This window comes from Triticum aestivum, chromosome 3B (genome assembly GCF_018294505.1).
Source record: "Triticum aestivum cultivar Chinese Spring chromosome 3B, IWGSC CS RefSeq v2.1, whole genome shotgun sequence".
In the NCBI taxonomy this organism is placed as follows: domain Eukaryota; kingdom Viridiplantae; phylum Streptophyta; class Magnoliopsida; order Poales; family Poaceae; genus Triticum; species Triticum aestivum.
Genome location: NC_057801.1, coordinates 158,298,468 through 158,370,556, shown reverse-complemented (window position 1 = coordinate 158,370,556; position 72,089 = coordinate 158,298,468). Strand labels below are relative to the sequence as shown.

At 47.0% G+C, this 72,089-nt stretch overlaps 1 protein-coding gene and 1 long non-coding RNA gene across 2 annotated transcripts; both read right to left on the bottom strand.

Annotated features, from left to right (window-relative positions):
* Nucleotides 1–53,679: 53,679 nt before the first annotated feature.
* On the bottom strand, nt 53,680–58,644 carry LOC123069148 (uncharacterized). The gene is made up of 2 exons (XR_006432291.1): nt 57,764–58,644; nt 53,680–54,381 (listed from the first exon to the last, which is right to left on the bottom strand). It is a non-coding gene; the product is annotated as an uncharacterized lncRNA (long non-coding RNA).
* Nucleotides 58,645–66,046: 7,402 nt separating this feature from the next.
* Nucleotides 66,047–69,774, bottom strand: LOC123069147 (trans-cinnamate 4-monooxygenase). The gene is made up of 4 exons (XM_044491930.1): nt 69,343–69,774; nt 68,776–69,215; nt 67,611–67,732; nt 66,047–66,898 (listed from the first exon to the last, which is right to left on the bottom strand). The coding sequence occupies exons 1-4, from the start codon at nt 69,685–69,687 to the stop codon at nt 66,300–66,302; spliced, it is 1,506 nt and encodes a 501-aa protein (XP_044347865.1). The 5' UTR covers nt 69,688–69,774; the 3' UTR covers nt 66,047–66,299.
* Between the last annotated feature and the right edge of the window lie 2,315 nt (nt 69,775–72,089).

Here is a 72,089-nt window from a genome sequence, read left to right as displayed (position 1 = left end):
AAAATTCCGACTAGTATATGAAAGTGATAACTCAAAAGACTCTCTATATGAAGAACATGGTGCTATTTTGAAGCACAAGTGTGGTAAAAGGATAGTAGCATTGCCCCTTCTCTCTTTTTCTCTCATTTTTCTTATTTTCTCTTATTTATTTTTTTATTAGTTTGGTGGGCTTCTTTGGCCTCTTTTTTTATTTGGGCTTCTTTGGCCTCTTTTATTTTTCATAAAGTCAGGAGACTCATCTTGACTTGTGGGGGAATCATAGTCTCCATCATCATTTACTCACTGGGCAATGCTCTAATAATTATGATTATCACACTTTTATTTACTTACAACTCAATACTACAACTAGATACTAGAAAAAAGTATGACTCTATATTAATGCCCCTGGCAATGTACCAGGATGTGCAAAGCAATATGACAATGAATGCTCAAGTCATGTATATGATGATGATGGAAGTTGCATGGCAATATATCTCGGAATGGCTATGGAAATGCCATAATAGGTAGGTATGGTGGCTGTTTTGAGGAAGATATAAGGAGGCTTATGTGTGATAGAGTGTATCGTATCACGGGGTTTGGATGCACCGGCGAAGTTAGCACCAACTCTCGAGGTGAGAAAGGGCAATGCACGGTACCGTAGAGGCTAGCAAATTGCGAAAAGGTAAAAGTGAGTATAATCCAAGGACTCACATTAGTCACAAAGAACTCATATACTTATTGCAAAAGTTTTTTAGCCCTCGAAGCAAAGTACTACTACGCATGCTCCTAGAGGGGAGGTTGGTAGGAGTTAACCATCGCGCACCCCTGACCTTCACGCAAAGATAAACAATCAAAATACAGTGCACGCCAATTTGGTTACATAGTTAGGAGACCATACGTGCATGCTTCGGGAATCACAAACCTTAACATCAATATTCTTACTAAACACAACCATTTACTAGAACCTCCCACATATTATCATCTCTATATCGCAAAACTATTGCAAGGAATCAAACATATCATATTCAGTGATCTACAAGTTTTACGTAGGATTTTATGACTAACCATGTGAATGACCAATTCCTGTCATCTCTATAAATAGATATAAGTGAAGCAAGAGAGTTTAATTATTTCTACAAAAGATATGCCCATGCTCTTACAAATATAAGTGAAGCAAAATAGCATTCTACAAATGGCGGTTTTCTATGTGAAGAGAAAGAGGCAATCCAAACTTCAAAAGATATAAGTGAATCACATGAAGCATTCTATAAAGCCATACTCAAAAGATTTAAGTAAAGTGCAATGAGCATTCTATAAATGAACCAAGGACTATCTCATACCAGCATGGTGCATCAAAGAAAAGTGAAAACTAAACGCAAAAGACGCTCCAAGATTTGCACATATCACATGAATGAAACGAATCCGAAAACATACCAATACTTGTTGAAGAAAGATGGGATGCCTTCCGGGGCATCCCCAAGCTTAGACGCTTAAATCTCCTTGAATATTCACTTGGAGTGACTTGGGCATCCCCAATCTTGAGCTCTTGCCTCTCCTCCTTTTCCTCATATCGAGATCTCCTCGATCTTCGAACACTTCATCCACACAAAACTTCAACAGAAAACTCGGTAAGATCCGTTAGTATAACAAAGCAAATCACTACTCTAAGTACTGTTGCAAACCAATTCATATTTTGTTTTTGCATTGTAGCTACTGTAATATAACCTTTCCGTGGCTTAATCCACTGGTAGAAATTGATAGTTTCATCAAAACAAGCAAACTATGCATCAAAAATAGAATCTGTCATAAACAGGGCAGTCTGTAGTAATCTAAACATTCACCATACTTCTGGTACCCCAAAAATTCTGGATTTTTTAGGAATAATAAATAATTTGTATAGAAATACAGTGCAAAACGTTTCAGAACCGTTTGACGTTTCAGTAAAAAATGTAAAAGCGTGCACTACAGCCAAAGTTTCTGTCTTGCACCGCACAAACCAACAAGCAATCTAAACATCCTAAAGGCAAACCTTGGCACATTATTTTTATAATACAATGGAATTGTACAAGGGGATAATTATTTTTGTTGAAAAGTTTCTGTAATTAAGCTTCACATAGTTTCCGTGAGCATGAACAAAGTTCAAGGAGCTCCCCCACTTCAACAATGCTTGTCTCTCTCACTTTCACTTTCCTTTTTGAAAAGTTTTGGGTTCCCCTCTTTAGTTTTTGTTTTTAAACTTTATAAAAGCACTCAACAGAAATAAATGACTCTCTAAAACTTCTAGGTTGTCTCTCTGGCAGCACTTTCTTTAAAGCCATTAAGCTAGGCATATAGTGCTCAAGTAATGAATCCACCCGGATCCCAAGGTATATCAAAGACAATTTTAATTAACAATGATTTGTAATTTAGTAGTGAGCACAAAGTAACATATATCAAGCAATGACGAAATCTAACTCTCTTCCTACGCATCAGCATGTCATAAAAGAACAGTTCATGCACACCAAGTAAAGGCCAATGCATAGTATAAGCAGTTTCTTGCAATTTTATCATATTGGAAACATAGAGAGGTGGATATATAGTTCACATCTCATAATAATGGCAAGTAGGAGCAGCAAGCACATGCATATTATATCTATCAAAATCATCATGTGTAGTAGTAAAATGCAACCCATCAATATAGTCCTAAATAAGCACAAACTTCTCTGATATAGTGTAGTTTGGAGAATTCAAAAAGATAATAGGACTATCATGCATGGGTGCAATACCAACAATTTCATGTTTAACATAAGGAACTATAGCAAGTTCATCTCCATAAGCATCATTCATATTGGCATCATGGCCACAAGCATAGCAAGCATCATCAAAAAGTGGTATTTCAAGAGAATCAACGGGATCATAACAATCATCCTTCGATAAGCACGAAGGAAAATTAAAAAATGTATGAGTTGAAGAGTTACTCTCATTAGAAGGTGGGCACGGGTAGCTATTCCGCTCTTCCTCCTTTTGTTCTTCACTCTCCTCATCATATTTTTCATCCAATGAGCTCACAGTTTCATCAATTCTCCTTCTATAGACTCCTGCAAAATATTATTTTCTTCTTGGACAGCGGAGGAGTCCTCAATATATGGTTTAACATAGGCATTAGAAGCATAGTTATCATAACAATATTTAAGTATGGCAAAATTTTCAGATTTCTAAAGAGTAGCATCATACGTTTCAATCAAAGAAGCAATTTCATAAGCACCCTTAAAAGCAACAAATTCTTCAATTTGTTGAACATCATAGTAATTATAAACACCCTTAGCATATGAAGATACGATTCCATTATCACTAAACTCGCATTGGTAGGGAAGGTGTTTCTTAGGGTTTTCGGAACAACAAGTAACGTCATATATTTCACATAAATTCCAAGCATAGCATTGCAAATGATGAATTTGATCCAGTAAAAGTTTCCCTTTTTCAGATATGCGATGTCGCACATAACAAGCATGCTCATCTAAAGATTTGCCCTCAACTAAGCTAGTTGGGATTTTAGCACGAGCACATAGGGATCAAAGATGATCCAAGTAAAAAGCTTCTGGAGTGTGATAGATTTTGAGTGGTTCTTCAACCATTGGTGTAGTAGGTACAACTAATTTTTTTGGTATTTTGCGTTTCCTACGCAAAACTAAAGATAGAAAACAACTAAGAATAGCAAATAAAAATTACTTAGTGATAAATTAAACAAGCACACACGAGAATATTCACCCCACGCTATGACTCCCCGGCAACGGCGCCAGACAAAGGTCTTGATAACCCACAAGTATAGGGGATCAATTGTAGCCCCTTTATATAAGTAAGAGTGTCGAACCCAACGAGGAGCTAAAGGTAGAACAAATATTCCCTCAAGTTCTATCGACCACCGATACAACTCTACGCACGCTTGGCGTTCGCTTTACCTAGAACAAGTATGAAACTAGAAGTACTTTGTAGGTGTTGTTGGATAGGTTTGCAAGAATATAAAGAGCACGTACATATAAACTAGGGGTTGTTTAGATAAAGAAGTAATAAAGTTAGTATAGCGAGTGTGGAAAAGTGGTGGTAGGAGTTGCAGAATTGTACCTAAGACATTGACTACTTTACTAGACCAATAGCAAGTTTTATGTGGGAGAGGCCACTGCTAGCATGTCATCCCTGACTTGGAATTCTATGCAGTTATGATTGGAACTATTAGCAAGCATCCGCAACTACTAATGTTCATTAAGGTAAAACCCAACCATAGCATTAAGATATATTGGTCCCCCTTCAATCCCGTATGCATCAATTTGTATGCTAGGTTGGAGCTTCTGTCACTCTTGCCCTCCAATACATAGTCCTATCAACATACAACTAACACTATGGTGTTATCCACATGCACGCTCATATGATGGGCACTAAAGGACAGCAACATAACCAAAAGCAAATTAAAAAAATTATAGAAATTCACCAATTACCGATAGGACAACGAAAATCTACTCAGACATCATAGGATGGCAACACATCATTGGATAATAATATGAAGCATAAAGCACCATGTTCAAGTAGAGGGTACAGCAGGTTTCGGGAGAGTGGACCACTGTAGATTGATGGGGGAAGGTGATGGAGATGTTAGTGAAGATGACGGAGGTGTTGGTGTAGATCGCGGTGATGATGATGGCCTCGGTGGCGTTCCGGCGCCACCGGGAGAGAGGGGGAGAGAGCCCCCCCTTCTTCTTCTTCTTCCTTGACCTTCTCCCTAGAGGGGAGAAGGGTTTCCCCTCTGGTTCATGGTCTCCATGGCGTGGGAGGGGCGAGAGCCCCTCCGAGATTGGATCTGTCTCGCCTCGGCGGCGTTCCGGCGCCACCGGGAGAGAGGGGGAGAGAGCCCCCCTTCTTCTTCTTCTTCTTCTTCCTTGACCTTCTCCCTAGATGGGAGGAGGGTTTGCCCTCTAGTCCATGGTCTCGATGGCGTAGGAGGGGCGAGAGCCCCTCCGAGATTGGATCTGTCTCTCTGTCTCTCTCTGTTTCTGCATCCTGATTCTGCCCTTTCACCATTTCTTATATTCCCGGAGATCCGTAACTCCGATTAGATTGAAACCTTCAACACGATTTGTTTCCGGATATTAGCTTTCTTGCGGCGAAAGATAGGCAACAACCGCCTTACGGGGTGTCCACGAGGGTCAGGGGCGCGCCCATCCCCCTGGGGGCGCCCCCTGCCTCGTGGGCCCCTCGAGCATCGTCTCGCGTTGATTCCATTTCCCAAAATTCATAAATATTCCAAAAATAATCTCCATCCGTTTTTATCCCGTTTGGACTCTGTTTGATATGGATTTTCTGAGAAACAAAAAACATGCAACAAAGAGGAACTGGCACTGGGCACTGGATCAATATGTTAGTCCCAAAATAGTATAAAAAGTTGACAAAAGTATATGAAAGTTGTAGAATATTAACATGGAACAATCAAAAATTATAGATACGACGGAGACGTATCATACGTCTCCAACGTATCTATAATTTTTTATTGTTCCATGTTGTTATATTATCATTCTTGGATGTTTTACAATCATTTTATAGTTATTTTATATCATTTTTGGTACTAACCTATTGACATAGTGCCCAGTGCCAGTTGTTGTTTTCTCCATATTTTTACATCACAGGAAATCAATATCAAATGGATTCCAAACGAAACACAACTCACTAGGGCGCGCCAGGAGTCCCAGTACAAATGGATTTTTTTTTGGGCCGGAAGAATGCCAATGGGCCAAGGAAGCACCTGAGGGGCTGCTCGAGGTGAGCAGCACCCACCAGGGCGCGCTAGTAGGCCCAGGCGCGCCCTGGGGGGTTGTGCCCACCTCGGGTGCCCCCCGAACCGCCTCTTCGCTATATAAATACCCAAATATTCCAGAAACCCTAGGGGAGTCGATGAAATATTGATCCAGCCACCACAGAGTCCAAAACCACCAAGATCCAATCTAGACACCGTCATGGAGGGGTTCACCACTTCCATTGGTGCCTCTCCTATGATGTGTGAGTAGTTCTTTGTAGACCTATGGGTCCGTAGTTAGTAGCTAGATGGCTTCCTCTCTCTCTTGTTTATCAATACAATGGTCTCTTGGAGATCCATATGATGTAAGTCTTTTGGCAGTGTGTTTGTTGGGATCCGATAAACTTTGAGTTTACGATCAGATCTTTGTTTTTATCCATGAAAGTTATTTGAGTCTTATTTGATCTCTTATATGCATGATTTCTTATAGCCTCGTATTTCGTCTCTGATATTTGGGTTTTGTTTAGCCAACTTGATCTATTTATCTTGCAATGGAAAGAAGTGCTTTGTAGTGGGTTCGATCTTACGATGCTTGATCCCAGTGACAGAAAGGGAACCAACACATATGTATCATTGCTACTAAGGCTAACAAGATGAGATCTATATCAACCGCAATAGATAAACGGATCTCGTCTACATCATGTCATTGTTCTTATTACATTACTCCTTTTTCTCATGAACTTAATACACTAGATGCATGCTGGATAGCAGTCGATGTGTGGGGTAATAGTAGTAGATGCAGGCAGGAGTCGGTCTACTAATATTGGACGTGATGCCTATATAATGATCATTGCCTGGATATCATCATGATTATTTGAAGTTCTATCAATTGCCCAACAGTAATTGTTTTCCACCGTTTGCTATTTTTCTCGAGAGAAGCCACTAGTGAAACCTGCGGCCCCCGGGTCTCTTTTCATCATATTTGCCTTTGCGATCTATTTTCTCTTGCATTTATTTTCAGATCTATTAAATGAAAAATACAAAAATAGCTTGCTGCAATTTATTTGTTCCGTGATCTATTTATCCTATCTACCACTTTTACCTCATGTTTTTGCCTATCTTGAGGCGCCGTACCCAAAAGGAGTTGACAACCCCTTTAACATGTCGGGTTGCGAGTATTTGTTATTTGTGTGCAGGTGTTGTTTACGTGGTGCGAGGAGGTTCTCCTACTGGTTCGATAACCTTGGTCGCATCACTGAGGGAAATACCTACCGTCGCTATACTGCATCATCACTTCCTCTTTGGGGAAATATCGATGTAGTTCTAGCAGACATCACGTACTTGATTGGGAAGTGACTAATCTGGATCTTTGAGTTTTCATAATGACGGTTCCAGGTCTCTTTTAGGTTGTTGATAAATAGTTCAGCATGAGTAGTAAGGTCTTCATCATCTCCTGAACGGATTGAATCAAGCACCTCAAAATGTTGGTTCTTCAGGTCAAGCAAATGGCATAGTGGTGACCACACTTCTCATTTGGGTCATCCGGTGCAAGCAGCTGGAACATGGGGAACATGACCTGCAAGTAAAAAGAGGCAAGAAAAAACAGAGTTCACATCTAAAACAGAATGATGTAGTTGGAAGAATGATAGGTAAAAATATTACTAGATGCAGTAAGAGATACATGAAAAGGCAACCATCAAGTGGCCAAGTGCACACATGGAAAAGGTTCATTTGCCATGTGTAATTATAAGAAGTTGCCATCCATGGATAAACAAAGTTGCCCAATATTTTAAGTGAAGTCGCCACATAAGTTGCATTAAAAGTTCACACTTGTTTTACATGGCAACTATTGCCACATGAAACGTCTGTCACGAACAGTATGTAACCCACTTATGAAGTATAACTGCTGACAAAACATACCTTGCAAAAAATGTACAACGAGAAGAAACACTCACATATTTCTTCGGTGTGAGCTTAAATTCACCATGCGCGGCAAAATGCTTCCTCAAGATTTTATGGTGGAAGTCACCATCCCACATTTTGCAGGTCACGATGTACTGCATGATCATCTTGTCGGGACAAATGTCCACATGCTTGTTGATGAAGTCCATCCCACACGCAACTACATTCTTCGACATTTTACCAGTAGGCCTGACAGACTCGGCAAGATCGCCCAGGTCGATGTATGTCGCTTTGCATTGCATGATTTTGGTTCTGTCCAAACATGAGATGTATGAAAATGATATAACATGAAAGAATCATGTCTACTAAGAAAAAATTAAAAATAAATAATGCATGGCCAAAAGGACAAAAAAGCAAGTAAGGGGTTATGTGGTGTTGACATTACGCTTTCAGCTCCTTCATGTGCTTGCTGTTCGACCTCACATTTCCGAAATGCTTGACAATATCGTATAGTTGGGTCTGCTCCTTTGTAGCCTTAACATCGGGCTCAAAGTCATCTACTGGTGGTGCATGAACTACCCTCGTCTGCTTCGCAGATCCAGGGGTTGCACTTCTGACGGTATCCTCAGATACTGCCTCAGCAGGCACGTCATAACTTGTTTTGCCCTGATTCTGTGAGGACCTACTTTTTAATGCTTCCTGCTCAACCCTACGGTAAGCTTCTTTGAGGGACGACAAAATCTCCTTAGGGGAGGCTGGTAGAATAAAGCAGTGGGATAAGAGACTTGGCCACAACAAGTTATTGTGCAGAAAGTTCAAACTGTGAAGTGTAAGTGCTGGTAAGAAAGTATCAATGTCAACTTTTAATTCGTAAACAAAGTTTGCCATGTGGAAAGTACAATGCAGTTGCCATGTGCAGTGCACTTCATCTGCCATATGGAAACAATTGCAGTTGCCATGTGCAATGCACTGCACTTGCCACATGGAAACAACTATGGTTGCCATTTGCAGTGCACTTCATCCGCCATATGGCAACAATTGCAGTTGCCATCCGCAATGAACTTCAGTTGCCATGTGTCAGCAACTATAGTAGCCATGTTCAAATGCACTTAAATTGCCATGTACAATCAACTTAATTTGGCATGTGGCAACAACTACAGTTGCCATGTGCAACTAATTACAGTCGCCATGCGTCAACCTCTACATAAACCAACGGTTGTCATCTAGTAAAAATAAAAAAATCAGTTGCCATGTTTATATGAACAACAACTGCCAAATTACGTAACCTGAAAATGACAACTACATGTGCATCCCATAAGATTTGCCATCACAGTTCAGAAACCAAAAAGCTTGCGACAAATGTCAAAAAAATGTAGACACGAAAAAGATAAACACAAAAAAGTTTACTTGCACTATGGGATCTGCAAACTTGACAGCCTTCCTGCCATCAGCCATTGGCTGGGCCATCATTGGGACCGTGCCTGCCGGGAAAGTAAAGGCAACAGGCATAGGATCGTGCACTGGTTCATCCTGAGTGTGATCGATGCCAAGACTAAAGCTCGATGGGGTGAAATCCATGAGGTGCCTCTCCTGCCTACCAGCCGGATTGCGAACAAATTGTTTGGTAGAATCTAGAGGTGATAGATCAACAAACATGTCTTCCTTGTCTGCTGCAGGATCATCGGGCTTGTTAGTAGGTCGGGGCGTGCTGTCAACGATCTCAATCACAACTTTCTTGCCTATCTTTCTGTTTGGGCTGTAGGGGGCACCAATGTTGATAGGGAGCCTGGAAATGTGCAGATTTAAGCTGGTGTTCTCCACAGCGGTAAAAGACACAGTCTGCTCTAAACATCCACCTCCTTCAGTGGTGCACGTCTTACCAGCTGCATCTGTTGTACTGCGGACTTCCGTCTTCTTGACTACATTGCTTTTGGCAGAAGGTGGGAATAGTGTGGAAGTAGGCATGTAACCAGAGTCACCTCTACTGCTCTTAACTACCTCCGGTGCATTGGATAACTGTGCAGGATTCTTATGGGGGCTACGCCACCTAGGTGGCAGGCCAGCTCGCACAACGGCTGTAGTAGCAGACTCTGGGCCACTAGCCACTGGAGCCGTTGTGAGCTGAGAGTCATCTGTGGATGGCAGTTCATTTTGAAATGTGGCCACAACCCCTTCTTTTATGGACACAGAAGTGCCACCAGCCACACGCTTGGAATCTGTATCAGATGAGCGGGAATCTTCCTTGTTTAGGTTGAGCTTGGGAGCGTCCACTTAAACACTTGTTGATCGGGTGTCATGAGTCACAACAACATCTCTCATTGCCACCAGGGTAGGCAATATCTCAGCAGTCCTGGCAGATACTGACTCATCACTCCCAGATGTACGGATGCCTGTCATTGTAGTATGCACATCTGCAACTAGCGGAGATGCGCGGCCCCTTGCATCAGAGCTAGCAGAAATAGTGGACGATGCAGCAGCAGATTTGTCGACTGGCGGCTCATGAATATCTGCATTATCAGATGTTGACAACTTGGAGTGAATGCATTCAAGTGGGTCTTTGGTAGTACGATTGGTCAAGCGTGCAGTAGTCTTCACCCTACAAACAGAAATGTCTCTAATGACAAGCGGCCATTCAAGAAAACGCATGAAGAGAACAAAAAGGTGAGCGCTAGGAACAAAATAATTGCCATGGTAGTCATCATAAAAATGAAAATGTGTGATATGCCAGAGCTGCCATTTGAAAACAAGGTATGGATGAACACACGTGAAGTGCAAGTGGTTGAAGTAAGTGGAAGCTACCAGTTGCCATATGAATGGACAAGATTTGCCATGTGGTCTAGTAAGCAGTTGCAATGCAGAAGAAGCAAGAGTTGCCATAAAACAAATTTAGATCATAAAACAACAGTTGCCATGTGGGACAGACAGGAGTAGCCATGTGTCAAGTTAGACAGTTGCCATGAGAGGCAGACAGTAGTTGCCACAAAAAAAGGGTCAAGTAAAAAGTTGTATATGATTTAGAAGGCATCAAACAAAATTAGCATTAGGACAATAAATGACTTAGCAAGCTCATCACGTGCAATTGCCATGAAAAGAGTTCAAAGAGAATGCATTTCCATATCCTGACGTAATGAAGATAGCTCAATCACAAAAAAAGAGTAGATAACAAACAGGGAGAACCCACCTCTTGGTTGTCTTCCTCAAGTCTTCCAGCACGACAGGATCCCCGGTGTTGGACGTCGATGTGCGAGGAGACTACCTAGTGGAAGTGGTGGCACCAGCAGTGGGAGCCCCTTGCTCAACTGGGCAGAAACACGGGTTGGCGTAGGTGCTTGTTTCTGCTTAACTGATCGTCCACCAGTTGTCGTCTCACTACATGTACAAAAATGGAAAAAGAGAGCAAAAATGCAAAATATAAAAAAGTGAGAGACACAAAAATCATGGCACACATAGGAACGAAAAAATTCGGGCTGTTAAAAAGGAAGAACAAATAAAACGCTAAATAAACATCAAACCTCCTCCTAGTAGCTACGGGATCGGTCCTACACCTCTTGCCAACAGAGCCTTGGCCAGCATCCTCTGGAGCCCTGCCCCTCTTTGAGAGCAAAACCCCGTGCCTCTCGCAACAGTTGGATCAATGCCTCCCTCCGGTAGAGGAACTTTCGATGCAGCCTTATCATTCTTACCCCCTACATGAACTTCATGATGTTCATCATGGTTAGTGTCACGTGGCACATTCTCCATGTCATCGTCCCCATCCTTGTCGAGACCAGCATCCACGCCCCAAAACCATCCCCGTCTAGCTCATCTTGCGTGTCAGGGAGCTCCTAAGATCTGTTGTAGTCATACCGGCCATGGCAACCAGTTGGTCGATGTGTCCGTTCTCCAACAAATGATGTGAACTTCCTCGCAACCGCGTCGCTATCAGAAACATTAAGTGTTGTCCAACCCTCGACCAACTTCCCAAGCAAGCTAGTCATGCCAGAAGCAAACTGCCCGACTAGGTGCTCAACAGGTGGCCTTGCCTGATTAGAAAACAAAAAGTAACAAATTACCAAACATATTAGAGACACATGCATAAGAAAAATAAGGCAAAACAACCATAAAAGAGAAATCAAATGCAAGAAAATATTATTTCAAACAACAAATAAACATGCTTGATTATCTCAGCGGGACAAGATGAAGCTGAATGCACATGCCATGTGCAGTCAACCATGGTTGCCAAGTTCTTTATGACTTGTTAGCCATAATGGAAGCGGTGAGGTGGTGTAATGGAATGCACAAACAAAATTGACTACAAAAAAATGGAGTATGGATGCCAATTAAAGTGTTGTGCATTTCCCACGCAGAACCAAACATATTTGCCATGATGTATATGCTATAGATTCCCCACTTTGAAAAGAAAGAAGACAAAACTAACCTGCTGTTTCCCATATTTTGTATCAGATACCCTCCCTGCAGCAAGCACAACCTTGACAACATCATATGTTCATGCAGAGACACCAAACTTATGTGGAGGCGGCAGGCCTCCAATCTCAGTAAAGTCGACAGTGGACAAATCAAGACTATTGACGTACATGAGCTGGTTTACACAATAAAGCAAGCAAGTAAATTAGAATATGACAATGATCGGTGTTGTGCTAAAAAAGAAAACATATAAAAATGCAGGGAAAAAGAAAAGGAAAATGACCACGGTTTAAACGTCATTGGCAGTACAGTGTCCCTTGAGTCACAAGTTCAAAAAAAGGGAAGAAAGATTTGCCATCTATCTATGTTGTTAGTTGCCACCTTTCTATGTTGTTAGTTGCCATCATGCTATGTTGGCAGTTGCCATATTATTATGTTGTTAGTTGCCACCAGTTCAACATGATAGTTGCCATCCAGATCATATAAAGAGAATGAATATAGGAAGTGAACACTATGTGTATTATATCTAGAAAAATGAATTTGACTTGTATACACCAACTATAGTTGCCATGTATCAAACAAACTTCACTTTGACATGTAAAGTCACAAAAAAATATAACAAAGGGTTGCCATGCACGATTGACTATGCTTGCCATAAAAAGCAAAAATCAGTTAAAAGCTCGGTCAAAACTATGCGTTGTCAGATTATGACCAAACAGAGATACCAAAATGCAAGACAATTTGGTTGCCACTTATGAACAGCTGCAATGTTGATTTAGGAAAGAATGAACCGTGGTAAGAGCATTTGCATAAAGAGTAGGGAAAAATACCATTAGGTGCAAGCGACAACCCTTCTGGTACATCTTAGTTGAGAATGCATCATGCAGGAAGTCGGCAATGAATTTACACCAATTCATGTTTTTAACATTTTTCAGCTTCGCTTGCACAACACAATTCAGGACAAAAATATGTTGCATCGGCATTCAAGAAAAACATCAAAACTGGCAGTGACTAACTTCCGGGTGACATCAAAAACAAAAGATTGTATGGAAAAGAATAGAGAGAGAGCATTCACCAAGATAGGGAAGCACTTGTTGCTTGGGCGAACAGATGTGGTAGGTGCAAAGACAGCCGAGATCAAGTACATGAGCAGCTTCATCTTAAATACCTCGCCATGGGTTGTCATGCCCTCCAGCAAAGTTGGCAGCATAGTCGTATTACGCATGGATGCCATTCTAGGAAACAAACGGGCAAACAAAGCTTCCTCAATCTTATTGTTCACCTCATACGGGACTTTGATTTCTCCACGGGGGACACCCAAAGTGCAGAACACAGATTCCTCATCCACAGGCAGTCTTCCACGTCCCGGAATCACGAATTCCCTAGATGCCAGCTCATATATCTCATCGAGCCAGTCGCATACAGAGTTTACTAGGTTCGTGCACCGAACGTCCATTAGAGTCTGCATCCCCATCTCACCAGCAGCTCCCTTTTGCTCATCAGTAAATCTCTCGGCCAATATAGTCAGGCGTTGTTGCGAAGCCCTATTGCGCTGATGTTTCTTCTTCTGCATAACACAAAAAGGATCATTTGTTTCCATTCTCAATGTAGTAAAAATTAGTTCTAACAGAAGAATGAAAACTCAGCATCAAATTAAAACATAGGGGGAGAGTGACCTCATCGCCATCTTTTGTATGACCGGTCGCATGATTCCGTGGCGGTGGCTCCATGAAGTCGTCATCATCATCTTGATGGTCACCACGAGCCATTGTGCTATGGTAAGAACAAAAACACGTTAGTGTAAAATGAAAGCACACCCGACAGATGCGGAAAAGAGATGCACGAAGCAACGATTCACTGGATATCATCAATAACAAAAATGAAAACTGCCATGTTTACCCCAAAGTTTAATCATGTGAAAGGATGTAATTGCCATGTGCTGAACATGCACAAATAGACAAAAAATAACCAATGAAAAAACAGGTGCAAAACATGGCAACTGGATATGTGTTTGCTTCTTAAGAATGCAGTTGCCATGTAGCAGATTCAAGTTGCCATGTTGGCAATAAACAATGTGGCAACTGAGGCAGTACAGTGGAACACCCAACTACCATTGTCCAACATGTAGTGTGGCAACTAACACATTGGCTTAATAAAAGCACATGTCACATCTACTAGGTTCAAGTTTCCATGTTAACAAACAAAAAGATGTGGCAACTAAGGCAGTTCAAAATAGAACAAACAACTGCCAGTCTACAACGTATCATGTGGCAACTCACACCTTGGCCTCGTAAAAAAATGAGTTGCCATGTAATGCAATCAAATATGTTGTGCTATCACAAAACAGCATGGCAACGAAGTGAGTACATGGTACATACAAATTTGCCATTACTCTACGTATGACATGGCAACTGTCATAGTTGATTCACAAAATTTGTTGCCACTTAGAAGGATACTTGTAGGTAAACAAAATGCAATTAAACTGCCGTGACTGCCATTATCACACACTTAAATATGCATCTACCTAGATATAGGGATCATACACAACTATCACTCCCTGAGTTTGGATCTCATAAACTGACATTATCCTACATATGACATGATAACTGACATAGTTGATTCAAAAAATTAGTTGCCATCAATCAGGATAGTTGTGGATAAAATGAGTGTGTTAAAATTTCCATGACTGCCATTATCCTACACATTGAAATGCACCTAACTAGATCTAAGGTTCATATACAACTATCATACCCTCAATTCAACAGCTACATCATCCTAAAACAGTGATGATCATAGCCTTCGAGACAATCAGAACTAACAATTAGAAATCGCTCACGCATGGAATTGCAGGCATCTAATCTCTCGTACATACAGAGGTGGTTGCCGACCGGGCGAGCCTCACCGGCTTGACTATCACCGCGACGGCGACGGAACTGCGTAATGCCGCCCTAAAATGGCACACACGTGAATCCCCCACCGACGGGGACACCAAAGCGCCGCGAATCCGCTTGAATCTCGAGAGGGCTCGAGAGGAATGTGACCAGGGAGGAAGGGGGCAGATTGCACCAGTACAGAAGTTTCGATAGCCTTACCTTCTCACTGCGGCTGCTCCGGCGACGACGCTCCGGTCCGGTGACCACCAACAACGGCCGCGAATGTCGTTGACTCTTCCGCCACCGCCGCCGCCGCCGCCTCCTCCTCCTCTCGTCTTCTCCTCCAATCGAATGGAACTACTGTGGATGGTGGGTTGGGGAGTAATGAAACCCCAACACCACTGAGGGGGGAAATGGCCAGTCGCGGGAGACGCGAACAGAAGTCGTGCGAGTGCGGGCGCGACGGCAGTTCCATCGCATGCCCCGACTCGCAACCGGTGTCGTCCGAGGGAGAACGGCATGCGTGCGAATTGAGAACACACCACACACCGGCCTTGTTCTACGTGGCACACAAAAACTGCCTCGCCGTGTCAAGATTCGTGCAAATTTGAATCGACGGCGATCCAGACGTGTGGGCGAGTTGCAATAGTGCCACACGTGTGGGCGTTAGTGTTTCCGTAACTTTTTTTTAAAGAACCGGCAGGAGCACTCCCTTTTCTTTGTAGAAGAAAAACGAGAAACGTGATGTACATAGGGGCACACATTTTTAGGGAACACGGCATAAAAACCACCGGAACACAGTACTAACCCAAAACTAAATTAGCCAATCCCCTCAGTTCAAATCATGGCTCCGCATCCGACGTGGACACGGAACGCCAGCCCTACATGGCCGGCGATGACTGGAATAGTCAAATTTTACTAGACTCGGATAAGGTTATTTTCAATTGAAGTTTCCACTTTTGGGGGGATTCAAGAGAAATTTCCGACAAATACCATTGTTCCACCTCTCGTTGCCCTACCATGACCGTGGACGAGAGAAACCACGGACCTGACCAACACATGGTACGGCGCGGGCGACCAGACCACACTATTATCCTTGAAAAGCCAGACCAGACCGACAACTGTTCGTAGGAATCACCGGGGTATGTATGCCGTACGCACGGCGGTCCTGCCGTGTGCAAGTGGCAACCAGATCGAGCCGTGTACAGCACGAGTGATGTTTTCATCGTTCTGCGACCCCATCCTAGCAGTATCGCGCCCCGTTAACACTAGTCGTGTGGAACTGAGCATCTTTAGGCGGGCGTTTCAAACCCATCTTATATGTTTGGGCGAGCCGTTCGGTCACTGATCGGTTACGTTTTTCGATCCAAACAAACGCCACAAATGGGTCTCAAACTCCCGGACTGACGGACACCTCTCATATCCAGCCCAAATATGAGACGGATATGGGGCGTCCGGGCACGCCCGCTATGTCGGACCTAACTCATGCTGATCCGTCTGACCCTACATATATTCGTCCCCATCTGCTCGTCGGAGCAAACCCTACCCACTTCACCCCACTCCCCTCCGTCACTCGAGTACACCTCCAGCGGTTTTCGGTCATCTCCGCCATGGCAGGCAGCGGATCGAACTCTGACCAGTCTGGATCCGTCGACTGGGATGTCATCCCGTGTGGGTTGGAGGCAATGGCAGTCCGCATTGCACTTCGCCGCTCCGGGAGGACAATGCCCGGCCGACAGACGGATCCATTCGCCTCGACGCCATAGTGTCAACTCACTTGGCGCTCGGGTCCTCTAGTACTTGATCCTCGCGGTCTCGACAGCCGGAACACCTCTCCTTCCCCTTCACCGGTCGGGCAGACTATGAGTTCCACCAGAAACAGGCGGCCCACTGTGGGAAGGAGAGGATAAGGGCCGCTGAGGCCCGTATCGCGGCAGTAATGGCGGAAGGCGGCTGATGCGGCGGCGCGGGCGGCCACACAGGAGGAAGCCATCCGTGTTCGCATTGTGAAAAAACAGCGGCAGAGGAACACGCGTGCCCTCTCCCGAAAGCATAATAGGGCAGTCTGTGCCATGGTGGACTGCCACCGAAGGAGGAGAAAGAGGACAACGACAGCGAGGACAGCTCCTGTGACAAGCAGATCTGGCTTGATCCGTACTGCGTTTTCGACCGGTATTTCCGCGTGAAGGACGGCAAGGGCGCCGGGAAGGGCAAGGGCAGCCATGAATAAACTCCACCATAGCCAAACATGTCAAATTTTGATAGTCCGATGACATGTTTAGTTTGATGGAGTAGCCAGACGATATGTGTGCATCGACGTAGTTGCATGAGTTTGTATGAATTTAAGAAATGGTAAAAAAAATTTAGAACGAAGGCTCTAGAGGAGCCCGACTTTGAATTAACAAAGCCATCAACCGGCCAGGAATAGTAATACAAGCGCGAAACCAACACAAGAAAACAGAAAAACAACAAGGTACAAAGACGCTGGACAGCAGCTCACAAGCCTCACACACACCAAGCTAAATAAGATCGAACATGGAGACATGCAGCTCGGAGATGTGTAGGTCCTCAATCGCGTACGGGTCACCAAGGAAGCAGGAGAATGTCAGCACAGGAGTAGCACTTCCGACAGCGAGGAGGGGCACGTCGTCGCCAAATCGCCAGCGGCCCCGACATGCCATGACCTCCCAGCTCCACTGTCAAAGAAAGCCCCTGCCTCCTCGCCTGGATCGAAGGCGCCGAACCGTTGACAGTGTCGCGGTTCACCCTAGAACCTGGGAGGAAGGACACCGGCAGACTGCATCTGGAGAAGGAACCGAGCGCACCCGACAAGCCACGGAGTGCTCACCTGGAGCAGAGCACCACCAAATCCACAGACTGGACATGAATGAGAAAGAGATGCCGGAATGGGTGGAGAAGAGCAGTAGCGGCCAGCTACCTTCGCCGCTGCACACCCACCACATCGCCGAGCAAGCCCAATGCCCACCTAGTTCCCAAAGACGGCGCCTTCAGGAAGGAACGCGATGCCAAGGGCGCCGCCGCCGCCCAACAGAGTTGTGGTTTTCACCCGGGAGACTAGAGGGGAAGGGGGCGGCGGATCTGACCTGAACGGCGCCTCCAAGAAGGGGAGCGGCGCCCTCGAGCGTCGCCGCCGCCAAGACCGGCGAGGCCGGCCTGGGATTTCTCCCGGTCTTCGAATCCCCGCCACCCTTACCCCAACGGCGCGAGACCTGGTGGCCCGCAAAGGAGCAGGCCGGATCTGGCCGGGGAGGAGCTCGCCAAACAGGGAAGGCAGGGGCGGCCAGATCTGGCGCTGCCGACCTGCCGCTGCACCACGCCACCCGTCCTCCGGTTCACCCGCCGTCCACACGGCCAGGTTCGCTGGCCCACGCCCCAGCCACCGCCTGTCGCAGGGCCGGTGACGTCTCTCCGACAGGGCCGCCGCCTCGGGGACCTCGGCCCCCCGCAGAAGAGGCAGGCAGCCAGGGCCCCGCCGCCACCTTCCTCGGCGGCGCCCCGGGCTTGCCCGGCGGCGGCCCCAGGCAGCGGCGAGGGGGAAGGGAGGGGAAAAGGAGGCGGCAGCGCTAGGGTTTGGACCCCCGAGTCGCCCGAGCAGGGGCGACGCGAGGGGGCGTTTTTTTGGTCTCACCAAGAAATGGTAATTAAGGTGTTCGAATGTGGATTACAATATTTGAGAGGTGTCCGATCAGTGCCATGGGCGTTTGAGGGACGGACTTGCTAAGTCCGGCTGCAGATGCTCTAACAGCCGTGTTTTGATCGTGTGGAACTAGGCGCGCAATGCATCTCTGAGATAAAAGGGGCAGCTTTGCATTTGGCCGCCACGACATGCTGCCTGACAGTGACAGGCAGAGTGAACCGACACAGTTCATAATAAGCACGTGTAATGATCCGTTGACGACGGATGGACGCAAGAGATAAACATAAGAAGACACAGCAAAGCAATAAAACTGAGCGATCGGCGCGTAGTTTTTACGGCTCCTGCCAATGACACAATCTCCAAGCGCTCACAACATCTTCTTTTTTTGAGGGGAGCGCTCACAACATCTGGCACTTGCGTACATACCATAAAATAAAGTGGAGAAACAACGGCTCCAAAACTAGATCAGTTTCTTACTCACCGAAGATTTCACGAGCGTCATAGGAGATCATTATCACCGTAATCATTATCACCGTCAAGAGGACCGCTTTCGAGCTCGGCGACCTTCTCTTCGGGGGCCGACACCTCACTGGTGAGTAGAGAGATCATCACGTAAAGCAGACACAGTGGATACCCCAGCATGCGTATCATTGTCCACACGTTCTGATTCATTGTCCGCTCATACTCTGCCAAGCCTCCCGCTCCGTGCGGTCCACACAGTTGAGCTGCTGCAGACATAATACAACGTGTGTTGGGCATGGTTTAGTTACAATGTGTGTTATGCAATGGCTTGATGAAACTACAGGTTCCAGATGTGCGCTGTAGACTTATTCGACAGTGCTTATGGAATCTCCAACGCGCAAATTTCCATCCACATCAGGACCAGTCGCGGATACAGATGCGGAATTCGGCCATCCAACGTTCCCGTATATATTTCAACCAATTTTTAAATTAACACGACAAAATCGTTCAAACACGGCGGATTTTATTAAAATTCGAACATAATTTACATAAAAAAGATCGATATTTCAACTGTTTTACTAAAAACTTTTAAAAAAAATCCTATACTATATACCAGACGACAACCTCATATGTGTGGCCACCATGTCCTGCCGCACCGCCACCGTCGCCATCGCCATCGTCCCTCCAGCGGCGCAAGACCATCGGAGGGCCGCGACAGCCTTATCCGGCGGCTGGTTGCCGCTCGCTGCGTAGGAGCTCTGCCTCCTGCTGCGCGGTGCGAACTGCCGCCGCGGCAATGCCAATGGCACTGGCGGAGACCTGGCGACCGCCTTGCCCTTGCCGGCGTCGGAGGTCTCACTAAGAGACCACTCCTCTTCGTATTTAGCGATCTCGCTGTAGACGCGGCAGCGGCGGCTGACGTCCGTCTCACTGGAGGTGGCGGAGCGGTCGAGGGCCCACGCGGCGGCAAGGTCTGGGTCGGTGCGGACCCATTTCGGCGCATCGTCGGACTTGGTGAATGGGGAGTGGGGGGCGCGTTGCACCGGTTGTAGCACGCCCGTTGACGCGCCGCCCGTTCCTCCTCGGAGACTACGGCCCTCGACCCCGAGGGGCCGCCGACACCGGTACCTACGTGGTAATGGAAGTTGCGGCCGCGCGCCGTCCTTATGGCCGGCGACAGCTCCTCGACGGCGGATCCAGCTGGGCGCCAAGTCGGGCCCGCTACGGCTGTGCGCCAGTGGTGATGCAGGCTCGTCCTTGACCCACCGGGTGGGGACATCGTTGTCGCGGCTGCGTGTGAGAGGCAGGCTCCTCCTTGACCCACCGAGGTGGGGACATCGGTTCTGGCTTGACGCGGTAGCGCGGGGACAGTGGCTCCGCCTTGACATGCGCCGATGACGGTGGTGCCGGGCCTATCTGACAGACAAATTATTCGTCCTTCAAAGTCGCATCCGCGAGAAGGCGCAGCCGCTACTCCGGCTGCTGGTCCTCTTCATTGCCAGAGAAGAGGACGATCTCTTCCTTGCTAGAGGAGTCGGCTGCCGTGGATGCCAAGGGGCTCAGAGAGCATTATCGTCGGCGCCAAGATCCACGCGAGGATGAACTCCCACTGCCACCGCCTGTCGGCACGAACCACCACGACTTCGGCATCACATGTGTAGGAGGAGAGCTCAGAGAGGTAGCAAACAAGCTAGGAGAGGAGGAGGGAATCAACGAGAAGGAGATATGGATGTGCATCGCTGGAGCACGGGCACAGCTTATATAGCCGCGGCCAGCCAGTCGAACGAGCGGTCAACCCACTTTAATGCGTCGTAGCGGCCGGAGTTAGTTTCTCGGGATGCGGCGCTGGAGATGACATTGGTTACAAAGCATGCATGCATACATGAACTTTCTGCTACAGGTAGAGAATGGGCTGAGGGATTCAAGCGGTTGTTACTTTGTGTGTTTGTTGACATTTAGAGACATTAAACTGAGCACCCTCCTAGCCCTCTCAGGCTATTAGCATTGGGAGACGTCCGTTTTCATGATCTAGCCAATCCTGGCCGTTTGATCTCTGTTGCCACATGTCTCCGGCTATGTGGGATGAATGTCGTCGAGGACGCTATTCTGGTGGACAAATCTGAGCGCGCTGGTTGATTGGGCTTTGTGCATGACGGTCCAACTAGCTAATTCCTTTTTGTCAAGCACACAGCTGATCCGATGCCTTCTCTTCTCTGGCACACCCTGCTCATCGCCGCCTCCCTTCCCTGCCTCGCTCCAGGCCCCCACAACCCTGCTGATCTTGAACTAGGGGCTAAACCTAGCTGGATTGCCGGTGAGGTCGCCGCCGAGAGAGAAGATGGAAAATGACAACCATGGGTTGGAGTGAATCTCCAAGAAACTCCGTCAAAGTCGAGCCGCCCGGATCGCTACATCTCCTATTTTTCACGCGGATCGCTCGGATCAGAGGAAGGCGATGGCAGCATCAGAGGCCACTTCCTCAGTTCCTTTGGTCCTGCATGTCCCTCTGATGAAGGCACAAAATCTCACCAGAATCGTTAGGTCCATGATGGTGGAAGAGGAGATGAGAGGATGAGGTGCAGGTATGTGTCCCTCCCCCTTCTGCGCCTCCCCTATTTTTGATTGATCCACTTACTCGATCTGATGTCCATGTTGGTGGAAGAGGAGATGAGAGGATGCGGAGCAGAGGATCGGATTTTGGAAATTGGGAAAAGGCGGAGGCTAGCCAGTTGCAATCTATTGTCCTTATCGTTAGGTCTCCCCCAGTCTTGATCCTTAAGAACAGGGACCTTGCACGATCTTACCTCGGGCGACGTCGCTCAGGGCAGCTCGTCAGCTTGCTTGCCGGCTGCGGGCCGATTAAATCTGTGTCTCAGGCACGCTGTTGTCCAAGACAACATACGCGCTTCGGCCCTGCATCATTCATATCTTCCCCTAGGTATGTGAGGAGGAGAAATCAGGAGGATGAGTAGGAGAACGGCAATAATGTACATGTATGTATGTATTTTTTGCTTTATGTTATCAAAAACAAATTACGCACTATGCAAGGTCAATACTATAGATTGGTTCTCAAAGCCTATAGACATTAAAATTGATCATCCTCCAAGCCCTCTCAGGCTATTAGCATCGGGAGACGTCCGTTTTCATGATCTAGCCAATCCTGGCCGTTTGATCTCTTTTGCCACATGTCTCCGGCTATGTGGGCTGAATGTCGTCAAGGGATGCTATTCTGGTGGACAAATCTGAGTGCGCTGGTTGATTGGGCTTTGTGCACGACGACCCAACTAGCTGATTCCTTTCTGTCAAGCACACAGCTGATCCGATGCCTTCTCTTCTCTGGCACAACATCCTCGTCGCCGCCTCCCCTTCCAGCCTCGCTCCATGGCCCCACAACCTTGCCGATCTCGAACTAGGCTAAACCTAGTTGGATTGCCGGTGAGGTCGCCGCCGAGAGAGAAGATGGAAAATGACAACCATGGGTTGGAGCGAGTCTCCAAGAAACTCTGTCGAAGTCGAGCCGCCCGTATCGTTACATCTCCTATTTTTTCATGCGGATCGCCCGGATCAGAGGAAGGCGATGACAGCATTAGAGGCCACTTCCTCGGTTCCTCGGGTCCTGCATGTGCCTCTGATGAAGGCACTAAATCTCACCAGAATTGTTAGGTCCATGATGGTGGAAGAGGAGATGAGATGATGAGGTGCAGGTATGATAGAGGTAAAGGTGTCCCGTCTTTCGATGAGATGGTGATTGTCATTTCGGAGGAGTAGACTTTGATGATCCGACTACGTACGTGCGAGGACGTCGCGCCTTAGCAATCACTAAACCAACTCCGAGAGGTTATTGACCACGCTGGAGCACGATCAACCTGACCACGAGGGTTTATTTCCTGCGAGCAAACGAAGAACAAGCAAGAAACTGAGATTGCAATTTAGATATTACGAATATAAGATGAAAGCTTTATTGATCAAGATAGGGTTCTGTGACGCCTTGGTCTGGTCGTTGAACACAAATGAAGTACGCGAAGTTGCAGCTATGGCGAACTTTTAATCTAAACAAAACCCAAAGTCTAAATGACGCCCTAAGGGTTGTATATATGGAGGAAGAGGGGGGAATTTCGTGGCCCTTGAGGGAGGGGTCCGAAACCAACCCTAACTCTTGCTTCCCCACACATACGAACTCTAAAAACAGCCTATAATCAAGTATTTTGAAAATACATGGGCCTGGCCCAATAATAAGGTGACGCATCACCTAGAATAGCCTCTGGACAAAAATTATGAAGTAGCATCTTGTATATTTCATCCAAGGCTTCATGCACTCATTATGGTGGCCTCAACGTCCTGAAATCATCACTTGTAATTCCGTTCTTGTTCCGCTTTCGCATGCCATCATCTCCATGCTTGTTCTTGTTCCAATGTTCATCCAAGCTAGGCCGTTCATTTGTGAGCAAAACAAATGTATACAATTTAGGCAGCATCATATTCTCATGAACATTAGAATCATTACCAAGAAACGAAAGTACCTGGTAATTTAATTGGCGTGCGCGAGCTCTAGTAATTGGTCCAATATGTATAGCAGCAGGGGTTGTGGGTGTAACAATGGTATTGATGTCCTCATCATCCTCCCCTTCTTGAAATGAAGTCGTCCTCGACGGAAGCTCATCTTCCCCTCCCAAATAAGGCTTCAAATCTGCAATGCTAAAAGTGGGACTAACCCCAAAATCTGTAGGCAGCTCAAGTTTATATGCATTATTATTTATTTTCTCTAACACCTTAAAAGGACCATTAGCACGTGGCATTACCTTTGATTTGTGCAAATCAGGAAATCTATCCTTATGCAAATGTAACCAAACAAGATCTCTAGGTGCAAACACAACATGTTTTCTACCCTTATCTCAACAAGTTTATATTTAGCATTCATACGCTCAATATTTTCCTTAGTTAACACATGCATTTTTAAAATCAATTCAGCATGTTGTTTAGCATCAACATTAACCTTCTCCGAAGATGGAAGAGGCAACAAATCAATAGGTGCACGAGGTAGGAAACCATACACAATTTCAAAAGGGCACATCTTAGTAGTAGAATGCAATGAACGATTATAAGCAAATTCGATATGAGGCAAGCATTCCTCCCAAATTTTTCTTATTATTCTTCAAAACAACTCTAAGCATAGTAGACAATGTTCTATTGACTACTTCAGTTTGTCCATCAGTTTGGGGGTGACAAGTAGTACTAAAAAGTAGTTTAGTCCCCAACTTAGCCCATAAACATCTCTAAAAGTGGCTAAGAAATTTAGTATCACGATCTGAAACAATAGTATTTGGCACACCATGTGTAAGTGCATCTAGTGCCACCCTAGTTGGTTTTGGAGTATTGACGACAAACCTGGTTGAGGGACTAATGTGTTTGTGAGAATTGCAGGAAACACAGGTAGTAGTCCCTCATTGATTCGGTTTACCTATCGGACATGACCCCTAAAAATGTGCGAAGACATTGAAGACAATGGTGGTCTGTGAAGCTATTCACGTTGAAGACTATGACATGATAAGACATCGCGTGAAGACTCTGGAGCGCAAAGACTTAGTTCTTTCGTTGTTTCCTTTTCTTCTTTGTTGAGTCATAGGAACCACCGCATTGTTAAGTGGGGTCCAAGTGAACAAAGTCAGAGTGACTGAAGTGATGCTCAACCAAATCCTATATCTTCGAGCGAAGACAATGAGAGCAAATCTTATCTAGAGTCGGATGAGTCAGCTTTACTTGTAGCCCAAGTCAAGCTGTCGCGTGTGTTTGAAATCTGACCGTTGGGACACGTGTCAGTTCCTTAGTGACCCAGGGTCATTTCAGACAAATCAGGTCGGGTTGCCCAGTGGCTATAAATAGCCCACCCCCTACACCATAAATTGGTGGCTACTCCGAGTTAGTGCACGACTTTTGTCGTTTGAGAGCAACCCACCTCCGAAGTATTTGAGAGAGAATCCTTGCAAGGACAAAGCCCAAACCAACCAGAGCCCAAAGAGTGTTTGGCATCACTGAAGTCTTTCTGTCCGCGTGATCTGAAGACTTGTTACACTTGAGGATTGTGAATCCTCCAGCTGGTTAGGCGTCGCGTTCTGAGCATCCAAGAGTCATTGTGGATTGCCGGTGAACGAAGTCTGTGAAGGTTTGGAAGTCTACCTTGAAGACTTACCAGAGTAATTGGGCGGGGACTAAGTGTCCTTAGCTCAAGGGGAATAAAGTGAAGACACGGTCTTCTGAGTTGAATCTCAGCCTCCCTAACCAGACGTACAGTTGTCACAACAACTGGAACTGGTCGAACAAATCCCTGTCCTCTCCAAGCTACTGGTTCTATCTATCACTTCTCTTTACTTACAGTTTGTCTTCGTGAATTCATTGTCTGCTTGCATTATCTGTTTGACTTCACTGTGTGACTACTGGTTCTGATTGGCTTCATACTATCTTCCATCCTGATCCTTACTACCTAGATGCTAATAGTCTTCGTGCTTTCACTTCATTGAATACTTGACTATGGCTTGCCTAGTGTAGTCTACCTTCCGCTGCATTCGAATAGTGTCATTTCTATTGTTTGTCTTTGAAACTCCCATGTTTTGAAGACTTCCATAAAAATCGCCTATTCACCCTCCTCTAGTCGATAACTAGCTCTTTCAATTGGTATCAGAGCAATGTACTCCCTTGTTCTGTGTGATTCGGTTTAACCACCTGGAGTTTTAGCTATGTCGACTGCAGGGATAATCAAAGTCTCCGCTGCGTGCCCCATCTTTGATGGCACTGAGTATCCCTACTGGAAGAATAAGATGCGCATGCACTTGAAGCCATTGATGTCGATCTTTGGTATGTTATCAAGAACGGCGTTCCCAAGACCGGTGAAGGTGTCACCCTGCTGATGTCAAGAAGTTCATTCAACTGGACTCTACTGCCGAGAACATCATCTGTGGTCATCTGACCAAAGGATGGTATGGCCGTGTGAGTGCTCTGGAAACATCGAAGCTAGTCTGGGACTGGCTCTCCAAGGTCAATGAAGGCGTCTCAACTCAGCGAGATTAAAGGATCAGTGTTCTCCGCAACCTCTTCAACCGCTTCAAGAGACACGACAATGAGAACGTCCAGCTCACATTTGATCGCCTCACTGATATCACAAATGAGCTCTAAGCACTCGGCGCCACTGAGATCACGAAGCATGAAATAGTCAAGACACTACTGAGATCACTTGACAGCTCATTTGACACCTTAGCCCTGATGATTTAGGAACGCCCTGACTTCAAGACTCTCGATCCGTTTGACGTACTTGAGAGGCTCAACACACATGAGTTTCAGCTATCTGAGAAACGAGATATCTATGGCCCCAACTATGGCCGAACTCGCGCTTTGAAGGCAAAGGTTGTTTCCTCATCTGAAGAAGAATCTGACGCTGTTCTAGTGATCCTGAAGACATTGGAAAGGAGCTTGCTATGCTTGTGAAGAAGTTCCAGAAATTCGCCAAGAAGAAAGGCTTCAGAAAGTCTTCACGATCCAGCTCAAGGAATGATGAAGCTTCCACCCATGACCACAAGAAGAGAACCTGCCATAAGTGCAAGAAACCTGGTCACTACATCTCTGAGTGTCCACAGTGGTACAATGAGAAGAAGAAGAAGAAGAAGAAGAAGAAGAGCAAAGAATATGATTCTGATGACAAGAAGAATAAGAAATCCTCCAAGTCTTCTTCCAAGTCTTCATCACATAAGAAGAGCTCATCTGGCAAGGAGATGGATTCAGAGGAGGAGTCTGCTTCTGAGGAGGCGGAGGTGGAGTCTGAGGAGGAGTCTGACTCTGGTGTTGCGAGTCTGGCTCTAGCTACAGCCTACGTTGCCAAGTCCATCTTCAACACTGAAGACAATGGCTCCGTCACCAACGCTGATGATAATGACAAGGACGACTCGGCTCCCACCTACTGCTTCATGGCACTTGGTGCCAAGGTAAAATCACGCGATGCCTACTTTCAAACATCAAGTGAAGATGACTCTGATGGTGAATCTAAACCTAGTTACAAAACACTTGCTAAAATTGCAACTGAACAACAGAAAGCTATGGAACATATTCAAAAACTGTTAGACAAAAGCGATGACCTGTTGGACGCGGAAATGACCCGATCTCAGTCCTTAATTGAAGACATAAAAAATCTTCATGTTAAGTACGAAGAACTTGAAAGTCGTCATGAAACGCTCTCAACAACTCATGAAAAGCTTTCCTACGATTATCTTCAAAGGAAGCAAGATCTTGAGAAATATTGAGCAATTCATGAAGATCTTCAAAAAGAGAACGAGTCACTTCACGCTCAATAGATCAGTCCCGCTTAGGAAGGATTTGAACCACCATGTCTAAAATGCATTGAGCGTGATAACGCTGCCTCTGTTGTTGAATGTTCTACTGCTGCTACTACTGCAATATCTTCAACTGCTGACGTGGTAACTAACCCCTCTGCTGAGGATACCACTACTATTCCTGATGAGAATGCTAGGTTGAAGACACTACTTGAGAAGGGTGTACAAAAGTCTCAAAGGGCATCAGACATTATGTGATGTCCTCAAAAAGCAGATTCTGAACTGAAACCCTAGGAAAGAGGGTGTTGGGTTCGAGAGGAAAATGAATGTTGTTGGGTCGTACTGGAAGCCTGACCAGTACCCCAAAACCACATGGGTTGCTGCAAAGGAACCTTCAGTAGATCCATCCACCTTATCTGGTTTCACTTGTGCTAACCCTATTATCATTGACGAATCCTTTGATGCAAACTATAAACTGTTTAAGAATCAGAATGGCGAAGTGTTTGCGAGGTATATTGGTACTAACTGTAGGAATGGGCCACCTATGAAGAAGATATGGGTACCCAAAAGTTGTCTTGATAATCTTCCAGTGAATGTCATCATGACACCACCTGGGAAGAAGACAAACCCCATACCAAAGGCTTCATATGGTCCAAAAGCTTCATACAGACAGAGGACTCATATGTGTCACCCTAACGTCAATGTTTTGCAGGGAAATCATACTCAGACCCATGAATATGAGCGTGTTTCCTCAAACCGCTATGTTCATAGAACTAAGTACTTTTCTGCTTATTCCTATGAGTATTATTCACCTTCCGCAAGGCTATTTACTAGGGCTCCAAAGCCGGAGTTCTCAGATGCTACACTTAGACTCATTGCTTCTAAGCCACCCCTGAAAATGTGGGTGGTTAAGAAAACTTAACTCTCTTTTGCAGGGAAAGGTCTCCAATCGGAAATCGAAGGCGTCCAATGCTAATGCTAGGGACCTTAAACATCTTGTGGGGCGCAAGATAAAATGCACAAATGGTCTTACTATGTATTTCGTCCTGGGATTCCTTGACACTCATCCTATCTATCCTAACCAAGATCTGAATTTACATGTTCCACTTGTTCGTCAAATGTTTATGCTTCACAACTCACTTGGTGAAGCCTATCCCCCAAACTGCACTGTAGGCTATGCCACCTCGTACTTCAGAATGGATTATGGACAGTGGATGCACTAACCACATGACTGGCGATCGAAGTCTTCTGATGGATTCAACGCTACGTCCATCAGACAAGAGTCACATCACATTTGCTGACACTGGTAAAAGCAAGGTATTGGGTCTAGGTAGAGTTGCAATATCAAGGGATCAGCACATGGATAAGGTGATGCTTGTTGAATCCCTTGGTTTCAACTTAATGTCTGTCTCAATGCTTTGTGACTTAAACATGATTGTGCTATTTGGAAAATATCGTTGCCTTGTACTAATGGAATATGACAAGTCTCTAGTCTTTGAAGGGTATCGGAAAGATGATCTGTATCTGGTAGATTTCTCAGCAGGATCACAGATGGCCGTATGTATTCTAGCAAAAGCTTCAGAGTGTTGGCTTTGGCATCAAAGGCTAGGGCATGTTGGCATGAGGAACTTGCACACTCGCGAAGAAGAAGCATGTCGTGGGCATCGAAGGCGTCAAGTTCAAGAAGGATCATCTATGTGGTGCCTGCGAAGCTGGAAAGATGACTAGGGCCAAGCATCCCTCGAAGACAATCATGACTACATCTCAACCCTTCGAGCTGCTACACATGGACTTATTTGGCCCTACTCACTACTCTACCCTTACTACCACTGCTTGCCTCTATGGATTTTTCATTGTTGATGATTACTCTAGATATACTTGGGTGCATATAATCCTCTACAAGAATGAAGTGCAGGATGTCTTTAGACGCTTTGCCAATCGTGCCATGACGAACTATGGCGTCAAGATGAAGCATATCAGAAGTGACAATGGCACTGAGTTCAAGAACACCGGCATCGACCTTTATCTGGTTACTATGGGTATCACTCATGAGTTCTCTGCTCCGTACACACCTCAGCAGAATGGCATCATGGAGCGCAAGAACAGAACCCTTATTGAGATGGCCCGAACGATGCTCGATGAGTACAAGACTCCACGGAAGTTCTGGCCTAAAGCCATTGATACTGCATGCCACGTCATCAACCGTGATTATCTTCACAAGCTTCTGAAGAAAACATCCTATGAACTCCTAACTAGTAAGAAGCCAAATGTAAGCTACTTTAGAGTATTTGGTGCTAAGTGCTAGATCAAGGATCCACATCACACTTCAAAATTTGCACCGAAAGCACATGAAGGTTTTATTCTTGGTTACGAAAAGGATTCGCACTCCTACAGAGTCTTCAACCTCTTTCACTATAAAGTGGTTGAAACTGTGGATGTGCGGTTCAATGAGACTAACGGCTTGCAAAGAGAGCACCTGCCAAATGTGCTAGATGAAGTACCTCCTAGTGAATCAAGCAAGCAAATGGGAATTGGAGAGATCATACCTTCTGAGGCTCAGACTGAAGAGGAACTTATCATTTCTGCTCCTAATCAACCTGAAGATAATGCTCGGCCTAAAGACAATCCCCCAAATGATGACATTGATCGGCAAGAGCTCGTCTTGTTCATCCTCGTGTTGCAAATGAAGTACAGATTGAGAAGATAATCGACAGCATCAATGCACCTGGTCCACTCACTCGTTCAAGAGCTACTCAAAGAGCAACACAGCTAACAAATTGTTGTGGGCATTTTGCATTCGTCTCAATCTCTGAACCTAAGAAAGTTGTTGAAGCCTTCATGGAACCTGAATGGATTCAAGCCATGCAAGAAGAGCTTCATCAGTTCGAGCTGAACAATGTGTGGGAATTGGTCAAGCGTCCTGATCCTCGTAAGCACAATATCATTGGCACCAAATGGATATATCGCAACAAGCAAGATGAGCATGGTCAAGTTGTCAGAAACAAGGCTCGTCTAGTTGCTCAAGGATACACTCAAGTGGAAGGGATTGACTTTGATGAAACATTTGCTCTGGTGGCTAGGCTTGAAGCCATTCGCATACTGCTAGCCTATGCAAATCATCACAACATCCTTCTGTATCAAATGGATGTGAAGAGTGCCTTTCTCAATGGAAATATTGAAGAAGAAGTATATGTTGCACAACCTCCTGGCTTTGAAGATCCAAAACATCCTGATATGGTATACAAGATCAACAAGGCATTGTATGGCCTCAAACAAGCCACTCGTGCTTGGTATGACACATCAAAGACTTCCTGAAGAGCAAAGGCTTAAAACCTGGTTCACTAGATCCTACACTCTTCACGAAGACATATGATGGTAAACTATTTGTGTGCCAAATCTATGTGGATGACATTATCTTCGGTTGCACCAACAAGAAATACAGTGATGAGTTTGGTCACATGATGCAAGAGCAATATCAGATGTCCATGATGGGCGAGCTGAAATTCTTCCTGGGTCTCCAAATCTGTCAGTAACGCAACGACATCTTCATATCTCAAGAAAAATATCTCAAAGATTGCCTGAAGAAGTTTGGAATGCAAGACTGCAAAGGGTACACGACGCCAATGCCAACCAAAAGTCATCTGGGTCCCGACGCCAATGGTAAAGAGTTTGATCAAAAGGTATACCGCTCTATGATTGGTTCTTTACTTTATTTATGTGCATCTAGGCCAGATATAATGCTTAGTGTTTGCATGTGTGCCCGATTCCAAGCGGCACCAAAGGAATCGCATCACTTAGCTGAGAAGCGAATTCTTCGATATTTGGCTTACACCCCAACACTAGGATTATGGTATCCAAAGAGCTCAGAGTTTGATCTAGTTGGATTCTCAGATACTGATTATGCTGGTGACAAGGTTGATCGCAAGTCCACATAAGGCACATGTCACTTTCTGGGACGATCTCTTGTTGTTGGTCTTCAAAGAAGCAGAACTGTGTATCTCTCTCCACTGTTGAATCCAAATACATTGCTGCTGGATCTTGTTGTGCTCGGCTTCTCTGGATGAAGCAAACTTTCAAGGACTATGGCATCCACCTGAAGAATGTGCCACTCTACTGCGATAATGAAAGCGCCATCAAGATTGCCAACAACCCAGTTCAGCACTTGAAGACAAAGCACATTGAAATTCGTCATCACTTTCTCAGAGATCATGTCATGAAGGAAGATATTGATATCATTCACGTCAACATAGAAGAGCAATTGGCTGATATCTTCACAAAGCCCTTGGATGAGAAAAGGTTTTGCAAGTTGAGGTGTGAGCTAAATATCTTGGAATCCTCAAATGTCCTGTGATTGGACACACATCCTAACACTTATGCATTTTGATGACTTAGATGTGCAACACATGAAGTAATGTATATCTTCAATCAATGAAGACATACACTCTAAGTGTGAATACATTAATGCGGAATTTGACTTCAGAGCGCCACGATAATTGTGCGCCGTGTCTGGGTCTAATACTTCCTATATGGTGGGTAACGCCACCACCAAACTTTTGTTTGAAGTGTTTCCCTTAGCATTATGATTGCAAAGTTTTCGTATTTGATTTTCCTTCATACTTGACTTATGTTCATATTTATCTTCATCCTGTTGATTTGGTCTCATACTGGTTATATACATATTTGTGTTCTGTCCTCTACAGCATTCACTTATAGCTATGATTTCTTGTTGAATCTTTTGATCTAAGTGAATGTGATCGGACCCAAACCTATCTATGCTTCTACCTCAACTCTATCCGTCCAAATCATATGCATTCTATTGAAAACTGTCGATTGTCTTCATTGAAACCTTGTCAATCTAACGAACATTTATATCTGTTTTTAATGCTATATCCTTATTGCCTGAAAGCCGGAGAATTCGGAACGACCGCCCCGACAATCCAGGCGTGCGTGGGAACATGGAACAACTTCCAAGGTGTTGCATGCTTGCCACGTGCCCTTCAGATGTGAACTGCCAGGGGCACCTGCGTAATTGCACTGTGCCGTCCCTTTCCTTATAAATACCCATCACATCACGATCAAAATCCTTCTTCCACCTCACCACCTCCCGCAAACCCTAGCGCCACCGCTAGCTCTCGACGACGCCGACGACGAAGCACTTAGCTGCCGCGACCTCACCGACGCCATCCTCACGCCGGCCGCGGACCTCGTCTTCTCCGCCGCCGCCGCAGGTGTCTTCCATCGCCAAGTTAGGGAATGGGAGATCGAACTGCTCGGCCTCCAATTTCGCTCTGTCTAGCAGTTCTTCGTGTGGTAATTAAAACCTACTTTTTACCGTCTTTTTGATCTGATAGATTCATCCTTCTTTACCAAAAGTGGTTTCTATACTTCCAAAGTTGAATCTATCCCGTTCTGCATCTCATATTATGCCTAGTCTGTTCACTAATGCTTCTCTACAAGTTAGATTCCTCACTTGTACTTATTCTTGGATTCGTACAAATCTGGAACCAACTCACAACAAATAAGTGAATGTCTTTGCGTTATGAGGTCAATGTCTTCAAACTGATTTATCTTTAAAATCTTCTGAGAATGCATATGACCTCTTCCCCTTCCCTCGCACCTCTAATGTTGTCACAGGTACATGTCCGTGGGAGAATCCCTTGGTTCTCATAGTCTGCATTCATTTGCAGAATTCTTACAGAGTCACATAAATTCTCCTGAAGCCAGTTCTTGTCTGACCAGCCGTCGGAAGCCTTTGCTAGTTCTGAAGCCTTTCAGGTTAAGCTTCATGGCTACTGAGAAGTCAGCAAGAAAGGGTGGTAGACAACACCGAGGAAATACATCCAAAGATTTGCCACCAGATCTGCACAAACTGTACAAGACAGACCCCGAAGAAACCTATGGTGAACGTAAGAATCGAATCCAAAGGATTCAAAGATATTGGGCAGAGGAATGGTTCAAATATAGATTTTTCACTTCTGAGTATGCCGAGAAGAATGCCATCAAGCGACCCTGGGGAGATATACTATACAAAAATCTTCCTCCCAGGTCCAAAATGGCAGCCGGTGACGATGCTCTTGAGCAGCTAATTAAGAGCAAGCAAGAGGTGAAGATCTTCAATGATTTGCCCCTCTTCGATGTGAACATTCTGGATAACTTCATTGATGAGTGGTTTGACAACCCAAATCTCAACTTTGATGATCTTCATCTCCCAATTGGCATCAGCGTCGCCTTCCAGCGCGCCATTGCTCCTGAGCTGGCGCTGGCTCAGAGAATTGTTGAACTGAAGAACAAAATGACTATGAGAAAGACCAGTTCAAGAAGCACGTGGCCAAGCTCAGTGTGGCTGATGTTCAAAACTTCAAGCTGATGCTGCATGACCTCAAGGAGGCATTTCGCAAGAAGCACGAATAAGCCAAAGGTTCACACGAGCGAATGAAGAATCTAGCAGCCATGTGTGTTCAAGCTTACAATGAAGCTGAGAAGCTCAAGGCACTTGGGCGTACTGGCATAGACCCCAAGCTGGCTGCCAAGAAGAAGAAGCCTGCTGTGGCCCAAGCTGAAGCACCAAGGCGGGAAGAGCCTCACATTCTCTTCCCTGCCAGTATGACAGGCTCAAAGCCTAAGGTCCCCACAGTGGCTTCAGAATAGAAGAAAACCAGGGTAGCTGAAGCCGAAGCCAAAAAGCACAAACTCAAGAACACCACTATCGATGCCCCACCCACCAAGAAAAGAAAGACCAAGAAGAAAAATCGGGCTGCTCCCACAGAGCCCCTCATTGTCGAGCCCCTCTCTTTCGCTCGTCATGCATCCGAACACCAAGAGCGTCAGTTGATAGTTCATGAGCCTGCTTCCACAGAGGCTCCTGAAGCTGAAGAAGTTCCAGTTGTTGACCCCATCATGGCTGAAGACATTGGTCCCCAAGACAATGTAGTTGATGATGAAGTCCTTCCTCAAATCGAGCACCAAACGGTATCATCGCCTGTTCTCACGAACAGCGAACTCATCAGTATTGGTCATCCTTTAACGCCAATCTCTTAGGATGCCTCATGGGCTGATCGCCCCCAACCAGCTACACCAAGTCAAGACTCACCGCAAACTCCCCCTCCTCAAGTCACCTATTCGGTGCTTGATGATGATGATGACTATGTAGTCCATCCCACTCCTACTCCAAAGGCGTCGCCCGCATTTCGCAGGCTTCGCAAAGGACCAAGGCCACAAGTCGCTCCATCGAGCGTTCCAGAAGGACAAGTGCAACCCAACGTGGCAGCACAGCTAGTGTTTCTTGAAGCCAGTCCTACTGCGAATGTCTCTGCGTTTAAAGCCAATGCTGCTAAAGACATACCAGCTGCATCAACCGATGAAAATCAAGAACCCCATCAAGAATAAGAACGTGTTGCCACACCCCCAACCAACCAAGAAGATGTTCTCGAGGAGAACATGTCTGTGCCCGACCCTCCAGCTACTCAAGTGGAGGTTGAAAATCCTGAGGCGGCCACCAATAACCCTACTAACGCCAATGACGTTGTCATGGCTGAAGATAACTTGGTGCCTGCCATGAACACCGTGCATGAAGCCAATGATGCACCTGCACCAAATGTGCAGCCTGACGCCCTTGCTAATGCCACTGCTCCTGTACCGCCACCAAGGCCACACACTATTGAGCAAGCATTTTTTCAAGGCAAGCTTGTCACTGTCAGATGGCCAATTCTGATTCCTCCGCCTGCTCCCGGACCTTAGTTTGATTACCATGTGGAGCACAGGCCACAGGTTCAGAAGCCAAAACCACGGCTGCCAAGGTTTCCAGGTACTGCATCTGCACCATCATTCAATGTCAATGGCTTCATTGCACACAATACTTTCTTTGATAGCGCCAAGAACCCATATTCCAAGCCAAGGATATCATTTGATCGGTTCTGGAGTTATCAGCAGCGCAGCTATTACTCCTGTGTCCTATACAATCAAGGGCGCATATTTCCCCATATGCGTCTGGACTGCGAACCCATTGCTGGCCTGCCTTGCTTACAAGAAGCCCTCGACTGTTTCAGAGATGCAGGCCTTCTCCAGTTTGTGACAAATAAAGAGCATTGGAATGAAGATCTTCTACTGCAATTCTATGCAACTCTCCACATTCGCGGCTACAACAGGGATCTGAAGACATGGGTCCTTGAGTGGATGACAGGCAATGTACACCATGAAACCAAAGCTCTTGATCTCATTGAGCTTACGGGCATGTCCACTCCAGGTGAACTATATGAACCTGGTTGTCAGCATCACCACAATGCATTGGAAAGCATCTTCCATAAGCCTGAGCCCAATATAAGCCAAATGCTGAGTATAATGAAGCCACTACCGGAGGATGCTGAATATCCCAAGGAATTCTTTGTTGAAGACCTAGAGTATCTGCCCCGCACCATCTATCACATTATCAGGCGAACTCTATGGCCCATCAAAGGACATTCTTCCTCAGCAAATCTTGAAGGCGCAATGAAGACATTGGTCTTCTATAATCTCAATGGCATCAGCTTCAATGCTCAGGATTTCTTCATTCGCCAATTTGCTGCATCTGGCTTCGACATATTTGGTCTGAAATTCTATGCTCCATGGGTTATGCGTCTGATCAAGCTTCATTCTTCTGTTGACAATCAGCCCTCTGCTCACAACCATCTCATATTCTTGCCAGAGGTTGATATGTCCGTCGAAGCCATATACCTAGAGCCTACCAAGGAGGCAATTTATCTTCACAATGTCGATCATCAGAGTTTCTCTCAGCATGTTGAAGGAGTTCATGCTGCTACTCGTGTTTATCTGCTGGCTGGCAATACTCGTCGTGCCCATACTGAAGCCACTGAAAGCACTATTGCTCCAAGGCCTTGGAAGAGATCTCATGTGCTCAATGACCGAGAGCTTCTCGTGGCCTTGCATCAAAAACATGATAAGCATCATTACTGGCTAGCGTCAGATGCAAAGCCTCTTCGTGGATATTAATCACATTCGCAACCTTGCCACCAAGAATGCCTTTGTCACTCATGAAACCTGTCGGCGGTCTTTGAAGAGTTTGACATTGCTCAGTGCTGAAGTTGATCTTCAAGACGATGGCTTCAAAGAGAGATTCAAGTTCGACACCACTCCTCCCAAGAATGTTGTCTTGCACCAGACTCCATCACTCGAAGATTATGAGTACTCCTCCTCTGCGGCAACTGTTAATGCCAGAGTTCTTGATGATGCTGATGATGATACTTCACCACCTCCAACTTCGGCGCGTATCAACACTGCACCAAGTTTGTCTACACCACCAAACCTCAACGACAACCCTGCTGCCTCACCTACTCCTTATGGGAACGAGTAGAGACTATGTCTTCAAACCTTTTTGGTCCTTACTGACAAAAGGGGGGAGAAGCACATGTTGATAGTCTTCAAGCGGGTCCATATGGGTGGTTTCTATACTTTTGCCTAGTGTTTACAACTCTCGCTTTTGATACATTTGGTTCCTTGAGTTGTAACACTTAAACTTGATGGTTGTCTGCTACTTTTTTCTGTTATTCTGTGATGCGACGATAAATTCCGCATGTGCGATGATAAATCCCGCATGAAGTCATTTTGCAGACGTCCATTTTTCATTATGCATGTCATTATTCTTGTTATATCTGTTCATGCATGATGTATTGTCTTCATAAGGTGAAGAGGATCTCCACAAGTACAACCTGCCATGTGCATTTGCATTCCAACGCAAAACAATTATATGCACATCTTTAGGGGGAGCCTTTTTGCCACCTATGAAGACAATGTCTTAATCCTTTACAATTTCACATACTTTTATCCCCGTTGAAAACTTCAACCAGTTTGTCGTCAATCACCAAAAAGGGGGAGATTGTAAGTGCATCTAGTGCCACCCCTAGTTGGTTTTGGAGTATTGATGACAAACCTGGTTGAGGGACTAATGTGTTTGTGAGAATTGGAGGATAACACAAGTAGTAGTCCCTCATTGATTCGGTTTACCTACCAGACATGACCCCTAAAAATGTGTGAAGACATTGAAGATAATGGTGGTCTGTGAAGCTATTCACGTTGAAGACTATGACATGAGAAGACATCGCGTGAAGACTATGGAGTGCGAAGACTTAGTTGTTTCATTGTTTCCTTTTCTTCTTTGTTGAGTCATAGGAACCACCGCACTGTTAAGTGGGGTCCAAGTGAACAAAGTCAGAGTGACTGAAGTGATGCTCAACCAAATCCTATTTCTTCGAGTAAAGACAATGAGAGAAAATCTTATCCAGAGTCGGATGAGTCAGCTTTACTTGTAGCCTAAGTCAAGCTACCGCGTGTGTTTGAAATCTGACCGTTGGGACACGTGTCAGTTCCTTAGTGACCCAGGGTCATTTCGGACAAATCAGGTCAGGTTGCCCAGTGGCTATAAATAGCCCACCCCTACACCATAAATTGGTGGCTCCTCTGAGTTAGTGCACGGCTTTTGTCGTTTGAGAGCAACCCACCTCTGAAGCATTTGAGAGAGAATCCTTGCGAGGACAAAGCCCAAACCACCCAGAGCCCAAAGAGTGTTTGGCATCACTGAAGTCTTTCTGTCCGCGTGATCTGAAGACTTGTTACACTTGAGGACTGTGAATCCTCCAGCCGGTTAGGCGTCTTGTTCTGAGCATCCAAGAGTCATTGTGGATTGTCGGTGAACGAAGTCTGTGAAGGTTTGGAAGTCTACCTTGAAGACTTACCAGAGTAATTGGGCGGGGACTAAGTGTCCTTAGCTCAAGGGGAATAAGGTGAAGACACGGTCTTCTGAGTTGAATCTCAGCCTCTCTAACCAGACGTACAGTTGTCACAGCAACTGGAACTGGTCGAACAAATCCCTATCCTCTCCAAGCTACTGGTTCTATCTCTCACTTCTCTTTACTTACTATTTGTCTTCGTGAAGTCATTGCCTGCTTGCATTATCTATTTGACTTCACTGTGTGCCTACTTGTTCTGATTAGCTTCATACTATCTTCCATCCTAATCCTTACTACCTAGATGCTAATAGTCTTCATGCTTTCACTTCATTGAATACTTGATTATGGCTTGCCTAGTGTAGTCTACCTTCCGCTGCATTCAAATAGTGTCATTTCTATTGTTTGTCTTTGAAACTCCCATGTTTTGAAGACTTACATAAAATCGCCCATTCACCCCCCTCTAGTCGATAACTAACTCTTTCACCATGCAAGCGAATAATTTCACGAAAGAACAAATCAACAACATTAACAGAATCATCGCTTTTATGACATGATATAAAGTGTGCCAATTTTGAGAATCTATCCACGACAACAAATATGCTACCCCTCCCCTTCTTTGTTCGAGGTAAACCTCAAACAAAGTCCATCGATATATAATCCCAAGGAACACTAGGTACAGGCAAAGGCATATATAAACCATGAGGATTGAGTCGTGACTTAGCTTTTTGACATTAGTGCACCGAGCAACAAAATGCTCAACATCTCGTCTCATCTTTGGCCAAAAGAAATGTGTAGCAAGTATATCCTCTGTCTTCTTCATGCCAAAGTGTCCCATTAATCCTCCTCCATGCGCCTCCTGCAACAACAAAAGACGAATAGAGCTACCTGGAATGCATAGCTTGTTAGCACGAAACACAAATCCATCATTAACGATGAACTTGTTCCATGTTCTTCCTTCTTTACAATTCTGCAATACATCTTTAAAATTAGCATCATGCACATATTGATCTTTGATGGTCTCCAAACCAAATATTTTGAAGTCAAGTTGTGAAATCATAGTATAGCGATGAGACAATGCATCAGCAATAACATTTTCTTTACCCTTCTTGTGTTTAATGACATAAGGGAAAGTCTCAATGAATTAAACCCATTTAGCATGTCTACAATTCAGTTTGGCTTGACTTTTAATATGTTTCAAAGATTGATGATCAAAATGTATAACAAACTCTTTGGGCCATAAATAATGCTGCCATGTTTCTAAAGTACGAACAAGAGCATATAATTCTTTATCATAAGTAGAATAATTCAGACTAGGCCCACTCAATTTTTCAGAAAAGTATGCAACAGGTTTGCCATCTTGTAATAACACACCTCCTAATCCAATTCCACTAGCATCACATTCAAGCTCAAAAGTCATATTAAAATCAGGAAGTTAGAGTAAAGGAGCATGTGTCAACTTATCTTTCAATACCATGAAGGCTTCTTCATGTGCGGTACCCCAAACAAAAGGCACATCTTTCTTTGTAAGCTCATTGAGAGGTGCAGAAATGGTGCTGAAATCTCTCACAAAACGCCCATCAAGGCCAGGAAAACTCCTCACTTGTGTGACCGTTTTGGGCTGCGGCCAACTCTCAATAGCTTCAATCTTGGCTTTATCAACTTCAATTCCCTGTGGAGTAACAACATAGCCAAGAAAAGATACTCAGTCGGTGCAAAAGGTGCACTTCCCAAGGTTACCAAACAAACGTGCATCACGTAGAGCAATAAAAATAGCATGTAAATGTTCCAAATGTTCCTCCAAAGATCTACTATAAATCAGTATATCATCAAAATAGACTACCACAAATCGTCCAATGAAAGCACGTAAAACTTTGTTCATTAATCTCATGAAAGTACTAGGTGCATTAGTTAACCCAAAAGGCATGACTAACCACTCATATAATCCAAACTTAGTTTTAAATGTTGTTTTCCATTCATCCCCCAATTTCATATGAATTTGATGGTATCAACTATGCAAATCAACTTTGGAGAATATTGTAGAGCCACTCAATTCATCAAGCATATCATCTAGCCTAGGAATAGGATGACGATAACGAATAGTAATATTATTAATGCCTCTACAATCAACACACATACGTGATATACCATCCTTTTTTGGTACTAGAATAATAGGAACAACACATGGACTAAGGGATTCGCGTATATAACCTTTGTCGAGAAGCTCCTGTACTTGACGCATAATCTCCTTCGTCTCCTCTGGATTGCTACAGTATGGCGCACGGTTTGGCAGTGAAGCACCGGGAATTAAGTCAATCTGATGCTCAATCCCTTGAATAGGCAGTAATCCCAGTGGCACATCTTGTGGAAAGACGTCAGCGAACTCCTGCAAAATGTTAGTAACAGTAGGAGGACAAGAGTAAGGCACGTCCTCGAATGAAAATAATGCCTCTTTGCACACAAAAGCATAGCAAACAGATTTGCTGAAATCTAGCTCATCAATATCAGATTTGGTGGCAAATAAACATGCACTTTTCAATTTAATTTCAGAAGCAACACTAGATGGTTTATTATTAGGATGCATTTGTTTCTCAAAATCTTTTGCCAGAATCTGATTTTCACTCTTATTTTTGTCATGTTTTGCTTTATTAGCTCTGTTAATATCATCTTTAAAAACAGGAGTCATAGGAAGCAAAGTAATATTTTTATCCTTATGAACAAGAGTATACTGATTGTTTCTACCATGGTGTACAATTTTTTTATCAAATTGCCATGGTCAACCAAGTAATAAGGAACATGCTTGCATGGGTACCACATCACAATCAACATAATCAGCATATGTAGAGATACTAAAATGCACACGAACAGCACGCGTTACCTTAACCTTGCCGCTGTTATTGAACCATTGGATATAGTAAGGATGTGGATGTGGTCTTGTGGTGAGAGATAACTTCTCCACCATCTCCATGCTAGCCAAGTTGTTGCAGCTCCCTCCATCAATGATGATGCGAACAGAACGTTCCTTCACAACTCCCTTTGTATGGAACAAATTATGCCTCTGATTTTGCTCAGCTTGTGTGACCTGCACACTCAAAACATGCTGAGCAACTAAACATTCATACATGTCAGCATCTTCAGGAGCCATATATTGCGTCTCATGTTCAGAATCATCTCCACCATGTTCTTCACTTGTAATAAGAGCCAAAGTCTCCTCATCATAGTCACTAGAGGATTCATACCCACCATCCTCGGTAGCAATCATCACATGCTGAGATTTGTATTCTCACGCATAATGTCCTCTTCCCTTACAATGACGACAAATAATATCACTTGTGTGCCCTGTTGATGCCATGGAAGAAGAAGAGATCTGTGCAGGTCCGGCAGGTGTGCTCTTGGCAGATAGTGGTGGTTGTGCCTGCTTTTTTGTATCACGGCTGTAGGTGGCACCTGATGGAGGTGCTGGTGCAGTGGAAGTAGAAGATGCACGCGGTGTCCATGATGAAGGTCGACCTGCAGAAAAGGTAGTTCGTGCCAATGCATATTGATCCTGCACTTCATGTTCAGCTTTACAAGCAAGGTGGAATAAACGAGCGATATTAGTATACTCCTTATACTCTAGAATGGTTTGAATCTCTCTATTTAATCCACCCATAAAATGTGCAAGCATAGCTTCATTCTCCTCAACAATACCACATCTAATCATGCCAATTTGTAATTCCTGATAGTATTCTTCTATAGAATTTTTCCCTTGTCTTAAACGCTACAGTTTTTGAAGTAATTCACGTTGATAATATGGTGGAACCCAACGAGTACGCATAGCAGTTTTCAAAGCAACCCAAGTAGCTGGAACAGGATATAATCTACAATGTTCAGACCACCATACACATGCAAAACTAGTGAAAGCACAAACAGCAGCAGCAACCCGTCTCTCCTCGGGATATTGTAAACATGTAAAACGTTGTTCAGTTTCTACTCCCAAGTAAGATATACATCAGGAATGTATCTACCCTCAAACGGTGGAATATTCAATTTCAGTTTAGGAATATGGTCATAATCTTGTACCTGAGGTGGTGGTGCAGGCCTACCGTTACGAATATATACCTAAGGTCGACCTGCTGGTGGTGGTGCTGGTGGCTGCACATAGTTCTGATTTTGATCAACCTCATCCTCGTAAGAGTCCTCCACCTCTGCAGGAGCAGCAGGAGCTACAGAAGCATCAACAGCAGTAGCAGCGGCACCAGAATTTTGTCCTAGCTCAATAGGAATACGATGTGCTCGCCCTACTATATCACGGCATGAAATTGGTGGTGGGAGACATTTGAGTAATTCATCGAACTTGGCGTCAAACTTGGTGTCAATTGTCTTCTCATGTCATCCATCTTCTCCATTGCCTTTCCAAAGCTGGCCATCACGTCTTCCACCTGTTGACCCAACATTTGATGAAACTTATCATGAAGCTCCTTGTTCGTCATGTTCTGCCAGTCAATCTCGTCGGCTTGTGGTCCTGCCATAGTTAGCAACAATAGAAAGAGACAAGAATATGATCCTACATACTACTGGAAAATGGTGGTGGTGGGGTGTCACAAATCCGTCAAGCGAATCTCAAATTCTTACCAGTTCTTACCCAGTAGCAGGTGGTGATCGGCAACCGTTCTAGTCAAAACTCTTAAAGCTTGGATAGAGAGATTACCAGGGAGAGTCGAATGTACGACGTAGATGTATGTGGAGCTGGGAAGACTTATAATATGATAGCAAAAAGGGTCAGCAATAATCAATTAAGAGATGCAAAGTTCAATAAACGCTCAACGGCGGTACTGTGCTGGTCCTAGGCTAGACCGTGCTAGAGACGCGAGCCTAGAACACTAACAAAATTACGACGCAGCACGTAATCAAGGGAGGAGCATACTCTGAAAAAAAGTTCTCTTTTTTTCACTTTTTTTTGCACTTTTTCCCCTCTTTTTTTTTGCTCCGCAACAATTTCTTTTCGAAAAAGTCTACAAATGGCCTAAAAACTGCCTAGCCAGAATTTTTCAAACTTGAACTATTTTCTCTTTTTTTTGAAACTGGAACTATTTTTCTTGTATGGGTAGCACGGAAGTTGGGGAATCCGACTTGTTCATGACTTGTAGTATCGCGTGCTCTGGAACTCGAAGATAAAGAAACAAATACTGGACTCAGAATAGGACTGGTGGCAGAGATGAATCTGGTGGAGCTCGCACTGGTGATGGTATATGACGGTGGTATATGTGGACTCGGATTGGTGGTGGTATTTGGACTTGGATCAGTGGTGGTATATGGACTCGGATTGGTGGTGGTATATGGACTCTGATCGGTGGTAGTATATGGACTCAGAGAAGTGGCAGCTAAGCGGTGGTGGTATATGGACTCTGATCGGTGGTGGTATATGGACTCAGAGAAGTAGCGGATAAGCGGTGGTGGTATATGGCAGGGCGATGATGATGGTGCAGCGGCGGCGTGATGACTTGTGAACAGAACTCGAAACTCTAAAGAACTAGACGCTAAGACCGGCAACTTGACACGATGAAGCAACCGCAAATTCAGAAAAGATTATGCAATGGTTCAGATTGGTTTGGATATGATGAACTAATCCTAATTTTTTTTGGCTTTTTCGTGGACTGTAGGTATGAAGAACAGACTCGATCTAAACTACGAAAAACTATAAAATCTCACCAACCTAAAAATCTGATACCACTTGATAGAGGTAAAGGTGTCCCGTCTTTTGATGAGATGGTGATTGTCGTTTCGGAGGAGTAGACTTTAACAATCCGACTACGTACGTGCGAGGACGTCGCGCCTTAGGAATCGCTAAACCAACTCCGAGAGGTTATTGACCACGCCGGAGCACGATCAACCTGACCACGAGGGTCTATTTCCTGCGAGCAAACGAAGAACAAGCAAGAAACTGAGATTGCAATTTGGATATTGCGAATATAAGATGAAAGCTTTATTGATCAAGATGGGGTTCTGTGATGTCTTGGTCTGGTCGTTGAACACAAACAAAGTACACGAAGTTGTAGCTATGGCGAACTTTTAATCTAAACAAAACCCAAAGTCTAAACGACGCCCTAAGGGTTGTATATATGGAGGAAGAGGGGTGAATTTTGTGGCCCTTGAGGGAGGGGTCCGAAACTAACCCTAACTCTTGCTTCCCCACACATACGGACTCTACAAACAGCCTATAATCAAGTATTTCGAAAATACATGGGCCTGGCCCAATAATAAGGTGACACAGCACCTAGAATAGCCTCTGGACGAAAATTATGAAGTAGCATCTTGTATATTTCGTCCAAGGCTTCATGCACTCATTATGGTGGTCTCAACGTCCTGAAATCATGAGTTGTAACTCCGTTCTTGTTCCCCTTGCGCATGCCATCATCTCCATGCTTGTTCTTGCTCCAATGTTCATCAAGCCAGGCCCGTCATTTGTGAGCAAAACAAATGTATCCAATTTAGGCAGCATCATATTCTCATGAATATTAGAATCGTTACCAAGAAACGGAAGTACCTGGTAATTTAATTGGAATGCGCGAACTCTAGTAATTGGTCCAGTATATATAGCAGCAGGGGCTGTGGGTGTAATAGTGGTATTGATGTCATCATCAAGGTATGTGTCCCTCCCCCTTCCACGCCTCCCCTATTTTTGATTGATCCACTTACTCGATCTGATGTCCATGTTGGTGGAATAGGAGATGAGAGGATGCGGAGCATAGGATCGGATATCGGAAATTGGGAAAAGGTGGAGGCTAGCCAGTTGCAATCTATTGTCCTTATCGTTAGGTCTCCCCCAGTCTTGATCCTCAAGAACAGGGACCTTGCACGATCTTACCTCGGGCGACGCCGCTCAGGGCAGCTTGTCAGCATGCTTGCCGCATGCAGGCCGACTAAATCTGTGTCTCAGGCACGCTGTTGTCCAAGACAGCATACTCGCTTCGACTCAGCATCATTCAGGTATGTGAGGAGAAGAAATCAGGAGGACGAGTAGGAGAACGGCGATAATGTACATGTATGTATGTATTTTTTGCTTTATGATATCAAAAACAAATTACATACTATGCAAGGTCAATACTATAGATTGGTTCTCAAAGCCTTTTTTAGCTTGATCTGTTGCATCAGGCATCTATCGACTCCATGTTCATGTCAAGCTGACACTCTTCCCCCTAATTCTTCATGTTTTTTCACGATTACAAATTCAGTTACAACTTGGTTTGATCTGTTTTATCAGGCAAAACGTGTTGTCCTCATTTGTGTGTAAAAACAATCAGTTTAAAGCTATACAGAATATGGACAATATGGGGACAGAAAGCTCGAAGATGGCAAAAAGGGACCTTCAGGAGTTGTTTCAGTTGATGACAGTACTATCAACGAGCATTTATTTCATCCACAATAAAATTAGAGGATTAGTCCTGCCCTGTTTGTAAGTAGTTGTTTTATCAACTTGATGTTCTTGACTAAGATCATGGTAAGCTTTAGTTTAAAACCAAATTATTATTTAGGTTTTAATTATTTTTCTATTCAGAAACTGACTTACCTTGGTTTCATGACATTGTATTGGGTGTCTTGTTTTCCTTTGAAGTGTTGAGATGTCAAGTTTGTGGAGATCTTCATTGTTCCTTCTTTTCGGAAGCTCACACCGATGTAACATGATAGTTCTCTACCCTAACAATGTAATATTGCGCATCAAGATTATGCATTATGAAATTTGTATTTCTTACCTGTTTAGCTAGACGCGCCATTTTAAATTGAATTGTTTGTCCTGAGTTATCCATATCGATGGTTTGGTCAGATATTATTTTTGGTTTGTTAGCTACTTGTACATTTCTTACAGTGCCTTATTGGACTTGGAAGTAAGCACCAATAAGACAAAAATAATACACTGGTCTATATTCTTATCCTCTTCCAAGTCAGAAGTAATCAGTTTTAATAGACAATACCGTTCACTACCTATTTCATAGTATGATATATATTATATGGATACATCTGCAAACCCAAATCAGGGTGGCTTTGGGATCTTGTCATCTCGTCGCATGAACATTCTCTCCTGACCCGATGGCTTTGGCGCATCGCCAATGGGGAGGGAGGTCTCTGGCTTACCATCATCCGCAATAAGTACCTTAGGGGCCAACCTCTTGCCTTCTACCAGCGTTCGGGTGGCTCCTAGTTCTGGCAGTCGGTGATCCAGCTTATGCCCGTGCTCCGCATTGGCACGTCCATATCGGTTGGATCCGGGTCCTCGACCCTGTTCTGGTTCAACTATTGGTTAGGGGACTCCCCCCTGGCCGCGCGATTCCCAAAACTATTCGCCATCATGGTTGACCCTCGGGTCTCGGTCGAGACGGCCCTTATTGACTTAGGGCATCTTGCTTTCCGGCGCCCCTTCGGCCCCCTCGAGGTGGCTGCTTGGGATTCCCTCCTCCAAGACATCGCCCTTACGCCGATGGACGTCGAGGAGACCACGTACTCCCTCTCCTGGCGCCTTGAGCCGTCTGGCCGCTTCTCCACGAAGTCCTTGTATGCCGCCATCGCCCCCTCGGTGGCACCGGAGCCCTTTACCTGCTCTGGGACATTCGCCTCCCTCTGAAGATCAGGATTTTCTTATGGCAATGGATCCGCGGACGACTCCCCTCTGGGGTGGAAGTCCTCAAGCGTAATGGTCCGGGCGATGAGATTTGCCCCATCTGTGGCACGATCGAGGATGCTAACCACATCTTCTTCTCATGCTACTCTGCCCAGTTCCTGTGGGCTTGCTTTCGCGAGACGGTCGATGGACAGTGGTGCAACACCAACTTCCCCGACCTACTTGCGGAGCTTAACGCTTCCCCTCCTCGCTTCCGCCATATTAGATGGCTGTGCGTTGGGGTCCTCGCCAGGACGCTTTGGACCATCTGCAATAAGCTTGTTATTCAGAAGTCCCTCTCCGACGCTCGACTGACGCGATCTTTAAAATGTGTGGCTACTTGCAGCTCTGGCGGCCGCTTAGCCGCCCCCCAGGACCGGGACGTCATCACCAACCTCCTCGCCGACCTTCGCTCGATGGCTCTCCGCGTGGCGCGACTGCTGCCACCTCCTCCCCCAGAACCTGACTAGATGCTATGCGGGTGATGTGTGGAGTGTGCGTTTTGTGTTTAGGGTTTGTTGGTTGTGCCCTCAGCATTAACCCTTGTGTGATCTGTCTGATCCTGTGGACCTTCATGTGCGTGTGTGTGTCGTGTTGAACCGTGTTTGGATTTGGATGCTTGGCTTGGGCGATTTGCTTTATAATATAAAGCGGGGCGAAAGCCTTTTTCGGTAAATAGCTTGTCACATGAAAGGATAGACAATGCTATAACAATATCATGTACTTTTCATACTGTATTATATGTGAATAATATAGACAAATGGACACTGGATTTTATGTGAATAATATAGATGGTTTCCCATCAATTGAATGTTGTGTTGACATGTTTAGAATTAGAACTATAGGCACAATTATCATTTTCTAAGCTCCATGCTTGATGATTCTGTGAAAAGGAGGGGTGGGATTTGATTCAGTTTACTTGTCATACAAAATGTTCACCTTTGAGTTAAGGCACAATTTCCTACTGCTAGCCAATTTTAACTCAGAGCATGTCGTTCCGTAAATTACGCATTGTGAATTTGATCACCAAATATTGTTTTTCTGGCTGCCAGCAAAAACATTTGTTCATCATTATTCAAGCATACTAATTTAAAAATATTTCAGACAAATCTTTGGCTGGATGGATATCCGGCTGCAAAGCAGTGAAATTTCTTACGTTACCAAGCAAGAAATTGCTTAGTAGTTCCCTGTAGTTTATAAGATACACTATATGTTTATATGAAAAATTAGTCAAACTTAACCTCCTATGTTGCTAACCAATATATGCTAGTTTACAAAAATTTAACTTTCAATGTTGCTTGTTTGTATATAATACTACATAAACACCTATCATTTATTGCCAAAATAGATGGGTGCGGCAACGCATGCCACCGATGATCTAGTGTGAGAAATAGAGTGATTCATCGAGTAACTTGCTCGGCTCAGCTTAACTCAATTACAGACATATAATTCGAGTCAGAAAATGGACAGAGAGAGATAATGTTAACAGCCTCCGACCAGTCTACACCATCCAAATCAACATGTAAAGTAGCCCAATTAGAATTTCGAGTTCTAGATCTTCACTCCAATCTAAATCTGTAAATTATGGCAGCGAAAAAAGGGACACGGGGACACAAAGTGAACACTGTTAGCTGGATGTCGGCTATGATTGCTTGGTTGATATATGTGGTTGTTGTTAAACTTCAGATAATCAAGTCTGCCGCATGTATCCAATGCACCGTACGTATCCAACGGGCTGTACTCAAGCGGACTTGTAGCGTATCTCAGGGAGTCTTCGGTTAGAGGCTAGGAGATGTTTATCTTTTGTAACCATAATTCTATCTCCTCCTAGCTTGATTCCCAAGTTGTAATCCTAACTGTATGCGTTATGAGGACTCGCACCCCTGCCTATAATACATGCAGCATCCCCTCGATACGAGGTAAGACGTTTTCCGCTTCGTACATGGTAGTCAGAGCTTTTCCTTTTCCCATCTAGAGCTTCTGTCGAACCCATCCACCCAAGCCATGTCTTCCTCCGGCTCCTTCTCGCCTAGCCTCAACAAGCAGGTCACAGAGAAGTTATCACGCACGAACTACATGTTGTGGCGCACGCAAATCACACCTCAGCTGCGCGGTGCCGGCGTCTTCGGCTACATCGACGGCACCAACCCAGAGCCGGCCAAGCTCCTCGTCACCACCAAGGATAACAAGGAGACTACATCGCCCAACCCTCTCCACCCTATATGGGTACGGGAGGATCAGCAGGTCCTTGGCTACCTGCTGAACAACCTCACAAAAGAGGTCCTGGTCACGGTGACCACGGTCACCACGGCGGGCGCGCTCTAGACGATGCTCGCGGCCATGTTCTCGTCACAGTCAGCGAGTCGCATCAACAACATCCGCACCTCCCTCATCAACGCGCAGAAGGGAAACCTCTCGGTGGCCTCCTACTTCGCTGCTATGCGTGGCTATGCCGATGAGCTGGCCGCGGCGGGCAAGCCGATCCAGGACGATGAGCTCATCTCATACATCATCCATGGGTTGGAGGCGGGCTATCAACATATGGTGTCGGCTCTCGACGCCCGAGTCACTCCTGCGACCCTTGACGAGCTCTTCACCATGTTGTCCAACTTCGACCAGCGCATGGCCCAGTTCCAAGGATCCGGTGGCTTCAAATTGTCTGGAAACATGGCGTCGCGCGGACGGGGTGGTGGATTCTACTCGCGTGGCCCTCATCGCTACAAGGGGGGGCAATCTGGCAGCGGCGGCAATGACCGCGGCCACTCTCCTCCATGCTCGGGCAGCCGAGGCCGCGGGCGCGGGCGCGGTGGTAGCAACCGGACGCGTCCAGAAACCCCAAGGTGCCAGATCTGCGGAAAGCCCGGCCACACCGCCAAAGATTGCTGGTACAGGTACGATGATGATGTTGATTCTCAAGACGATGACAAGGTAGCTGCTGCCGCTGATGGTTCCTACGATATTGACACCAATTGGTACGTCGATAGCGGAGCCACAAACCACATCACAAACGAGCTTGAGAAAGTCACCATGAAAGAAAAATACCGCGGCAAAGATCAAATTCATACTGCCAGCGGAGAAGGTATGGGTATAAGTCACATTGGTCACTCTATATTTCGTACCCCTAGTCGCAACCTACACATTAAGAAAATTTTGCATGTTCCTAGTGCCCACAAAAATCTTCTTTCTGTCCATAGAATTGCCTTCGATAATAATGTCTTTCTCGAATTTCATCACTTTTTCTTTTTGATCAAGGATCAGGCAACGAGGATAATTCTCTATCGAGGTAGATGTGTTCGAGGGCTCTACCCATTGATTCCGGAGTTTAGAAGATTCAATAAACAAGCTTGTGGTGCTATCAAGCTTTCGTCTATACGATGGCATGATCGTTTGGGACATGCCTCTTTTTCTTTAGTAGAAAAGTTGCTTAGAAAAAATAAGCTCCTGTTTGTTGGTGAGCGTCATGTTGAAACTATTTGTGATTCATGTCAACGTGCTAAAAGTCATCAATTGTCATATCCTATTTCCACTAGTGTCTCTACCAAACCATTGCAACTCATTTTTTCTGATGTTTGGGGTCCAGCCCCTACCTCTGTTGGTAGACATACTTATTACGTCAGTTTTATTGATGACTACAGTAAATTCTCTTGGATCTATCTCCTCAAACGGAGATCCGATGTGTTTCAAGTTTTCCAAAACTTTTAAGCACTTGTTGAACGAAAGTTTGATAGCAAAATCATCGATGTCCAATCGTACTGGGGAGGGGAATATGAAAAGTTAAATTCCTTCTTCCAAAATCTTGGCATTTCGCACCATGTGTCATGCCCGCATGCTCACCAACAAAACGGCTCCGCCGAACGCAAGCACATGCACATTGTCGAGGTTGGCCTTGCCCTCTTGGCAGGCGCATCCATGCCTCTCAAGTTTTGGGACGAAGCTTTTCTCACAGCTGTTCATATCATCAACATGCTACCTAGTTGTGTCATTCACAATGAAACTCCAGTAGAACGACTCCTTCACACTAAACCAGACTATAAGTCTCTCCGTGTCTTTGGGTGTGCATGTTGGCCAAACCTTCGTCCCTACAACAATCGCAAACTCATGTTTCGTTCAAAACAGTGTGTTTTCATAGGGTATAGTGCACAGCATAAAGGGGTCAAGCGTTTAGATGTCTCCACTGGCCGTGTCTACATGTCACGTGATGTAGTCTTTGATGAAACCAAATTTCCGTTCATCGATCTCCATCCCAATGCTGGTGCACTCCTACGAAAAGAAATCCTTCTTTTGCCTCCTCGTCTCACTGGTTTTGATCAAGGGGGACCTAATATAGATGATTTATTGTTGACTAACCCATCTAATGATGTGCATAAGTTTTGTGTTGATGAAACAGAAGAAATCCATGCCAAAACTGAAGAAAACGGAGCTAAAACAGTGCCATATTCCATGTGTTTCACCAGGGGAGACAACTCGCCCTCGGGATCCGCCTGGCTGCAGCGGATCGGATCCACTTCGGGATCGCCTCCTGATCCCGCGTCAGGTGCACGCGCCTCGGGACCGCCCCCTGCTACCGAGGCAGGCACAGGCGCGTGCGTCGTGCCCCCTCCAGATCCACGTGCCGGTCCCACTGGGGCCACGCCCGCTCAGGCACGCGACGCCCCACACCAATCAGGCGGTACGAGATACGCCCGCAAGCCCGTGACGTACACGCGGCGCGATGGCACGCGACGGGCCAGGGAGGGCGCGACTGGCGTGACCAACGCCCCAATCCAGGTGGATGCGCCATCATCACGCAATGATGGGCTGCATGTACATGCAGATGCCGCACCGCGATCCTCTGTGGTCATTCCAGGCGCTCCACTTCAGCAAACAGCCGCAGAAAATCCTCCAGAATCGCCCTCGGGATTAGATGCCACACAGGAGCAGTCTGGTGGATCCTTTGTGTCTGATCCGGCTGTGTCTCAATAGCGGCGTACACGTCTGCAACAAGGGGTAATTCAGCCTATTAATTACAAGCATATAACCAAGTATGGCATGGTTTGCTCCACAGGTGAACCAGGTGAGCCTAACACTCTTGAAGCGGCACTGTGTGATGAGAAGTGGAAGAAAGCTATGCATGCAGAATATATGGCATTGAAAAGGAACAAAACATGGCACTTGGTTCCCCCACAACAAGGTAAAAACTTGATTGATTGCAAGTGGGTTTTCAGGATTAAGAGGAAAGCTGATGGAACCATTGATCGATATAAGGCTAGACTAGTTGCAAAGGGTTTTAAACAGAGATATGGCATAGACTATGAGGACATCTTCAGTCCAGTGGTAAAGGCAGCCACTATTCGTCTTGTCCTGTCTATTGCAGTCTCTGGAGGATGGAGTCTCAGGCAGCTCGATGTTTAGAATGCGTTTCTCCATGGCGTTCTGGAAGAGGAAGTGTATATGAAACATCCTCCTGGGTTTGAGAGTAAGAATGCTCCTTCTCATGTGTGTAAACTCGATAAAGCACTATATGGTTTGAAGCAAGCTCCAAGGGCGTGGTATGCACGCCTCTGTCATAAAATGCAAGCACTAGGTTTTGTTCCTTCCAAGTCTGACACGTCATTGTTCATCTACAATAAGTCCAACACATGCATATTCGTTCTTATATATGTTGATGATATTATTGTGACTAGCTCGTCTGACGAAGCAATCACAGGACTTCTCAAGGACTTGAGTATAGACTTTGCTCTGAAGGATCTTGGTGACTTGCACTACTTTCTTGGGATTGAGGTGAAGAAACACAAGGATGGACTTCTCTCTCAAGAAAAATATGCAACTGACCTGGTTAGGAAGCTGGATTGCAGGGATGTAAACCCTCACTTACTCCATTATCTAGCTCAGAAAGTTATCTCTTGCAGAAGGTGATCTTTTGAGTAAAGAGGACAGCACTAAATACAGAAGTCTGGTAGGAGCCCTTCAGTATCTCACACTTACCAGGCCTGATATTTCTTTTGCTGTCAACAAGGTCTGCCAGTTTCTTCATGCACCCACCAGTGTTCATTTGACAGCTGCAAAATGTATAGTTCGATATGTTAAGCATACCTTGAGTCTGGGACTGAACTTCAGCAAATCTCCATTCACTCTTGTCAGTGCTTTTTCTGATTCTGACTGGGCGGGTTGTCTGGATGACAGACGTTCCACTAGTGGCTTTGTAGTGTTCTATGGACCAAATTTGATATCATGGTGTGCACGTAGGCAGGCTACTGTATCCAGGTCAAGCACAGAGGCTGAGTACAAAGCATTGGCAAATGCCACAGCAGAGATAATATGGGTTCAGTCCATGCTGAAGGAACTTGGCATACAAAGCAAGCAGGCTCCTTGTCTGTGGTATGACAATCTTGATGCCACGTATCTCTCTACAAATCCAGTGTTCCATGCCAGGACAAAACATATTGAGATAGATTTTCATTTTGTCAGAGAAAGGGTTGCTCATAAGCAACTTGACATTCGCTTTGTGCATTCCAGAGATCAACTTGTAGATGGATTTACAAAGCCTTTGCCTACAAGAAGTTTCGAAGACTTTAAGCATAATCGCAACTTAATTAAGTTGTGATTAAGGGAGGGTGTTAAACTTCAGATAATCAAGTCTGTCACATGTATCCAATGCACCGTACGTATCCAACGGGCTGTACTCGGGCGGACTTGTAGCGTATCTCAGCAGGAGTCTTCTGTTAGAGGCTAGGAGATGTTTATCTTCTGTAACCATAATTCTATCTCCTCCTAGCTTGATTCCCAAGTTGTAATCCTAACTGTATGTGTTATCAGGACTCGCACCCCTGCCTATAATACATGCAGCGTCACCTCGATACGAGGTAAGATGTTTTCCGCTTCGTACAGTTGTTCCCTCCAGAGATAAAGGACTCAGCAGCAAAATTTGAATCAGTACAGGCGAATGGGACTGTCTGTCTTCAGTATAAGAACACAGCATGAGACATTTCCAGAAAAGAAACAACATGATACTTTTTGTCCTTTAAACAAAAAAGAGTTACACGACGAGCGCAATCTGAGTAATACCCAGCAATGATTACATTGGCAATCCTATTCCCGATCCTAAGAGCTAATTGATAGATGGACGCTGCTACACAGCGCCCGCGCGCTACGCGGGCGTATCTCGCGGCCGGCAATTAAGGAAAGTGCCCTGTCGGTCCCCCACCCCATGTGCTAAAGAAGGCAAGTCCAGCTTCCCCATCTTGTTGCCACGTCCTGACAACCAGCCATCCTTTCACTCACGTGATCCTCCCCTCCATCCAGCACAGAAAATCCTACGCCCACCAGCCAGATCCCCCGTACAACTCCTTCCCCAGCCACCGCTGGACGCAATGGCCTAGCGTTGTGGAGCTCTCCTCCCACAGCGAAAAAACAGAGTAAAATAGAGACGAAAACAAGGCAAAAGATCATGGGGAAATTCTGAAAACGTAATTGTATCTGCAACTCTTCATGCTGATCAGGCAAAATTTCTGGTGAATATTGGGCAAAAATATTGGCAGAGCTGGGCAAGTTTCTCCCAGTGAAAAACAGCAAAGGTAAAAGTGTTGTTCCAATTATTTTGGCCATGAACTTGCATCCCCGTGCCTTGTAGAACTGGATGGTAGATAAAAGTTGCTGAATCTTGAATTCTATCTTCTCTATTGTCTTGCACCTTTGTTTCTGCTAAAAAGAAGAGAAAAGAAGCAGAGTTATTTGTGTTAGTAATCTGTGTATAGTAAAAGCTGGTCAATAATTTATTTGTAGTTGCTTACAAAAAAAGAAAAACTTGTAGTAAAGTCTAGTTGCTTAGAAAAACACAAAAGTAGCCAGGCGAAAAAAGCCTGAAAACTAGTAGTAGAAAAAATTCATGCAACCCTGTAAAAGCTGCTCACTGAGTTTGGTTTGATTTTGGTGATTTCTGAAATCCTGTAAAGCAATTACACGTCAGGTACAAGCCTTTCAGGTTCAGGATGTGCTTCCTCAAACCAATTATAGCAGCAAAAAAAGAGTAAACTATGACTCTCCTGCAATGTAGAAATCACGGTACTTGTACTGCGGAAACCTCTCCAGGCAATTCACAATGAAATTGTATGAATCATGAGGTTCTGCAGTAGGTGGACAAACAGTATAACAGAATCACAACCTCTTTAGTCTTTGCCTATATGAATACTTCACACTATCTACATACTCCTATTATTTACTAGGATGCCAATGGCAAGGTTGAAAGAGGAGGCAACATCATACCAAAGGATTTTCTTGGAAATTAAATCCACCATAGTACTGACAGCCTTCCATGCCAACGTAAAAATGAAAAGAAAAAAGCCTTCTCGGCTGAGGTTGATTTCCGATGGGGTGTGGGGGTCCCGTGTGGGCGACTAGGTCTACTGGTTAGGCGACCTAGCACGCCGGGGTTAGGCGAGTTGGTATTGCCGGCTTAGGCTATTTCCGAGAGGTGTGGGGAGTGCGTGTGGGCGACTAGGTCGACTGGTTATGCGACCTAGCACGTCGTGGGTAGGCGAGTTGGTATTGCTAGCTTAGGCGAATTTGGGGGGCTGCGTGTGGGCGACTACGTTGACTGGGTAGGCGACATAGCAGGCTGGGGGAGGCGAGTTGGTATTGCCGGCTTAGGCTATTTCCGAGAGGTGTGGGGAGTGCGTGTGGGCGACTAGGTCGACTGGTTAGGCGACCTAGCACGTCGTGGGTAGGCGAGTTGGCATTGCCGGCTTAGGCGATTTTTGGGGGGCTGCGTGTGGGCGACTAGGTCGACTGGGTAGGCGACATAGCAGGCCGAGGGAGGCGAGTTGGTATTGCCGGCTAAGGTCGATTTCCAATGGTGGTGGGGGATCCCGTGTAGGCGAGTAGGTCGACGGGTTAGGCGACCTAGCACGCGTGGGGTAGGCGAGTTGGTATTGCCGGCTTAGGCTATTTCCGAGAGGTGTGGGGGGTGCGTGTGGGCGACTAGGTCGACTAGTTAGGCGACCTAGCACGCCGGGGTTAGGCGAGTTAGTATTGCCCGCTAAGGTCGATTTATGATGGTGTGTGGGGATCCCGTGTAGGCGAGTAGGTCGACGGGTTAGGCGACCTAGCATGCGTGGGGTAGGCAAATTGGTATTGCCGGCTTAGGCTATTTCCGAGAGGTGTGGGGTGTGCGTGTGGGCGACTAGGTCGACTAGTTAGGCAACCTAGCACGCCAGGGTTAGGCGAGTTGGTATTGCCGGCTAAGGTCGATTTCTGATGGTGTGTGGGGGTCCCGTGTGGGCGAGTAGGTCGACGGGTTAGGCGACCTAGCACGCCGGGGTAGGCGAGTTGGTATTGCCGGCTTAGGCGTTTTTGGGGGGCTGCTTGTGGGCGACTAGGTCGACTGGGTAGGCGACATAGCAGGTCGGGGGAGGCGAGTTGGTATTGCCGGCTAAGGTCGATTTCCAATGGTGTGTGGGGATCCCGTGTAGGCGACTAGGTCGACGGGTTAGGCGACCTAGCACGCGTGGGGTAGGCGAGTTGGTATTGCTGGCTTAGGCGATTTCTGAGGGGTGTGGGGGTGCGTGTGGGCGATTAGGTTGACTGGTTAGGCGACCTAGCACGTCGTGGGTAGGCGAGTTGGTATTGCTGTCTTCGGCGATTTTTGGGGGGCTGCGGTTGCGCGACTAGGTCGACTGGGTAGGCGACATAGCAGGCCGGGGGAGGCGAGTTGGTATTGCCGGCTAAGGTCGATTTCCAATGGTGTGTGGGGTCCCGTGTGGCGAGTAAATTTACGGGTTAGGCGACCTAGCACGTCGGGGATATGCGAATTGGTATTGTTAGGCGATTTCCAAGGGGTGTGGGGTCTCGTGCAGGCGAGTATGTCGACGGGTTAGGTGACCTAGCACGCCGTGGGTATGCGAGTTGGTATTGCCGGCTCAGGTCGATTTCCGAGGGGTGTGGGGGTCTCGTGCCGGCGACTAGCTCGACGGGTTAAGCGGTAAGTGTTGACATTTTTAGTTACAGTGTTGTGTATCCAAAAAAATGTTTAAAGTGGACATTTAAGCTCCCTGCTGAAAACTATTCATTTTCCACTCAAATAGAAAAGCATATCCGCTGATTGCAAAAACATGATTACTAGAAATCCATGTTCGTTTCCCACTCAAACTATTCGTTTCCAGGTCTTGAACAGGACATGATTGCTAGAGAATCATCAAAAGGAAAATAGGGCATAAATTAACTGATTGTTAGAGGTTATCAGTAAACATGTTCAGAGTTCTACAGCGGGCATGCCACTCAACTACAGTGTGAACAGCATTGTAATCATCTGGAGCAAAAAGGCAAGGAAATGACAGAACATTTCATATCTACAAGCAAAATGTGTGGTTGCTGTAAACATAAAATAGGATTAGAAAATGCTGCATGATGGTTTGTTCAGAAGAGGAATAATCCCAGGATAGCATGTATCATGGGGTCAAACCTGGGACCCCTATTGTAATTTGATTTTGATTATTAATTTTTCTGTGAGCTGATGAATTACAGTGTTTGTGTTGTAATGAACACAAACTGATCACATTCCCCCATGTGGAAACACAAAAAAAGGACCAAGTAACCTGACAGAAATTGGCCTTCTACAAAAAGGATCAAGCAACAATCCAGATTACAGTACTTAAGCTTGCCTACAAACACAGAAAAATGGACAGCATATATTTGCCTACAGAATAAACATAGATGTTGCCTACGGAAACCCTTGTCCAGGTTAACTAGTGTGTGAGTTTGCCTACATATATACAGGTTGAGTACTTGAGTTGCCTACAAACACATAAAATGGACTACGTATATTTGCCTACAGGACAAATATGCAGGCAACAGAGATGAGGTTTGCTGTAGGCAACGTAATTAGGCAACCAACACACATATGCAGGCAAACAGAGATGATGGTTTGCTGTAGGCAACAGCTCTGACGCGATTTTGGTTTGAATCACCGACGAGGACTACGATTTCACCTCCCCGCTCGCGATTTTAGTCTCCAATTTGCTCCTCTACCCCTCTTCCCCTGGAGACGACGAGAAAAAAATGGAGGAATAGCCGCCGGAAAACTGACCTGCAGTTCGTAGATGTGGCAGAGACACGCTGGTTCCCGTCGGCCAGCCGCCCACGCGCGCGCCCCTTCCTCTCTTCTCCCCGCCGCGCCCGCAGCGCGGCGTCTCTCCGTCGGTCGACGTCAGCGCGGTTCCCCTCAGCCCCGATGTGGGTGGTCGTTCCAACCGGAGAGGCTCTCCCCGTCGGCTGTGGACTCTCGTGTCACACCTGCATCATCGGTGGTGGATGCGGTGGACGAGTGAGTTGGGGCACCGTGGCCAGTTGGCACGGGCCCACTTGTAAGGGTTGGCACGGGGTGCGTGTGGCGTGGGTTATAAGCCAGTGTGGGGCTTTCGGTGGAGGCATGTGAATTGAACCTGAATCTGAATCCTCACCCTCTCTGTATCTCGTCTCCCTTGGAAAGCAAGCTAGTTTCCCAAGCCTAAATCTCATCCCCTTTTCCCCTCCGATCCGATCTGAGAGAGCGAGTTCGTGACAATTTGGTACTCAGAGCCACTTTTCCCCCCGGATTTTGCTCCGCCGCGCCCCCTTTTCCCCGTTCCTTTCACCGGCCGTAACATCCACCGCGTGGGGTGTGGTCCGCTCCGGCGAGATCCACACGAAATCCCCCGTAGGGTTGGCTGGAGTTAGAGCGAGGCGACGGCTCCTTCGTCCAAGCCCTCTGCTCAGACGCGCCACGTTCTCAACGCCATGGCAGATTCATCCAACGAGCTCAAGTCCTTGATCCAGGCCCTCATGACGCGGTTCGACGACAGCACGCGTGCGGGCGAGAAGCACCTCGAGGCGCAGCTTGCGTTCAACACGCAAGTCTCGTCCGATCTGGCGCATCTTCGCAAGCAGCTGGATCTCACGCAGGCGGACGTCGACGACGTGCGGCATCTCCGCGATCCACCAGCATCTCCGACCGCGGGGACGCGTCTGCGACAGCCGGCGCCTGGCGCACAAGACGGCGAGCCGCAGGGGTCCTCGGTCACGTCGCTGGAGCAGCAACACGGGCCCCTTCCGCACGCACCTCCGCCGCGTCTCAGCAACGGGGGGCCGCCGTGTTGCCCACACGGGGCGTTCCGATGTTTCCGGGCACGAACCAGACCGCGGCGCACGGGCCAGCGCGCGGCGTCCACTACGACCAAGGGCAGGAATACGCCGTCAAGCCACCCAAGCACGACTTTCCGCGCTTCGATGGCGACGCGCCCAGCCTCTGGATCGACCGGTGCCTCGCCTACTTCGACCTGTACCGCATTCCGCCGCACACATGGGTCACCACGGCGTCGCTCTACATCGAGGGCCATGCCGCACACTGGCTGCAAGCGTTTCGCCATGGCCATCGGTCCTCTACTTGGGAGGAGTTCACAACGGCGTTGATCAGTGAATTTGGTCCAAACGAATTCGAGGTGGAAATGCATAAACTGCTGCAGCTTCGTCAGAGCGGCAGCGTGGCAGAATATCGGACAGAATTTGAAGCTCTCATGTATCATTTGCTCGCCCTCGACGCGACTCTCAACCCGAAGATCTTCGTCACGCAGTTCCTGCTCGGATTGCGTGATGATTTGCGGTCTGCAGTTCGCCTTCAGGAACCTTCGAGCATCACACGTGCGGTTGTCCTGGCCAGGATAATGGAGGAAGAAGCCGGAGTGCAACGATCGCGCCCGCGCATTGCTCCAGCGGGTCACCCGCTGCCTCCCCCGCTACCACCACAATGACTTGGGGGTGCACCACGGGCAGGCGGCGCCGGGCAACCCACCGACGAGCTGGCCCGAGAGCGCCAGTTACGCGACCACCGGCGTGCAAACGGCCTCTGCTTCAAGTGTGGCGACAGGTACTCGCGCGAGCACAAATGCAAGGCCGCAACGCAGTTGCTCACCATCCATATTGGGGATTTTGGGGAACTGCTCAGTGACGATACCGTCCACACACTGGATTTGCTGGACGCGCCCGAGCAGCCGAAACCAGGGCCGGAATGCTGCGTGCTCCCCACGCACGCTGTGGCTGGAACAGAGTCGCCACGCACCATTCGCCTCAGAGCGCTCGTCGGCAATCAAGTCATGTTGCTGCTCGTGGATTCGGGGAGCACACATAGCTTCATCTCCACCGCGTTCGTGGAGCGCGTCAAGGCTACCATAGTCGCTGTGCCGGCAGTTGATGTGCGCGTCGCAAACGGCGAGAGGATGGTTTGTAACAGGATGGTAAACGGGCTGCAATGGTGGATCCAGGGCCACACGTTTCACACTGACATGCGGCAGCTAGACCTCGGGGCGTATGATGGCGTGCTGGGCATGGACTGGCTGGAGCAGTTCAGTCCGATGAGCTGCCACTAGCTCGAGAAATCCCTGACATTCGTGCACCAGGGCGCCACGATCACCCTACAAGGTGTTCGACCAAAAGACCAGCAGGCGTTGGAGGAGATTGAGCCTGATCAGCTGCGCAAATGGCAAGCCGGCAATGACATTTGGTACATGGCTGTTTTGGACTTGCCTCGCGCCAACGAGTCACAGCCAACCAAGGTGCCACCGAGCGTGCAAGGCGTTCTGGACAGCTTCACCGACGTGTTCGCCGAGCCCAAGGGCTTGCCACCCCATCGCCGCTACGACCATGCTATCACTCTGGTGGAGAACGCGCAACCAGCAAATTCCAGGCCGTACCGTTACTCACCATTGCAGAAAGACGAGATCGAACGCCAAGTCCAAGAGATGCTCGAATCAGGCGTCATCGAGCACAGCATGAGCCCCTACGCCGCGCCGGTGCTTTTGGTCAAGAAAAAAGACGGCACCTGGCGTTTCTGCGTCGACTACAGACGGCTCAATGATGCTACGGTCAAGAACAAATTCCCGCTTCCGATCGTGGACGAGCTCCTCGACGAGCTGGCCGGAGTGGCATTCTTCTCCAAGCTGGACCTGCGCGTCGGCTATCATCAGATCCGCATGCGTGCAGGAGACGAGGAAAAGACTGCGTTCAAGACCCATCACGGTCACTTCCACTTCAAAGTGATGCCGTTCGGATTGACGAATGCCCCGGCCACCTTCCAGTGCTTGATGAACGCCATCTTCGCCAAGTATGTGCGTAAATTTGTAATCATTTTCCTTGACGATATCTTAATCTTCAGTGAGACGTTGGAGGAGCACCTGGAGCATCTTCGCATCGTCCTCGACCTGCTGCGGGCTCATCAGTTATACGCAAAGGAGTCCAAATGCTCCTTTGCACAAGACAGCATCTCCTACCTCGGCCACATCATTTCCAAGGACGGCGTGGCCACGGATCCGGAGAAGACACAGGCCATGCTGGCTTGGCCTACCCCAACCTCGGCCACCGTGCTCCGTGGCTTCCTCGGCCTCACGGGCTACTACCGCAAGTTTGTAGCGCATTATGGCATCATTGCCAAGCCGCTGACTAACCTCCTGACCAAGAAAGGTTTTGATTGGACAGAGCAGGCGCAGGTGGCTTTCGACTTGCTCAAGCGCGCCATGGTGACCGCGCCCGTGCTGACACTCCCTGATTTTGCTCGCCCGTTCGCCATCGAGACGGATGCGTGCGACACGGGCGTGGGCGCGGTGCTGGCACAGGAGGGCCACCCAGTGGCGTTTCTCAGCAAGGCGTTGGGCGTGAGAAATCCAAAGTTATCCGCCTACGAGAAGGAGTTCATAGCGGTCATGATGGCTGTGGATAAATGGCGCGCATACCTTCAGCGGGGGCCGTTCACAATCATTACCGACCATAAGAGCTTGTGCAATCTGCAGGATCAGCAACTCGCCACCGACCTTCAACGCAAAGCAATGGCCAAATTGGTCGGCCTTCAGTTCAAGTTCTGTTATCGCCGCGGCTGTGACAACGGCGCGGCCGATGCTCTGTCTCACGTGGGGGCAGCTTTGAACCTGGACGCGCTCTCCATTTGTCAGCCGGCTTGGGTTCAGGAGGTGGCCAACTCCTACGCCACAGACGCCGACGCACAAGAGCGCTTGGCGCGCCTGGCCATCCGCAGCCCGGACGACGAGGGGTTTGAGCTCTACAAGGGGCTGATACGCAAGCAGGAACGACTCTGGATCGGCAAGAACACAGCTCTCCGCACTAAAGTCATCAGCGCCTTACATGACAGTGCGGTCGGTGGGCTCTCCGGCGCGACGGCCACTTATCAGCGCGTTAAGAAACTGTTCGTCTGGGAGGGGTTGAAGTCTGATGTTGCAGACTATGTTCGTCAATGCCCGGTCTGTCAGCACGCCAAGCACGAGCAGTTCAAGCCCGCGGGCAAGCTGGCGCCTCTGCCCGTGCCCACCGTGCCATGGCGCGACCTCACAATGGACTTTGTGGAGGGTCTGCCAGCATCGGAAGGCTTTGATTCAATCATGGTGGTGGTGGACCGGCTCACCAAGTTCGCGCATTTCATCCCACTCCGGCATCCCTTCAAGGCACCACAAGTGGCTAAGGTCTTTTGGGATCACGTCGTCAAGCTTCACAGAATCCCAAACTCCATCGTCTCCGACCGCGACCGCGTCTTCACCAGTGCACTGTGGCGCGAGCTCTTCGCCAGCGCGGGCACTAAATTGCTCTATTCCACGGCATACCATCCCCAGACGGACGGGCAAAGCGAGAGGGTCAATCAGTCCATGGAGATGTACCTGCGGTGCGCGGTGCACGATGCGCCCCGCCAATGGCGCCGCTGGCTTCCAACCGCCGAATTCTGGTACAATTCTTCCTTTCATTCCTCCATCAAGTGTTCTCCCTTCAAGGCGCTTTACGGAGTGGAGCCGAACTTGGGCGCGCTGGCGCTCTGGGACGACAAGACGACGCCGATCATCGACGGCGAGCCCTGGGATGGGGGCGTGCACACGGCACGCCTGCGCGAGCACATCCTTCGGGCGCAGCACCGCTTCAAGAAGCAGGCCGACCAACACCGCACCGAGCGCTCCTTCGAAGTGGGTGACTCCGTGCTCTTGAAGCTCCAGCCCTATGCCCAGTCTTCGGTGGCCAACAGACCATGCGCCAAGTTGGCATACAAGTACTTTGGCCCGTTCACGGTGCTCGCCAAGATAGGCAACCTCGCTTACAAGTTGGAGCTTCCAATGGACAGCAAGATCCACCCAGTCTTCCATGTGTCGCAGCTCAAGCCCTTCACTCCCAAGTACACTCCAGTCTTCGCCGATCTGCCGCGGCCCCCGGACCTCGCCGGAACTGCTGATGAGCCAATGGAGATCGTCGAACGCCGCATGGTCAAGCACGGCAACAACGCTCTGGTGCAGGTCAGAATTCGTTGGAGGAACGACGCCACGGCCACGACTTGGGAAGATTACGACACTCTTCGCCATCGCTTTCCGCAAGCTTCCGTGTGGGATGCACCGGCAGCCAGCGACAGCGATCACCACCAAGCTACTGAAGACGGCGCCAGTTCTCAAGGGATGGGGAATGTCACACCTGCATCATCGGTGGTGGATGCGGTGGACGAGTGAGTTGGGGCACCGTGGCCAGTTGGCACGGGCCCACTTGTAAGGGTTGGCACGGGGTGCGTGTGGCGTGGGTTTATAAGCCAGTGTGGGGCTTTCGGTGGAGGCATGTGAATTGAACCTGAATCTGAATCCTCACCCTCTCTGTATCTCGTCTCCCTTGGAAAGCAAGCTAGTTTCCCAAGCCTAAATCTCATCCCCTTTTCCCCTCCGATCCGATCTGAGAGAGCGAGTTCGTGACATCTCGCCGGCTACGACCGTCGAATTCCGGCGGCTAGGGATTGCTAGATTTTGTCGCCCCGTGTGGAAAGCGTGAGGGAGGGGAATGGGAGATGGGGAAGAACTGGAGGGGCTCGTTTCAGCCAAAATTACGAAACGACAAAACGCACCGCACTTTGGTCGGATTCTCTCCTCCACGTGTCGTGTCCTTGGCCCTATTTGGATAAGGGGGTTAGAGTTAGTATTGGTTAGTTGAGGCAGAAATAACCCTAAAATATTCAAACGGGTGGGTTAGAGTAGAGTTATTTGCATCTAACCCAGCAAAAAAAAAACCAACCCGATGGGGAGCTGCTTATTGGGGTTAGATGCGGTGGGTCCTAGTAAAAAAATCATCACTCCCCGCATCTGGATCGCATCGCTCCCCGCATCCCTTCTTGTGGGTGGTCGTGCGGCCGCTCCCTTGTTTCTGATGGACGGTCGTCGTGCGGCCGCTCCAGCGTTCCGGATAGCGCGCGCGTCAGTCAGCGTTTAGGAAAGAAGTTTGCGAGGTCTAGCTGGGCTGCGCCATATGTCCAGTCTCTAAAATGGATGTTATGTAGCCCAGCCAGCCCAATCAATCAGGCTGGAGAGTTTGCTCTAAGGAAGAAAAAAAACTCCAGGGGCGATGAGGTGCACATTTCTTTTTTTCCACTAAAGAGTGGATTTTAATTAACTCAAAATATAACATCAATACTAAAACTTGTGGGTCGCTTTTTTTTTATGCCAAAAGAGTGCGCTTTGCTCATTTCCTTTTGTGTTTTTTAATCGTAGTTGATGTCAGGTGGCTGAGAGCTGCTTGCTTTGTAACCGAACCAGTTGGGTTCTTTAATAAAAAAAATTAAAAGAGGAAGCTTTTCATAAAAAAAATTAAAAGCTGCAAACTGAGGCCGAACATGGGTACCTAGCTCCCTAGCCTATCCGAAGTTTTTCCCTCAAGTCGCCGCATCGGTCCCCTTCCCGTTTTCTTGTCGTGCGGCCTCGTCGACGGCAAGAGGAGTGTGGGGACCCGTCTACCCTTTTTATTTTGTTTCTCGGGTTTTGTTTTCCCAACGATTCGATGAGGTGCTGGCGGTGATGACGTGTTGGAATAAGGTTTCTCTTTACCTCGACGATCTCCATTTCGACGTCGGCGAAGGGTTTGCGAGAGTTTTCTGTCCCAAAATCTGTTGACTCTTGCCAGATCTTGCCTGTAAGCATCTCCTTCAAGCAGAGCAGTTGGCTGGCCATTGGTTAGGGTTAGGGATCCAAAAACCTACCACTTTTTAAAACATGACAAATACTTATCACTCTGGTGATTTGTTGCTTGAAAAAAATCCAAATGGCTGTGTGATTAAATTTTATTCAAGCTTATGTTAATTGTGGCCCATATGTAAGCGATGAAGTGGCAAAAAAGTCAAGCCATTTGTTTGACCATTACATTGGACCCTTTTTTTTAACAGTAATCACACATTTCATTAACCTTAGAGATTACTGCACACAAAAACATGTGGAAATCACACAAGACATCTAGAAATACCGATGACAGGAAGCTTTGCACAAAGGACCCCCAAAAGGGACAAAATACAACTTGACCCCAACATCCCGTTGCGCCTCGCCATACCGTTCTCTGCCGGTCTGCTTCCGCAGTAGTACCACCAAAGATAGAGGGGATCAACCACCAGACCCTGAATGGAGGAGCATCATCGCAGACTATGCTGCTTTTCGAGACGATGAAAGAATCTGTCAGAATCGACAAGATCGAGTCTTTGTGGCGCGTCAGCCGGGGATCGTCCCCATGTCCACCAGTTCCCGGCATCGCCGTCTTCACTTGATGTGGTGGAGGAAGAACATCGTCATCGTAAGCCGTCAACCGCGATGCCCGCTTCAAGACAACAAATCCTTCTGTTGTAGCCGACCACGCTTCCAACCAGAAGAATGCCAGGAGCTAACCACCAAATACTAAGACCGTCGGATCCGAACACCGATCACACAACCAAGCCGACTGCTCCTCGGTGCCACGGATTGGAGCAATGCCAAGATGGTGGAAGAACAACAACAATTTATTCCTACGTGACGTCGTCCCCGCCAATGAAGCAACGCCTCCAAGGAAACATGTGCCTACCCTACCTACACAGGGGAGCCGAAGCATCGGGGTCCTCTCCTCCTCCTGTCGCGGGAAGGACGGATGGAGGAGGTGGGGACCTACGGTGGCGACGACGGAGGAAGGGGCAGAACTTTCGCCTCTAAGATCACCTCTCACTTGCGGTTGGGAGTGAAGCAGGTTTTTTTTCGGGGGAGGGGGAGGGGGGAGGGGAGGGAGGGGTGCGGATCCGTAGTTAATACTAGAGATGCTCTTACAAGCCGATCAGCCATCCGTCAACCCAGCTGATCCTGGCCACATAGCTGGTTGACGCCTAATAACTACTTTCTCCGTTCACAAATACTCCCTATTATACTAAGCTTGAGACACTTATTTTGGGACGGAGGAAGTATAAAACATTTTTACTCTTTTCTAAATCAGGTGTATATGGACGGGACATAGTACCAATGGTTTTATGTAATCCATATCACAATATCCAAAATATTTTATATTTGTGAACGGGACATAGTACCAATGATTTTGACCTTTTCCGGGTTTGCAAAATTTGTAATCATGTCATATTTGGAGCCAAGTTTTACATCACATTGCCAACTATATGGAAATTTACAACACGACGCCTCACATGAAGACAAATAGGCCAACACCAAAGAAAAATTAAACTTACTACTGCAAAAAACAACACCAAAAAGAAAGAAGGCAAAATACACAGTCACATGCATAGATCCATCTCCCCGCGTCAGCGGGCGCCCATGACCGAAACCTCAATTCAGTTAAGCCTCGAGTGGCTTGCAGACAATGGTGGCGTGCTTGAGGATCTGGTTGCTAAACTGCCCGGGCTTCTCGGTGGTGTCGATCTTGTCCTGCCCCGGCGGCGGCAGCAGCTGGAAGTTCTGCACCAGGCGTCCGAGCGTGATGCCGATGATGGGCAGCGCGAGGATGATCCCGGGGCAGCTCCGGCGGCCGACGCCGAAGGGCACGAACCGGAAATCGTTGCCGTGGGCCTCGACGGCCTTCTCCTCCTCGAGGAACCTCTCCGGCCTGAACTCATCGGCGCGCACCCACCGCTTGGGGTCGTTGGCGAGGAACCAGGCGTTGACGAGGATCTTGGACTCGGCGGGGATGTCGTAGCCGGCGAGCTTGGCGTCGCTGAGGTTCATGTGCGGCACCAGGAGCGGGATTGCCATGCGGAGGCGGAGCGTCTCCTTCACCACGGACTGCAGGTAGGGGAGGCGCTCCAGGTCCGGCTCCGTCACCGCCACGCCGGCGCCCAGAACGGCGACGATCTCCTCGCGCAGCTTCTGCTGGATCTCCGGGTGGTTCACCAGCTCCGCGAGGCCCCACTCGATCGACCACAGCGTCGTCTCGATGGCTGCAAAGAATCAATCCAAGCTCCTCGTGAGCAATTTGTTGCATGCATCGACAATTAATTAGGAGGGGAATGTGTTGTAAAGCTGAGCTAAAAAACGAAGTTTGGTGACAAATCACGTGGCTACCATTTGTATATGGTACGTACTTCCTCCGTCCAAAAATACTTGTCATCGAAATGAATAAAAAAAGATGTATTTAGAACTAAAATACATCTAGATACATCTTCTTTTATTTATTTTGACGACAAGTATTTTCGGACGGAGGGAGTATTACAGTATTATACAGCTCAAAGTGTACTCCTAGGCTCTCCGCACGTTCAAGGAATGACACTGGATCACGGACCTAGAAAGTGACACGCTAATGCGCCGCTTAATTAAGAATAAAAGGGTTAGGTGTACGGTGTGCGTGCTTGTGCCGGCCAAGCGCCGCCTAATTAAGAACAAAAAGTTAGGTTAGGTTACCGCCTCTTTGATTATAAAGTTCCATTCGCGCGTGCTACTTTTCATTAACAAAGAAATGGTCGTCACCGAAAACATCATGGTCACATCATACATGACTAAGACTACGTACTTTAACCACTCCACTTGTGTTCCAAAATCTTCATGACAAGGATATATACCCTGTTTCTTTATCAGGTAGAGAGACATGGTTTCGCTTCTCAAAATTAGGCTGGATGGAAAGATGAGTGCACATATTTAGTTGATGAGTTTTACCTGCGACGTTGATGTTCTCGACGATGTAGAGGACGTTGTCGTGGTTGATCTCGCCCTTCCTTTCGGCTTCCAGGATGTGGTCCATGGCGCACCTGATCTCACCCGTCTTCTCCAACGCCTCCCTACAAATGTCATGTTCAGATAAGTTAGAGACCTGTACTTGTTAATTTCCCAGTTGGACAACTGGTGACTAAAGCTTCGCAACAGTAAAATGCAGCCATGTTGCTACGCTGGTTGTTGGCATGATCGATCCGTCCAATATAGAGGATAATGAAACTAACTACTCCATTATCGTACGTGGTCCCAGATGAGGTGCAACATGCAATGGAAAATGGCAAACGAGGAGCAGTACAATTAGCCATTTTAGTCTATTTTCTAACTTGCCGATTTTTCCCCATGGCTTGCTAAGCAGATGTGGATCTGGTGAGACCCGATCCCCTTTGACGAATGATTCAAACAACTTGTGTTGGACGCTTTCCACTGTCGGTGTGATGGTGAATGAGTCGGACTTCCAACCGATTCAGAAAGCAAATTCATCGACTAAAGCCAAAGCTTCGAAAAAGCTGAACCATCACATGATGTGCGGTTGTTCATGTAATCATTAATCTTTGCATGCTACCCGAAGCAAAGAGCTCAAGCTCCTCCCGTGCATCCTGCTGTGCGATGTGGGGAGGCATCTAGCATGGGGCATCCTATGAGTCATTGCGTGTTGGTTTTGGACGAGAGTGACACGATGGATTTGTTGGCCTTGAAAAGGTCAAGCGTAGGTGCCGAGAAGTTTGACCTTGCTGCTCCGCGACGTTACCAACGTCGCTACCAGTGTGATCTGGATCACATCAGCCTACCCAACATGTGCAGGTAGGAGCACCAAACTCGCTCTCCGGCTCACCGATGCATCGCAGCTGGTTAGCTACCACCGCCGGGCAGTTGGCGTGCCTACTATTTCCTCCGTTCCTAAATATTGACCTTTTTAGAGATTTTAACAAGTGACTACATACGAAACAAAATGAATGAATCTACACTCTAAAGTTTATATACATCCGTATTTGATAGTTCATTTAAAATCTCTAAAAAGACAAATATTTAGGAACGGAAGGAGTACTTGCTTAACGTAACATGGATTATCAGTAAAGCGCACCAATTAAGTATAGTCCATTGTACTTACTTGCGCTGCTGGACGAAGTGGTCCTCGAACACCTTCATCCGCTTGGTCTTGAGGTTGGTGCAGCGGTTGAGGTAGCGGCGGAGGAAGGGGCGGAGGACGGGGATGAAGTCGCCGTAGTTGTAGTCGAAGCTCTGGGAGAGGATGCTGCGCTCGGCGTTGAGCGCCTTGAGCTGGTTGAAGAGCGGGTCGGCCACGCTCTCGAACCGGCGGTCGAACATGATGCGGAACATGTCGTTGTACATCATGAGCTGCAGCCTGCGGCGGACCACCACGCCCGCCGTCGCCGCCGCCGGGTCGGCCTTGAGGTCCCCCACCACCAGCCGGGCCTCCTCCTCCCACCCCACGCGGTTCTGCGCCACCACCTTGTTGGTGAAGAAGGGCACCGTCATGATCCGCCGCATCTTGCGCCAGTGGTCGCCGTACACCGTGAACACCATGTCCTGCATTTTTGCACGTTAATTACCCAGCGGTGATTAGACACCCATTAATTACTTCCGCTACTATGTGATCGAGGAGCAGATTAAATCAAGACGAATTGATTCGGTTAATAAGGTAGTATTGATTTACCTGTCCCTTGCCGGTGAAGATGTCGAAGACGACGTTGCGGGTGCGGGAGCCGAACTCGACGCCCTGGGTGTGGAGGACCTCCTTGGCGAGCTCGGGGCTGGAGACGACCACCAGGTTGCGGACGCCCATGCGGAGGAGGAACACCTCGCCGAACCGCTTGGCCAGGCCCATCAGGTTGCGGTGGTTGAGGTCGTCGCCGACCTGCAGCCAGTTGCCGACGATGGGGGCGCCGGAGGGGCCAGGGGGGAGGCGGAAGCGCTTGCCGGTGAGCTTGGCGACGGCGATGGCCAGCACCGCCGCGGCGAAGAGGCCCAGGAGGGCCTTCTCCAGGAGGAGGACGTCCATCGGGGTAGGTGCGGTGTGTGGCTCCTGTGTATGTGTTGCCGTGCTGCGGTGGAGGGCCCGATCGGATCGAGTTAATTTGACGGAAGATTGGGCGCGGTGGGGATTTTATAGCGGGGGATTTGATGGAGGTAGGTGGCAGACTGGACGGATGCGAAGTAGTACACGAGGCTTGCAATTTTGGTGGTTGGGTACCAGTGACGCGGGCCCACTCAAAGCGGGGCCCTGTTTGGAAACCATTTCTATCGAGGATGGGCATGGCGAATCGGGAAAGAGGGCTGGCTCATGTTTGGTGAGTCAAGGGGTTGGCAAGGTCAAAGCTCACAAGTCGCAAGGGTGAGTAGACATGGCGGCCGGAGCACCACCAACCGCACGAGAAAAAAAACCGCACGCAGAAACTGTTGGCCGATCCTCGTGGCCCAGGTCAAACCAAGCAAGATGGCGGAACGCAAGGAATGGTGACAACACAACCACTGTGCCTCACCGCCCCCGTATTGCCTGAGCCACAGCCACCTCCTCCGATCGGCGTGTGTCAACCTCCTTCCTCTCCTCTGTCGGTGACGCTTCGGCCATCATGGTGCCCTCATCTCCGACTTCGTGAGAATCGGCCGTGGCATCTCCATCTTCGATTGCCGATCCACACTGTGGGAAATGATTGTGAGCTGCCTAACAAATAGGATTCACAGGGGCACACATCTGCCAAACCCTCTCTGGTTGCTTGATTGTCTCGCAATTCATGAAGTAGTTGAATCCCACATCTGGGCACGGTAAGTTTTAATCGTTGAAACTCACGATTATGCATCCGAAAATTTCTATATTCTCGGTCGCAAGTACCAAGTTTCAGAGTTAAAACTACAAGTGGTTTTTTTGTTGGTTGCGGGTGCTAAAGTCTTGATTTTATCGCTCGATCGTACTAAGCTTCAAGAGTTGAAACTAAACAAAAAACAATCAAAATTCATCAAAACATATTCAAAATGGATCTTATCCGAAAACCCTTGTCACGGAAAACATGAATGAAAATAGAACTTAATTTGGGCTTTTTATTCAAAAGATATAAAAGTTTGAAAACCCAAAGTAAAAAAAAAGCACGTGCAAGGGACTCGGGGCATCCACAACTGTGTGTCCCTAAATCCTCTCCCAAACATGATCTACTCTATAATGACTTACCAATCATTTTTTAGCTGTATTTTTGGGATGGCTTCTCATGTTCTTCTGGTCTGAAACGGAGGAGGTTCAAGGAGGAAAATGCATTCTTACATGAAGATATGTTTGAAACCTAAAGGTTTTGGTGGATTGGGAATTTAGGATTTGGATCTCCACGGCCTTGCGCTCCATGGTAGATGGGAGTGGATGCGTCAAATTGTCCCCACAAAGCGCTAGCAAAAACCGCCGATGGTGTGTAACCCTATGTCTAGCAAGATCTTCGATACTTCCCGAGGTACCCCCCCCCCCACCCCCAATTCAAAAAAAGATCTTTAATAGTTCGTGCAAATGTTACTGGGGAATGTGAGGAACATCCTCTTTTGGAAGGATAGATGGAATCAAAGCATGACCGCTGATAAGATTGCGCCTTTAGTTTTGTATAAAGTTCGGAAGAGATGTTTCAATGGGTGCTCAGTGGCTCAGGTGATGTATTTGGGTTCGTGGGTGACTGATATCTCTTGTAGCCTCAATGGCCTTATTCTTTTTTTGAAAGGAACATGATGCATTCCATTAAGTACAAGGGCTGGACAAGTTGCCAGCAACAGCGTCATTTACAAGGGCTGGGTATTGGCCGAGCCAAACCTCACATTTGCTAGCTGCTAATTTAGCACCATACGCAGCTAAACAATGCGCAACTAAATTACAAATCCGAGGACAAGATACAACAGTTACATCATTGAAACCCACTCTCAGTTAAAGCTTAATATCTTTGAAGATAGCTCCTAATGTAGAAAGATCATAGTCTCCATTGCTCACCGCTATCCTCAGTTGCACATAGTCGGTTTCCACAATCACTCGTTGGCAACCCATCTGGATGGTTGTGTTAACAGCATGCAACATTGCCAACGCCTCCGAATGAAGGGCATCCGAGACTTGCTCCAAATTCCCTGCTCCAGCTGCTATTACCATACCAAAATTATTCCTGATAACAAAGCCCCAACCTCGAGAATTTGATTCCTTCAGGAAGGCACCATCAATGTTGATTTTCAGGATTTTTGGTGGAGGTCTGGACCATCTTTCCTTCTGCTGACGTTCATGCATTCTCCCTTCTCGCTTTACCTTCAGAAATTGCATACAAAGATAGTCAATAGAATGATAGATTTCATCAGAAGGTTTGATTTCATTTCCCGCATTTGCACTATTCCTCTCACGCCACCAACACCAAAGGAGAAGGCATGATTTAATTTATTTTCTTTGTCATT

Coding starts and splice junctions, on each gene's coding strand:
- LOC123069147 (XM_044491930.1), bottom strand. CDS start 69,687: ATGGACGTCCTCCTCCTGGAGAAGGCCCTCCTGGGCCTCTTCGCCGCG. Junction 67,733..68,775: donor CACTTCGTCCAGCAGCGCAA/GTAAGTACAATG, acceptor TGACATTTGTAG/GGAGGCGTTGGAGAAGACGG. Junction 66,899..67,610: donor CGAGAACATCAACGTCGCAG/GTAAAACTCATC, acceptor GATTCTTTGCAG/CCATCGAGACGACGCTGTGG.